The sequence below is a fragment of the Macaca thibetana genome, chromosome 15, assembly GCF_024542745.1.
Source record: "Macaca thibetana thibetana isolate TM-01 chromosome 15, ASM2454274v1, whole genome shotgun sequence".
NCBI classification, from domain to species: domain Eukaryota; kingdom Metazoa; phylum Chordata; class Mammalia; order Primates; family Cercopithecidae; genus Macaca; species Macaca thibetana.
In genome coordinates, this window is record NC_065592.1 from 33,147,175 (window position 1) to 33,219,263 (window position 72,089).

The following is a 72,089-nucleotide window of genomic DNA, read 5'->3' on the forward strand; positions in this document are numbered from 1 at the left end:
ACTGGTAGGAATTCCTGCCCAGGTTGGAAATCAGCCCTGTTGTTGGTTTTAGAGATTACATTTTTCCCCCCTGGTATTTGTACCTTGAGGATGACCTACATGTAAAGGAATGGAAGGAGAATGACTTCTCAACAAACATACCTACCTTGGCTTCAAGGACTCAGGTCTTTCCCTGCTTTCAAAATATTCTTTTTAGTTAACTTTGTTGGATTTTCTTACTCCCCATCTTGTTCCTTATCTTCTAATATATGAGCCCCCATTCTCTACTATTCCTACTGTGTACTCTCCCATTTGTTGAATTCATTTGCATCCATAACTTTAAACCATACTCCTCTGTAGATGACCCCCAAATCTTCATCTTTTGTTCTCATTTTTCTTCCAACCTTCCAACTCCATGATGAAATTGGTCAATTATACATTGCTTTCTGGATGTTTTATAGCCATATCCAGTGGAACTTGTTCCAAACTGAATGAATCATATTTCTCCTCAAATAAAAACTACTCCTCTATCTAGTTGCCCTAGGGAGCAATTCAACATGTTTTTGAATATAGATTTAGGTCTATGTTCACCTTTACTGGAAAGTCACTACCTTTCTTTTCTATTCTTACGAATATCAGTTTGATTTGTTATTTTCATGCTTGATTACTGTCCTGAGCTCCTTACTAGGTTTTCCATCTCTTCCTTTGTGCTCCCACACACATTGAGTGTATATTTTTACATTGATTACACACTAGTCTTTCTTTCTTTGTTTTGCCATGAAATAGCCTCATTTATTGTTGAAGACAACACTGAATGCTAAATGTACTTTATAATGGAATTAGGTGTTCAAATGCCTGTCTCCCCATAAGAGTGTAGGGTTTCTCAAGGTCAGGTTTATCTTTCTTACCCCAAGCATCTTGTATACTATTTAGTGTCAAGGCTCAAGATGGTGCCTGAGGGTTGACTCTAAACCTTGGATGCATTTACTTGGGCCTGCATGTTTTGTTTTGTTTAATTTGTTTTCTATTTTTGTAAACATAATTATTTTTTCAACTTAAAAATTCAAGATATTTTATACAAAATTTGTTTTTCTTTTTCTTTTTTTTTTTTTTTTTTTTTGAGATGGAGTCTCGCTCTGTCGCCCAGGCTGGAGTGCAGTGGCCGCATCTCAGCTCACTGCAAGCTCCGCCTCCCGGGTTCACGCCATTCTCCTGCCTCAGCCTCCCGAGTAGCTGGGACTACAGGCGCCCGCCATCTCACCCGGCTAGTTTTTTGTATTTTTTAGTAGAGACGGGGTTTCACCGTATTAGCCAGGCTGGTCTCGATCTCCTGACCTTGTGATCCGCCCGTCTCGGCCTCCCAAAGTGCTGCGATTACAGGCTTGAGCCACCGCGCCCGGCCCAAAATTTGTTTTTCAAATTTACCTTGTGTAATCAGAATGGTTGATAATGCTGGACTCCATTCTTACTCAGCAACAATGGATGGGGCAGATAAATGGGTATTTGCTTTAGACAGAGCATGTCTGCTCCAGCGTGTCCCTCTCTCCACCACTTCCCAGTGATACCCAATATGCATCCCCCTTCCTGATGAAAGTCACCTTCCTCACATGTCACCTGTAAGCAATTGAGTTTGTGTTTCTTTTCTTTCTTTCTTTTTTTTTTTTTTGAGACAGAGTCTCACTCTGCCACCCAAGCTGGACTGCAATGACATGATCTCAGCTCACTGCAACCTCCCCTTTCCAAGTTCAAACAATTCTCCTGCCTCAGCCTCCCAGGTAGCTAATATTACATGCACTTGCCACCACACTTGGGCTAATTTTTGTATTTTTGGTAGAGACGGGGTTTCACCATGTTGGTCAGGTTGATCTCGAACTCCTGACCTCAAGTGATCAGCCCACCTGGGCCACCCAAAGTGCTGGGATTACAGGTGTGAGCCGCCACGCCTGGTCGAGTTTGTTTTTCTGATTGGAGCCCAAAGTAGGTGCTCAGAAGATGTTTATAGAATAAATGCTACCTTGCTATATATAATCCAGAATTTCTGAGTAATGTAGTACTTCAGAGATTTTTCCAGACCCACATTCCTATTAGATGTTAAAGTCTTTACAGCAGGTTTGGGGATTCATTTCAATTTCCTGACAATTACTGAAACTGCATGCAAACTTAGTGAGGATCAGTTCCCTGCCTTCACAGGCAGCTCCTCCCTCATAGGCAGTCAGAAAGCTCTAATTTTTGGAAAGGCCTTCCTTGTACTGAGTTAAAATCAATTAGAGAACTCCGTAAAAGCATGTATCAAAGTGCTAAGTGGTATGGTGTGAATTTTCAGGTACAGTCTGAGTGTTTGGAGAAGCTAGAGATCACACCAATTTGGGAAGCCAGGAAAGATTATAGATTGTTCTTTGAAATAGGTGGTATTTAATATGAGCATTGATGGAAGATTAGGATTTTGTCAGAGGAGAATAAGAGGAAGGCTATTCCCAGGGATGAAAACACCAAGCAAACAGGCATTGAAAAGCTTAGCCTGGAATGCGTTGCCAACACTTGGGTGGTGCAGGTTGACTGAGGCATGGCACACGAGTTTAAGGGAGGGAAGATAGAAGAGAGTTTTCGGGGAAAGGGTCAGGAAGTTCTGAGGAGGGGTTCAACACCACCAGGCCTTTTATCCAACTCGTACTTACTTGTTCATTCCCATTTCCATCACTTCTGCCAGTGTTCTTCTCCACTGATCCAGCTGCACATCTGAAGTACAAATGCAGCTTCCTTGGATCAACTCTCCACCCAGGTACTTCCTTGCTGCCTTGTAATGCATCTTGCCCACCAAGGCCAGGACAATTTTCCTAATAATAGTCCTATTAGGTATTAGGTAATTCTCCTACAAAATGTATCTACTTTTTTGTTTTGTTTTATCTAACTTTAAATCCCCTTCCCTGATTTTTAGTGACATAAACCCATGCTATCTATACAAGCATTTTATACAAAATTTGTTTCTCAAGTTTCCTTTGAATAATCAGAATGGTTGACAATGCTGGACTCCATTCTTACTCAGCAACAATGGATAGGGCAGATAAGTGGGTATTTACCTCCCCCCTCCCACATGACTCCCTGTGGCTAACATGGACTCCTTGTTGCTGTAAACACACACACATACCATGAGGGAAAAGCGTTCCCACACCAAAAGATGCCGGTGTGAAACATGCCTTCATCTTTTACTAGTTGAGTGTCCTTGAGTAAGTTCCTTAACTGAGTCTTGGTTTCCAAACATTTTAAAATATGGTCTAATAGGGACTATTTGGTAAAATTTTTGAGAAGATTGAGATCCAGTGGCTTCTATTTTTTAAGCCTTTTCTAATCTCCCAAACAACTGAGCATTTCCCCCATTCAATATATGCCTTGTCCAAAACTTTAATATACGTCTTAGTAGACTGTACTTTAATTATTTAATAATAAGAAGAACTAACTTTTTGGAACACTAATTTTCATTTTTCAAGCACTGAGATAAACACTTTATATGTATTTTTCCCCCATTTAATCCTATCCATCTACCTGTATAATCTTGGTGTGCTTATCATCCAATTTATAACTTTCTGAAGACAACACATCAGATTATTGTTCATATTATTTATGTCAATTATTTGCTTGGCAGATAATAGATGCTTGTGATAGGCAGAATTATAAGAAGACCCCCAAGAATCCCAACCCGCAGTGTACATACTCTATATAATCTCCTGCCTTTGCGTATGGGAAGGATCTGTTAATATGATGGATGCCAGTCTTGGGAGTAGGTTACATTATTTGGTAAAGGTGAAGGGATTTTTGCAGATGTAGTTAAATTCCCTAATTAGTTGGCTTTGTGAAACTTATCCAGGGTGGGTCTAACCCGATCAGATTAAAACCCTTAAAAGAGGGACTGAGTCCTCCTGAAGGGAGAGAGATTTTCCTGGTGGCCTTGAAAAAGGAAGCCTTCATGTTCTGAGAGGGCCTGTTGAAGGCAGCCATGTGGCGAGAATATGAGAGTGGCCTCTAGGACCTGATAGGAGTCCCCAGCTGGCAGCCAGCAAGAAAATGAGACTTCAGTCACAGAGCTGCAAGTAATGAATTCTTCCAATAATCTGAATGAGCTTGGAAGTGGATTCTCCTCCAGTTGAGACTCCAAATAGGAATGTAGCCCAGCAACATCCTCATGAACCTCCAAACAGAGAAGCAAGCTAAGCCATGACTGGACTCCTAACTCATGGAAAGTATGTGATTTTTCAAGCTGCTACCTTTCTGGTAAATTAGTATGCAACCACAGAAGAGTAATACAGCACTTGATAAATGGTTGAATGAATAAATGAACCAAACTCTTCATGCATATGCTCCAGATGCTCTTGTTATACATTCCTACATGGCTGGATCACACCTTTCCACATTCTGGATAGCCTTCTCTTTTTAATATTTACCCATTTAAATTCTACCCATTCTTAATGGTCTAGACCTCACCATGAGTCCTCCATGGCACTGACCTCCAGGGTGCTCACCATCTAGGTGAAGTGGTACCACCTGGGGCTTCTCCATGATGTGATGATGTTCTGCTTGGTGCTGCTCCTTGGTGGTCTCCTGACTCCCTAGCCTTCAGGGTAAATTTGTGAGATATTTGTCTGAAGCTGACAGTAGTAATAATGGAAAGAGCTGAGCTTGACAGGAGAAAGGATGTAAGGAGAGAAAGGGAACATAGACAGAGCATTGGCCATCATCTTCTACACCAGGGGAAGACGAAATAATTCTTGAACAAAAATAAATGTAGATACAACATAATTTCTTGATACATATATCAAGAAAGTAACATTTTAGCAGTTAGAGTACCCATCACTCAATGGGTCCTAAATTCATATTAATTTTGCATTACCTTTCTTTCTCTATACTATCATGTCTAACAATCAAAATATTTTTGAGGAATGTCTTATATTTTACAAAGTATTTTTATTTATGTGATCTTATCACAGGTCAATGAACTAGGTGTTATTATATTTTCATTTAACAAATGTGTAAATCAAGTTATGGGGACATGGAATAACTTGCTGACAACTCAGTCACCTAAACTGTTTTGAAATCAAGATTATACCTAAGTTCCTTACTCTTGATGCCCTCTTTTACTAATATCCACAAAGACAAAAATGAAGTGTCAATGTCTGTATAAATTTAATTCAACCATATTCTGAGCTGCTGGCTGGCTCAGGCTGAGAGGAGGGCAGGGAGGCTCTGACAAAGGGATTCAGATCATATGCCCTCTGACTCTGAACCATTAAGCTGTGTAACCATTGAGGTCACTGAGATATATGACTGCTCAGTGATATGACCAAGGAGCTATGTGACCACTGGCCTATACATATAACAACTGAGCTATCTGTTCATAGACCTCTATAGCTACAGAGCTGTATGATCACTGAACTCACTACTGAGTTACATGACCATGGAGACGTATGACCTCTGAGGCTTATGACCACGGGACTATGCAACCACTGAGCTATCTGACCATAAAGCCATATGATCACTAAGCCATATGCCAAAGCACTGTTTCACACAGGTGGTTTTAGGTATAAAAGTAAATATTTTATGGCATAGAAATAAACATTCCCAGTCTAGCTGTCTCACTTGGCATCTTCTTCTTCTAATTTTTATGAGTCAACCATAACAATAGGTAAATAAAACACAGCTAAGGCTTTAAAAGAACAGGTGACGTGGACATCTGACATCATGTCTCCATGCCTCACTAGTTGTGGGAACTTGATCAACTCAATTCAACAAATGGTTATGGAGCACATACTGCACATCAGATGCTGTGCTAGGACCTTGTTTCCATGAAACTTAGAGAGGAAGGCACGGGTCAAGTAATCAGACACAAGTGAGTGTAACAGACAGGGGGCTCTGGAAACAGTGAGCAAGGGTACCTACCCAAGTCATGTAATGGTTTTGACCAACCTTAGTTTATCCAGCTAAAAATGGAGATTACAATAGTAATACCCGCTCTACCTATTTCATGACCATCAAAGTATTATATTGACTGTGTTGTATAAACTGTAAAATATGTTAATTATCCTATTATTTGTGTTTGTTATTGGTAGAGGGATAAGATTTCTTATAAGTTATTAAACTCTCCATTACATTTTGCTTGTTTGTGGATATTATATCCCCAACTTGTAGTCTAAAAAAATTCTTAGAAGGTACAAATTCGACACGACACGTTAGCCAGAATGTGGATATTAACCAGCTTATGGACTTCAGAACTAATGCGTACATTAAAAATTTGAGTAGCAGAAATATATTAGCATTTAATACCCTGAATCACATAAATCTTGAATAGTGAGTTGGGTGAGAAAGATGTGGATTCATAGTCTAGATGTATAGTCGCCTAGAGATTACAAAAGAGTAGCTGTGACTTTGTGTTGATAAACTTGGTGGGAAGTTTTACTTCTTTCTTTCCCTCTTCTGTTTTTTTCCAGTTGTTGCAAGTGTTTGCCTCAAGAAAAGGAAATAGTTCTATTTACTCAAACACATATGCATTTCCCATAAACTCTACAGTCATGATCTTGAAGTGAGATCTCAAAAGTAAATTTCTAAGAGAATCAGTTGGAAACTGATGCTTTATGTAGAGAAGGAAAAGCTTTTACTCAATTATCTACAATAACAGCAGGGGAAATGCTGAACATTACTGACATAGTAAATGGATTTTTTTTTTTTTTTTGCATAAATGTTCTCTGTTTTCAAGTTTACTTTAGTGTGAAAGACCTTTATTATGAAATGGTCCCTTTATCTCATTCCCTTTTTTCTCAAAAAACAGACTTTTTTTTTTTTTTTTTTTTTTTTTTTTTTTGGTCAGCGGCAATGGGCCAGTCATCGTGGAAGATTATTTAGTCTTAAATATCTGATGGCTCCCAAGACTTGATTTTTCACAGTTAGATGGACAGTGTTTGGTGTGATTGTATAGAGTGGTTTGATCTTAGAAGTAGCATATATATCTTCCTATTTTTTTCTTTTATTATTATTTTTTAAAAAACAACTCTATTAAGATGTAATTTACATACCATAAAGTTAGTCATAGAAAGTGTCCAGTTCAATGGCACAGAGTTGTGCAACCATCAACATAATCTAAATTTAGGACATTTTCATCACCCCAAGAAGAAACCCCATATTCATTAGCAGTCACTGCCGTTTCCCTTCACTCTGCCAGCCCCCAGCAACTGCCAAAACACTTTTTGTCTCTATGGAATTGCCTATATTGGACATCACATATAAGTTGTATTATACAATACGTGGTCTTTTGTGACTGATTTCTTTTATTTAGCAGAGTGTTTTTGAGATTCAGCCACACTGTAGCATATTTCAGGACTTATCCCTTCCCGTTGCTGAATAACATTCCATTGTATGAATATGCCACATTTTGTTTATTCAATGTCCTGCTTTTTTTACCTCTCTCAATGTTTGCCTTTGTTGATAACTACTTAGAAATTCTTCTCCCTTGACTTTTATAATACCACTTTTGGTTTTGCTGTAATTTCTCTGACTATGATACTTCAAACTCTGTCATGGGATTCTCTTCTTCCACTCACTGTTTAACTCTTGATGCTCTTCAGATGCGTCTTTAGACTCAGCAATAGGAAGCCCTGCCTGGAGCATCTTCTTGAAGGCCCCATATGTCACAATGTCCCAGTACATTTATTAAAGGACACAAGGGCACCACTGCAATTGGGCTCCAGTACTCAGTACTGGGACAGTGTGTCTCCTAACCTTAAACAACTGCTCTCGTGACTAATGCTGTTCAGCCAAGGGGAAATCCTTGTCTACATCTGTTGACCCATGTCTTCTAAACACAAGATGTCTAAGACCAAATTCCATAAATGAGTGTGGGCTATGCTGCTGCAGAAGTCAAAGATTGGGCACCACTTTGGAGTGCAGGGAAGATTGGAGAGACAGAAGTGCTTAGGTAAGAGAAAACACAAATTAATGTGTCGAGTCTTTCTTCTCAGATATCATGAATGCACTCTACATTCTTGCATAATAAAATATCATATCCAAGTGCCCATTTTCTTGTTTCTCTTTACTTTTTGATTCATAGTATTTGAAATACTCATGATTAATGTGGGATTTGCAGTATTGGCACACAGATGCAGGAAAACCTTTGCAATATAAAACAACTCATATTGCTCTTAAATTTGTATATATACAGGTTTAGATGTAATGAATGTGAGGTACGACACTGAATCTCTATTACTCTATAGATTTAGATACTACTCTAAGAGATACTGAAGGTTAAATATTTTGCAATATTTTCCTTATATTCTGTATATTACAAAGGTTGGACACAATTGTAAAATTAATGGTTTGTTTCTGAATTGAAATGTTGCTTTTAACAATTTTGTTGACATCTCCAGTTGGTACTGCCTCAGTTTTCTATTTTGTCACTACCATGAAAAGAACATGACTATATAAGAATCTTGATTACAACAACATAATTAGTGATTTTGTTGAAAAGAAGACAAGAAAATAATTTTCATGGAATAAATTTATAATAACTCATGAACTGTGCACATCTTTTTTCATCCCTCATTTGCACATTGCTGGGCAATCAACAGAGCACACAGACATTCAAAGTAATAATTGAACTCAGTCATCCTATTAATTTTTGCCAAATTTTAGACATATAAAAACCATCATTTTATACACTTAAAGTTGTGTTATTATAAAGACATATGTATATTTTTTATATATTTTTTTGGGACGGGGTCTCGCTCTGTCACCCAGGCTGGCATGCAACGGCACGATCTTGGCTCACTGCAACCTCCATCTCCTGGGTTCAAGTCTCAGCCTCCCAAGTAGCTGGGATTACAGGCACCCCCCATCATGCCCAGCTAATTTTTCTATTTTTAGTAGAGGTAGTGTTTCACCATGTTGGCCAGACTGGTCTTGAACTCCTGACCTCAGGTGATCCACCCACCTCAGCCTCCCAAGGTGCTGGGATTACAGGCATGAGCCACCACGCCCGGCCATAAAGGTATCTTTTTAAAAGCAGGAGATTAAACATTTTATTTAACAGCCTTTTGGTTTGATGTATTGCTTTCCATTGGTACTCTAGCCCAAAATCCTGCAAACAGACTGTCTTCAGGGATCTCCAGTAGGACTCCTCTCTTTTCACTACATATCGCTTCTCAGGGTGAGTTCATTCATTCTCACGTTTTTAAATACCCACAATTTGCTGTGGAACCCAAATTTATTTTTTTTTTCCAGCCCAGATTTTTCTCTTGTATGTCTTTAATGCTTAACTTGGATGTCCCACATCGGACACAACAGGTTGTTAACTAAATGCAGTCTAATTCCATTCCTTCTCGAACTGCCTTCTCCTGAAACCTGGGAATCATCTCCTCCTTGTCCTTCTTTCTCCCCTGCTTTTAAAATAGGCTGTTGGCAGTTATCTTCTACTGATTCCACTGACTTGATGTCTCTTTCGTCTTCTCTTCTCTATTCCCAATTGCCACCGTCTTTGTTAAGATGTTCCTTATTTCATGTTTATTTTTCTACTAGTCGTTCTGACTCCGAGCTTGGCCCTTCCACCAAAAGTCTGGTCAGTTTATAACCCTGCTTAAAATTTTCCAGTGGAGCTTTAGGAAAAGGTCCAAATTCCTTGACATGGTATAAAGGATGTCTTGTGATCGAGTCATTGCCTCCTATTTCTCCCAGCCACCTCTTGAAATAGCTTCCCACTTGCTCTTGTGCTCCAGTAACACTAGCTTTTGGTTTTCTGTATTGTGCCATTCCTCTTCCTGCCTCTGTGCCTTTGTACTTGCAGTTTCCTCAGTCTAGAATGTTCTCTCTTGCCCTACTCTTGCCCTTTACTTAGTGTTTGGATGAGTATGTGATAAAGATCTGTCTCTACTATACAACGTCTGTCTCCACTGTGCCCTCCTTCTGGGCAATCTCTGCATGTTTTTTCCTTTATAGGTTAGGCCCTAGTGGTTCTCTGTCATATAGTAAAAACTCATTATATGTTTGTTGAATGAATAAAAGGTTCATTCACTGTTGTATCCCCAGTCTTTAGCAGAATGCATGGGGCCTAGATTAACTGCTCACTAAATCCTTAATAAATTAAATAAATAAACTCATGCATTCAAAAACAGGAATATCCAGGTAGTTGCTTGAGAAATGGCTTTTTAGAGCTTTGAGGTTCCCTCAGAGGTTAGGTAATGTGTCCTTTTAATTCACTGAGAGCTTAACCAAGTGCTGGCTATGGACAGAAACATAATAAATGCAGTGCAAGAACATGGAGTAGATCATATAGTTTGCCTCTGCCTGCATGTGCTCTAAATTCCCTTTCCTGTCAGGAGGCTGGCTTATCAAGTGAGTATTCTATAAGTCTAAGGGAGGAGGGAAGGGGTGGTATGTGATTTGGGCATGTAATTAAGGGACTATATATTAATAGAATCAACAGTTGAGTCTAGACATAGTCTAGCAAATCAATGGGTCACTCAGCTGAGGATGAAGACCAGTAACATGGTCCACAGCAGAGTGTGGGGTCTGGGATGTGAAGAGGAGGTGGATGAGACAGGTACTGGTTCTCACCTGTTTGTTGTGATGGAGTAGGTACAAGAGCTATGCTTAAAAAAAAATCCTCAAAAGTTTTAACTCATTCAGTAATCCAAATATATTAAGATTATTTTGGCCTTAAGTAATGAAGGCATGGTGGCACGTGCCTGTAGTCCTAGCTACTCAGGAGGCTGAGGCAGAAGAATCACTTGAACCTAGGAGGTCGAGGTTACAGTGAGCCGAGATTGCACCACTGGGCTACAGGAGCAAGACTCCATCTCAAAAACAAAAACCAAAAACCAAAACAAAACAAACCTAATTCTAAGTGGCTAATACAATAAGCAAATGTATTATTTCATAATACAAGAAATTCAGAAGTAAGGGGTCTCTGGTGTTGGTTATTCAGTAGCAAGATGTTAGTATCAAGAATTCAGGGTCTTTTTGTCTTTCACATCTGCCACTGTTGTCTTCGTTCTCAGCCTAGGATTCTCTCTTGGTTGCAAAATGGCTGCTGCAGTTACAGATAACACAGCCAGACAAGACAATGTCCAGAGAAAAAGAAGAGACCAGCTTTTCTTATGCGTCTTTTTTTTTTGAAAAGAAATGCTTTCCCACAGTTCTCCAGTTCACACCTCATTGGCTGGAATTACAACCATACCACCATCCAAACCAATGTCTGTCAAGGGGAATGGGTTCATAACCCACTCCTGGGGCTGGAGTTAGCAGGGAGCATAGGCACCAACAGTATTTTTCTTCCCCAGGCTGCCTCTACCTTGAACTTCTGACTCAAAAGCTTTGCCAAAAAAAATATCCTTTTTCCTCCAAGCTCCTGCTCCACAGGAGAAGGACTGAATTTTAAAAGAATTAATGACTTTTTGTGTATAGACTCCTTTAAGTACTGGAAGCATAGTCAATGGGCCCACCTTCATGGATTGGGTGTAAGTTATGGAGCCCGGAGAGCAGTCCAGGGATGTTGGAGATTAATTGTACAATGCACAAGAGTGATTATGTTTAATCACTCTATTTTCTCCCCCCTCTTATAAAAAGCTGCCTAGGTGTGGTTTGCCAATAGTATCAATCTGTTTCAGCTTCTAGGCCAGTAGTATTTGCAGTTATGTGGCCCTGGAGTGACATTTTCTGTCACCATTAACCAAAGGAGCCACATGAGCCTAGTATAACGGGATATTCTAATACCGAAATAAAAGGTCTTGCAGCCTTGCAGGTTGCAAAAGAAGGACCCACTCTCAGCCTATTATCTTTTGCCTGGCAGTGTGATTTCCTTAGACAAAGCTTCAAGCTTGGCTTTATATCCACAGGGAAAGCAACTGGTCAAACTAGTTTATTTTTAATCCTTTGTTTTCTCTCCACCAGTTTTCCACTGTGAAAACCTTTTTTTGACCACCAAACAGATAAAGTTATGTCAGAGAAAAAAATCAATCAAGCTGAATATTTCATATATGTTCAATTCAATTCCAAATACACTTTTTGAGAATCTACAATGAGTAAGGTATAGAAACAGATATTCTGGAGAATACATTACTTCATAAACATGACATTGGACACACACATTTTCTGAGAACATGTTTTGGCTGAGTGCTTGGATAAGTGTGGGGATGAATAAGAGATTTCCCTGTTTTCAAAGTATACGTGTTTGGAGGGAGAGAAGGCAATATAGACATGTAAATAATCCTCTGAATTTCATGATGATATATCAGGTTAGTGCCAGTTGCTGTGGCAGCAAAGAGATAACCAAGTCAAGGCCAGAAAGAAAGTCAGGGAAGACATTGCCCTGGAAAAAATTTTTGGGTGAGTATTGAGGAAACCCTTTGCCCTAGAAGTGATATTTAGGGGAGTATTGAAGGGCAAATAAGAGCTTTACAGATGACTTTGAGTCTCAGTTTTCAAAAGCAGAAATAAGACATTTACACCAAAAGCTATAAGACAAGATAAAATGTGCAAAGAGGGCATCGTGGAATGTTTCAAGGAGGATCTTTTGTTCTGGGCTTTAGCTGTTGAGTGGTGTATTGATGTTAGAAATGGGCCAAGAGCATTCCATGCAGAGTGTACACTGTAAATGTGACAGGAATAAGACAAACTAATTTAGTTTTTCAATTTTTTTCCCTTACCCTATGTCCTAGCCAGAAAGAATTTTGTTTGTTTGTTTGTTTGTTTGTTGAGTTAGCTCCAGGGCTCTTACAGGAAAGTTCTAAGAAGCCAGGAGGCTGAAATAATGTAGCTACGAAGAACTTAGGAAGGGAGACAAAAGAACCTAAATGTGGACTTGAAGAATATCTTGGAGTGGGAGCTTAGAGTTGGGGAGGAGAGAGACTTTAAGTGAGCCTAGACATATCGGAGGAAAGGAAGGAAAGAAATGGGAGAAGAGAGGTTTTAGAAAGTTTTTCTATGTTCTGTCTTTGGGTATATTTATGAAAGACTGCAGTAAAGATTAAATTAATTGTATGTCTATTTGAGTCAGGGTTGATATACCTTTGACACACACTGAATCAAGACGGTGCCATATGGCACGTGGGCTTTGTGTGAGTTACATTTGCTAAGGCATGAAAGTGGTAGAGCACTAACAGTATTGGGAAGCAAGAAATCACACCATATAACTAAAAACAAGGCTGTCTGAAGGGAAGCACTGGGACAGAGGTTAGGTTTATTCAAATAAGTGGAAGGCTTAGCAGTCAAGGTTAGGAAGGTGGTACATGTTCATGGGCAGAGCAGAGCCTCTGAAGTTTCTGAATAGGGTGGCTCAGTATCAGTGTGTTTTAAGACAATTACGTTGATAGTAGCATCGGTGGGAAAGGCGATAACAGGGTAAGAGATAACAATTAAAGAGTTATTGCAAAACCTGATGCCAAATAACAGATTTGGTAGATTTTTCACGGATTTAATTTGTTTGTTTATGTGACTCAATCAAGGGTTTGATTCTATCTGGATTCAGCCTTAGCCAGAGCTTCAGGATGACAATGTGTCCACCAACCTCATTACTGTTTTTTATTTCTATTATTTAGGAGTGATGGAGGACTTACAAAGTGCTCAGGGTGGATCTGGAGTACAATGCAATAGAGCAAGTTTTTACTGAGCCCCCACCAGGTGGCTGGCACAAGGGCCTTGAGCACTGGGCTTACCATATAATTAGAGTTACCAGATCAACACACAAGCCAGCCCCCAGTGCAGAGGGAGACAGAGGGCTGTAACTTAATGAGAGGCAGATGTCAACGGGGAGCAGATGTTTGCAGCTCTTCAGTTATATCAAATTAATCATCTCCTGACTTCAAGGTGCTTCTTGGAGTCCAGGAAATTTCCCTGTAATAAATTGCTCCTGGGATTGATTTTTAAAGTGAGAATGTATCTGCCACTGTCTTGAATGCCTTAGAACAATTCTTTCTAGAAGCAGAAGAGGTTTTTTAATATGGAAAAATTTAGGTGAAGGTTAAACAAGACCATATCTAAGTCCCCAGACTGGTTTATGAAAAACAAAGGGGCTGACTTTTTACTAATAAAATTAGCTACTGGTTCTGCTCCAGCAGTCTGCCCACTTTTTCATTTATTTAGCAAAGAATTTTTGCAGGCACAATATGTACTGAAGCTATAACAGTGAAGGAAAATGTAGACGCCGACCTCATGGAGGCTGCAACATTGCAGTAAATAATCATACAGATATATCTATAATTACAAATGGGGAAAGTGCTATGACAGAGAGTTATGTGGTTCTTGAAGATAGTTAATGCAGGGATTTGACTCAAGTCAGAGAGAGCAGAGAAATCTTTCTAAGCAAGAGATATTAACAGAGTTCTTCCTTCTCTCTTTTTGGTCTCTCCTTCTCCCTTCCTTCTTCCTTCTTTCTCTTTCCTTCCCTTCCCATCTCCCTTTTCCTCCTTCTTTCTCTTTCCTCCTTCCCAGTCTACTTGCTTCCCTCCTGCTTTTTCTTTCCTTTTCTTGCTTCCCGCTTTCTTCCTTCCATCATCATTCCTTTCTTGTCTTCTGTTTCCCTCCTCCCCCTGCCCTCCTCCACCCTGTACTTTTCTTCTATTCTTTCCCAAATAGTAGTTGAAATCTTGTTAGGGACTCAAGCCCTGCATCATACCTGGAAGGGCCTGGAAGGGTTGAGGTACATACAGAGATTAACAGGAAACCATTTCTCTTCAAAGTGCCTAGAGATGATGCACAATTCGTTGAAATTCAGGATAGTAGGTATTATATTGGAGGCAGATATAGGTTTTTCTGGGAAGGGCACCAGACTTAGGCCAGGGTACTAGGAAGGAGCAGGGACCAGGTAAGAAAATGGTTTTAGAACCATTTTCTTGGTTCTAAACCAAGGTGGACATTTGAGATCATTCTTAGCAGATAGCTAGGAGTTAGTTGGAAAATAGGGTGGAGGACCTTGTGGGCAGGGGAACACTCCCATGTTTAAAACCAAGAAAAGAGTGTGATGGGACAATTGCATCCTAGGGAAGATAAGACATCCAGTATAACTGGGGTAAATGATGTGAGTTGAGAAGATCCAGAAGATGGGATGGTTGGAGAGATGGTAGTCAGATGGGGAAGAACAGTGCAATATATTGTCCTGTGGGCAGTCATTGAAAGCTTCAAGAAGAGAGTAACATAATCCAATCTACTATTTAGAAAGATCTTTCTCAACAGTAGAGTGATCCCACCCACTCTCAGCAGATAAAAAAATCACATATCTTTGTGTTTGGCTTTTCCAAAACATTATTTCAGGCTGTGAGGTCTGGAGAGGGCTTTGATGGCCTCAGATGCAGGAACAAAAGGAAATCTCAAGGTATTTGACTCTGACAGTATTGCAGAAGCCCCTTCACCTCTTGTCCAAGGTCTCTGTTTATAAGACTCCCCACGCTGGCCGGCCAAAAAAAAAAAAGAGTAAACACTATTGGAGCATCTTCTTAATTGTTGGCACTTTTCTATTACTGTAGTGATGATAAGTAAACCAATTCCCTTGTTTTCAAGGTATAAAAGTAAAAGAATTCCAAAAATGATGACAGTTCAGAAAATATTCATTATTCTGCACTATGGCTTCTCAACCTCGGCATTGTTGGCATTTTGGCTGAATAATTCTTTTTTTGTGAGGGGCTGTCTTACAATAGTTTAATAGCTTCCCCGGCCTCTACTCACTGGATGCCGGTAGAAAATATCTTCCAAGTGGGGACAATCAAAAATGTCCCCAGACATTGTCAAATGTCCCCTGGGGGACAAAACTTCCCCCTGTGGAGAACCACTGTTTTAAACTGTATAGTTGGAAGTATTGTTGACATGAAGAAACTCAGATAGAATTTAGCCAAGATGTACTCAGCAAATTCTTCTTGTATTTAGAGTCACATAGGGAGGGACTGATGGCATCTGATGCCAAGTGAATTCCAGTGTTGACTCCAGAAGCATCCCCTCTCTGTACTCTCAGGCCCCTGCTAATTATGAGACCACCCTTTCCTTTCTTTCATCTCCAAATGACTCTAATGTGTTATCATGGCACAGATCCTACTTTCTCTCCAATTACAAGATCAGATGGACATTTTTCAATTTGGCTTTCAAAGCTGGTTGCTCCTCAGAGACAGTTTTGCTAAAAGCATTTAATGATCCTTGAGGTAGCCAAGCCTTAGAGGTGTCTATCTACAGCACTGGGCAGGATAGGGAAACTATCCGGGGTTCTGTTCATCTTCCAGGGTTGCTGCATCTTCCATTTGTCTGTCCTCCCAGAGTGAAGCCTGCTGGTTTTATTTAGGTTTTGCATTTCAGATTCCTGCTTCATAGGATGCCAGCAGCAATGTTTCAGACGTTTCTAGGCATTGCATGAGGCTGCTTTTCCCCAGTCAGGTCTTGAGCACTGTGTCACAGCTTCATATATTAAAATTAGGATATCTTGGAGTCACCATTAGGCTGGTGACTAGACTTCACACCCCTTGAGAACAAGGACTCAGTCCTATTTCTTTGATTTTCCGGTGCTTATACTTCTCTCACATGGTAAGGATGTAAGAGTCACCCCACTGGTTGCTGAAAATGCGTATCTTCCAGGACACACAGGAGTCTTGGCCTTGCCACATTTGTCTGCAATGTGGGGTGTCTCATCATGTGGAACCTACATTATGGTGGTGAACCCACGTTTTACCTGGAATGTTCAGCTGGGAAAGTGTATGCTATTTTGAACAGTGTCCCCTTTTTTCCTAACATGGTTCTTTAACAAGGTCATATCATTATCAGTTATTTAATATTTCTAAAATTAGAAATCATCTCACTGCTGTGGTAGCTCAAGCTTCAGGCCAGACTCTTTGAGCCTTCTCACACTGGGGCTATTGATACAGCCTCATGGTGAGCCTTCCCGCTCCTTCTTTTTCTAGTTTACGGTTGGATTCAGAATTCAGCCAGGCTAAACTTTTTGCTCTCTTTTGGTCAGGATTTATACTTATTTAAGGCACCGCAATAGCCACTTTTAAGCTAAAGAACTGGGATGCAGCTGCCTCGTTTGGAGTCAACATTCTTATTCAGTGGTCTTATACCTAACTAGCTCAAATAGCTCTCTGACTAGCCTAGGGAAAAGGCCCTGCAGTGAAAGGCAGCGGAGTAATGATCCTGTCCAAAGTGGCCCTCCCTGCTGCTCCCTCATAAATTCAACATGTATTTGGGGATAATTAAGAGGGGGCAAAGTCGAAAGCAAGTAGAAGGAAGACAAGGGAAGGGAAGATGCATGCAATCTTTCACAAAGACGTTTCATCGCCTGCAGTGTGCCAGTCCCTGTGCCAAGGCCTAAAGACAGCATTATATATGGCATGGTCCTGCCATCACCAAAGTCATAGTTCACATGAAAAGGAGAGAATGGGAGAAAAAGCATCATTAAGACTATATGAAACCACTTCCTGGAACAGAAAGAACTTTGACTATCTCACCTAATCTCTACATTGTGTAGGTACTATCAGTATACTCATTTCACAGAGGTGAAAACTAATGCGTGGACAGATTAAGTAACATGTCCAAGGTTACTTTTCTGATAAAGGATAGAGCCAGCTCTGGAACCCAGATTTCTGACTGCAAGTCCAGTGATCTCAGCAGTCAAAAGAAGAAATCTCACCTTCCCACCTGTGTCCAGCCTCCCTCCTTCACCAACAAGTCCTCTGTGATCTCTCAGTATTGATGTCTTGGCAGTGTCTTTTGGTCCTTGTGCCATGTCTAAAGACAATATTTACTCCTCCTCCCACAGGGCTCCTTGCCGGCAAAAGGATTGCTCATCAGACATACTGGAAAAAGATCCACAGCACATCTTCAAGGACAGCCTTAAAGCAGGAGTCTCAGGGTGGTTATTGATTACCCTGTTTCCATTTCCCATTGTGGAGCACCATTCTCAAACACCTGCAAGGGCTCTGTGGCCATAAATCAGCTCCTTACAATAGTAATTAATAGGGTGACCCACAGAGGGTGAATTCTCCTTTTCCAAAGAACCTAAATAAGTGGGTCATAGCAATGAACATAACTGAAAAATGAGGGGGAACCTCCTTAAATGCAAATACATTGTGTTTTTTTTTTTTTTTCTCCTGAGGAGAAATAAGGAAGGTTGACCAGCCTAAACTGACTTTATCACACTAGAAAATAAATGCAAAAAGAAGTGTATAACATTTTCAACTTGGATGAATTTTTTAACCTAAGTCACAGGGAGAAAATTGTGTGAAAATTTTAGCATTATGTGTAAAACATAGTAGGCATTCAGTAAATATTTGTTTTATACTGAATGAATACATGGCCAACTAATCCACTCAAGGTGAAAAAACCTTACTGGCTCAACTGGGCATTTTGACTGCTATGAAAAAAAAACAACTGTGATGGTTAATACTGAGTGTCAGCTTGACTGGATTGAAGGATACAAAGTACTGACACCAGGTATGTCTGTGAGGGTTTTACCAACGGAGGTTAACATTTGAGTCAGTGCGCTGGGAAAGGCAGACCCATTCTTAATCTGGGTGGGCACCATCTAATCAGCTGCCGGCACAGCTAGAATATAAGCAGGCAGAAAAATGTGAAATGAAAGACTAGCCTAGCCTCCCAGCCTACATCTTTCTCCCATGCTGGATGCTTCCTGCCCTCGAACATCGGACTCCAGGTTCTTCAGTTTTGGAATTTGGGCTGGCTCTCCTTGCTCCTCAGCCTGCAGATGGCCTATTGTGGGACCTTGTGATCGTGTGAGTTAATACTTAAACTCCTCTCTCTACATATAGATAGATAGATAGATAGATAGATAGATAGATAGATAGATAGATAGATAGAGATAGATAGATAGATAGATAGATAGATAGATAGATAGATAGATATAGATAGATAGATGTAGAGAGAGATATCTGTCTCTAGAGGGACAGAACTAATGGAATATACACATATGTGTGTGTATATATATTACATATATATATATATAATACATCAACCCAAACAATCCACCAGACTCACTGATTTCCCCCCCAACAGAACTAGCCCAGTGGTGAGTGTGTGTTTGGAACAATTAGAAGTTAAATGGGATTTTCGACTTGGTGCACACACCACTTGATAAACATGCCCTATACTTACTCTGTGGTGCAGTGAGAAAAATGCAAGGGATTCAGAGTTAGAAGAGTTGGGTTAAAGCCCCAGTTCTGCCTCTTGGCAACCGTGAAACTTTGGGACAATCATTTAACCTCTCTGAGACTGGGTCTTCTCCTCTGAAGATGGAGATAACATAAACAGAGAATTGAGTTGGCAAATGGGGTTGACAACGTCTGTGGAAGTGAGCTGTCCACCATAAACTGGGATGCAAAGGTAAGTTGGGATTCATGTTATGAATCACCAGTGTCATTAATATCATATTAATGGAACAAATGCCCAACTTTTTAATTATGGTGTTAATAACTATGAACATTAATTAATTTGAAATCGCTCCAGTCATTGCTTAGATAAGTCACCTATTGAAGCTGGAGGAAAACTTTTCTAAATGTCACTGGAAAACCAAGGGAAGTGTGGGTTCCATTCACCCTCTGGGACCATCATGGTTATTTTGGGATCAGTCTTGGCTGACAACATCTGAGTGAAGAGCACTGATGGTTTCCCTACAATGTGTTGCAATCAGAGGATATGGGACAACTGACTTCAGTTGGAACCAAACCAGAGCTGTGTGCTGGAGTTGCAGTTTGCCTATGTGTGCAGATTCTTTCCTACAACCAACTCCAAATAGGAGACAGAGTGCATGCTTCTGTCCCTATCAGAACCCTATTTGCTGAAGGGCAGCCAGAAAGTGAGGAGAAGCTCTCAGGCTTCCTCACTTTGTTCTAACACGCTTTTCTCCCAGTGGCTGTAGGGGTTAAGAAGTCTGGGTGAAAGACTAACACAGGGCCAGGCTAGATAGAAATTGGAGACTGAGAGTTTTACCAAATCCTCCCTATTTCTGATCTTCAGGAACTGGACACTGGAATGGAGTAAGAACATAAACAGATATATTTCAAGCTGTAACGCCCCTCCTTCTTTCTCTCAAAAAAGCCAGTTGTTAATCTCTTTTGCATCTTAAATTTTATTTTACATAGAAGCTTTATCTTTGCCACCATTTCAATAAATTTGTATCCCTGCTAGCTCTGCTCCACTTGATCAAACTAACCTGGAAAATTTGTGAGCTATTAAGAGAACATACCATTTCCTTAGGGAGCCGTTTATTCTCATCTTCACTGATAATAGAAAGTCATTTTCTGGGTTTGATACTAGCCTTCTCAATCCATACTGGGTGTGTTCTCTTCCATTGCTGGTTGTTCTCAAGCTATCACTTTTGCAGTCTTGTACAAGCGGAGGTGGGATATGCTTCTTGGACTCATTTTGGGCTCTGTTTTTACTATTGTCAGCAAGGTGGATAAGGCAATGGAAGTAAACGGTGTTGGATCATCAGTTTAATTGGTGACTAGACAAAAAAAACACGAAGTGCATCTATTTTCCTTCTTGTTTCGAATTCAGAATGGGTTTATAAACAAACAATAGATGGTATCCCCAGACTTTCTTATTTCCCAATTCAAGTCTAGGTTTGAAAAGGGAGATTTCTCATAAGCACGTAGAGAAATATTGTCTAATTCCCTATGTGTTTAAAATTAAGTCTATTAACATCCCTCACTTACTAATTGTCCCTCAATAGATCTACATTGTTTCTGCCATCCCATTTAAAATTCCAGAACCTTCTGTAACTCCTCTCTCGTTCTACATATATGGTGTTTGATTGGTCCACATCTGTTCTTGTACTTCTTAATTTTTTTGCCTTCCAATCTTTATCCACCTAGATGATGCCATTATTACCTGCACTGAGCCAACTGAAAGTGCCTCTTCACTGGTCACTATGGTGCTAAACTTTCTTACTCCATTCAGTTCCTCACCTTGCCTCAAGATGAGTCTTCCTTCTGAAAGCAGCACTCTGCTCATGCTCTTCCCTGCTCTAAATATCACTAACTTCTCATTTCTAGTAAAAAGGCCAGACTCGTCAGTGTGAGATTTAAAGTCATTCATATCTTGTTCCAGCCTGCTTATACTTTTTCAAGACTTTCCCCCTCCCTTCCTCTAACACCCAAACACAGTGATTCAGTCATTCCTTAAAATAGCCTGGTACTTTTTGCCTCCACATTTTTGCTCATGTTTTTCTCTCTTCCTGGGATTCCATTCTCTTACATCCTAATGTGTATTTTAAAATGTCTCTTAATTAATTGCCAATGCAGAGTGATGTATTATAGTCTTATGCATATCTATTATATCTCCTCATTAGACAGTTAGATGTCAAAAGATAGAGCTATGTCCTATATACCTTTACACTATCGACAATGCTTAATATAATGCCCTGCATAAAATATACTTTCAACAAGTAGGTTTACTGATTGAATGAGTGTGTAAATAGAGATATAATGAACATATTGTTTAAACTTTGGATTACATCATACTCTGAAGTATAATGAATGGAAACTTTTGGAAAACTAACTGGTGCTTTCAGAGTAGAATGAAATTGAGAGTTCTAAAATATTTTCAGTCCCATCAAGGCCAGAGTTCCCTACTGTTCTCTTCCTTTATTCTGTCTTCATTTTTATTTCCTCAGACCCCTACCCCTTCATTGTCTCATAAATATAGCTTGTTATATAGAAAAAATGTTAAAAGCTGTTAGCATTTAAAGATATGCGGCAGTTAAATCTCTTATCCATAACTCTGCCAAACTGTCTCCACTATTCAAACACAGCACATAAATAAATACAACTCACTGTGATCAGATCATGGGCAAAACTATGCAGTGGGTCACTCTAGCCAAAGCCATCACTGGAACAGCTTAAAAGCCTCCTGGAAACCTCATTAATGTGGCTCATTTTAAATTGTCATCCTCACATTCTAGAAAATTGGCCTTCTATTGATGTTTTGGAAGCGTAGATGACCCTATGATGAAGTTTCTAGTTACTGGCACATGTATAAACCTAGGTACAGGTATATATTGTGTGTGAAAGGATGTCTATTTGCATTTATGGGTTGGTTTTACCCAAAAATTTGAAGGTCTTTGAAGACAGGAAGAAAGTGCAAGTCTTTATTTCAGCCTAAAAGAAGGGCCCAAGTCCAAGAACTTAGAGGTTTGGCTTGGACAGGCATCCAGAAGTTAGGCTGACTATCTCAAGCTCCTGCATCTGCAAATGTGGACTGGATCAGTTGAGGACAGGCATTGTTATGACATTTTGCAATAGTCTTTACTGTCATTAACACTAGGAAAGAGTGCTTCCTTCACCATAATATGTTAAGATTTGGGGAACTGGAAAAACAAACAGGAAAAACAGAGAGAAAAAAATTGGTTTGGTTACTTTAAGAACTGCTATTCTTTCATTGCCTCCAAAGTTGTGATTACATCTCTATACTGCTAATAGTTGGATCAGGCTATCACATGAATGTTATTAATCAATAATGAACAACTTTAAAATAGATCCATAGATCCAAAGAACTTGAAAGTTAATGGGGACCTTGAGAACCTTCTGGTCAAACCATATTTTTATACAGATTAAAAAACTGAGGCTTGAAGAGAAGACATGATGTGTCATGGACTCACAGAGTAGAACTAGGATTCCAGAGATCTGACCTTTAGTTAACATGGTTCTTCTTTTTTTTTCTCAATAAACTTTTATTTATTTTTTTTGTTGTTATTTATTTTTATTCAAAAGAATTTGTTTCTCTACCACAAAAATTAGATAACCACATCACTAAGAGCATTAATGTCCATGGAGTTACATTGATGATGGAGAGTTGGCTGGGTATTCCCAAGGTCTCAAAGGTCATAAAGGAGGGAAAAGAGAAAAAGAAAAAATATTCAAAACAAATCCAAAACCCACGATGACTTTGGAGAGAGACATCACATGACATTTTCTTTTTCTTCTCTCATTGTCAGCTGCAGATGTATTTCAGCACGATCAAGTACAATTTGACTTGAGTTAACCTTTCATACCAATTCTAGCACCTTAATTGTACCCTGACTGTTAGCAGCAATCAGCACATTGGAATCTCCATCTGGTAGTGCCCTCCAGCACACGGTACTAACAAATTCTTTTGTATCATCTCCTTTTCGGTCTTTGTCCAGAACACTTTTGACTGCATCAAACTTAAAAGTTAGCAAGGTCTTAGACAGTCCTTTATAGTACAGATAGAGAGAGCTATTTTCACTTCCACAAGCTTTATAATCTCCATTGGAAGCCAGGTCTACAAAGTTTTTTTCATTGATATGACCCTTAAAGGAACACGGAGAGTATGATTTCCCTACATTCCACAGTTTTAGCTGACTATCTGTTGAGGCAAAGACCATCTCTTCACCACTCACAAATTTTGTATAAGAGACTGCTTTTTGGTGTCCTTTGAATACCATGATTGGCTGTTCAGTGTTATGAAGATCATAGTAGTGGACACAGTGATCTGCACAGCCAAAAGCCAAATGGTATCTGAAAGAGGGGCTGAATTTAACACAGCACACATTAGCCTTCGCCTCAGTGCTTGCCACTGAGCTGTCTAGATTGGTATACCACAGCTTCACTAAGGGCAAAGGACAATAAAAACAAAAAGAGAAACAAAACATGGCTCTTCTAAATCATCACACAGTTAGTCCTATTGTAGTGCATCTGGATGAATTGAATGGGCTGAGATTAGACAAGCTGAATTTTACTGTAATTCTTATTTTTATGTAAAGCGACTTGGTTTTTGGCAATTCATTTGTAGAATAAAGGCTTAAAATGTAGGATGGATTAATAAGTATGAGAGCCATCAGCAAGGAGAATAGGACAGCCATTGACATTCATTTTCTGGGAGGGAGCATTATTGATTGTTCTGAGCCAGGAGAGGAAATGTTTTTCTTCCTGGTGGAAGATCACTACCAAAGTTTCGAGGAGAAAAGTTAATTTGACCAGAATCCAATTTAGAGAACTGGATCACGAGCCAGAAAATAATCAACTAGGAAATCAAGGAAATAGGCCAGGGTGACGAGAACGTTTAACCAAGCAAGGACAGGAAGAATAGGGAGTCTTGAAATCAATCCCAAAACAGGAAGAGAATTGTAGTCAAGAGACATGGCCAAAGGGTCCCAAAGGGCAAGTTGTTTCTGCACATAAACTTGTGGTTACAGTCATATTTTGAAGCTCCTTCTTGTTCTGCATTTTTGGCTTCTAACAGTTTTAGAAACCTCCTGATGAAAGCAATTTTATGTGTTTGTGAAATCTAGTTTTCTAATTCGTTGATGCAGCATATCTTTCAAATCTTACTATCCTGAAAAATCAGATTTACACATATGAATATTGGTGAGGTTTAAGTCTATCACGGTGGGATTACAGAGTAGGGAAGAGCAAACTTAAAATGGTCCCAGACAAGTGTTTTAATGAAGCCTCCTGAGCTATACAGACTTCGTACAAAAAGAAAATGAAGATTATTTACTTCAGTCCTTTGCCTTTAGGTAAAAGAGGCATTTTTATTTTCCCTCCCCATTTTCTTTTCTGATCTGGTAGTGATAACAAATATATTAGATGATTGAGTCAATATCCAAGAAATCTCAAATCTAAAATCATGGGCAGATAAATTAATTCACCCTAAGACATGAAGAAGTAATATTCTTTGATCAATAATGAAGCTTTAATAAACTGTATGATTTAACTTTTGGAAGACAAATGATGAATTAGTCTACTTATGACTTAATTAGGCGTTACACAGATATTTGCAGAAAAGAGGGCAAATTCTACTAATTATAGGCTTAAAAGTTTGTTCCTAGGTAAAAATCTCAAAAATATTAAAGAAATAGATTATGAACCTTAGAGGCTAGACTGGGTCCACTGAGACCTGGTCACACCAGACTAACTTCTTTTTCAGTAAGGTTGCAAAACTAGTCAACAAGGGAAATGCTAAAGACATAGTACATCGACATTTCAATGTTTCTAATGTGTCTGTACTTGACTAAAGATTATGCAATCCTACAAATAGAAGAACGTATGACACAATTTTATTCCAGATCTTTAAGACCTTATGAATATGAGGGCAACTGATGCTATAATTAGATAGATAATAACTAATGAATGGCCACCTCAGAAACAACTGATTAATGGATGGATGGAAACCAAGCATTTTTTCTATATGAAAGTCTTCTTGGTAGTTTCCAGTTTAATATTTTGTATTAGAAGAAGACTCATTGAGCCATATTATACATGGAAATTCCACAGTGTTACCCAATATGATGATAAGGGAGCTAGTATCTGAGATCCCCAAAACATGAATCTCTGGGGAAAATATTTTTAAAAATCGAATAGGAGTAGATGTAAAATGCATATGCATGTAACAGTACATTAATATACTTATAACAGTAATAGATGGGTAAAAATACTTGAGGTAGAAGGTAGGAAAGATATGGCTGACACAGCACACAGCACCCTGTGATGGTTAATTTTGTGTCAACTTGAGTGGGCCATGGAGTGACCACATATTTGGTTAAACATTTCTGGGTTTTTCTAGATGAGATTAACATTTGAACTGGTCAACTATGTAAAGTGGATTTTTGCTCTTCTCAATGTGAAAGGACCTTATCTGGTTTATTGGAAGCCTGAATAAAATAAAAGGCTGAGAAAAAAAAAATCTCTGCCTGACTATTTTTAAGCTGGGGCATCATTCTTCTCCTGCCTTCAGACTCAGACTTATACTGGGACTTACACCAATGGCTCTCCTAGTTTTCTGACTGAGACTCGGATGGGACTTTCACCCAGTTTTCTTGCTTTCAAGCCTTCAGACTCAGATGGAACTGTACACTCAGCAATTCCTGGTCCAGACTTCTCAACCTCCATAATTGTGTGAGCCAATTCCTGTAAATTACTATGTCTCTCAATCTTTCTTTCTGTACACACATGCACACACACACACCGTATTGATTTGGTTTCTCTGGAGAACCCTGAGTAATACATACCCCTTACCCCTACAAAAAAGAGGGGGTGGTACTGCTGACCTTGGTATAAGTCAAGAGAGTCATATGACTACCAAAATTTCAAGATTAATCTTGGGTCCAGAACAAGCAAGGCTTTAATCAGAATATACCCAGAGTTTCATGTTCAGTTCTGGTAACCCCAGTATAGGAGGAAAAATGTCAAACAGGAGAAAGTCCAGAAGGAAAGGACCAAGGTAGATGATGCATCTAAAGTCATGCCATTGAAAAACAGTCAAAACAAAAATGAGGCTGTTACACTTGGAGAAGATTTCAGGGAAACATACAACAGCTGTCTTCAAATTCTTGAACTGTTATCAAAACGAAGAGGAATGATTCATTCAGTGGAACTCCACAAAACAGTGACAGAGAGTGGACATTTTAAGAAGACTTCAGCCTAATCTAAGGCAGCACTTTCTAAAGATGGACTGGACTGAGATGGAAGTATAAGTTTTCTTCACTGAATCCATGTGACACCAAGTCCCATGTGGTGTGAGGGTTTCCTGAGTAAGAGGGAGATTAGCATCAATTATCCTAAAGATGCTTTTTTACTTTATGAAATTGCTTTCTGTAGGGGAAATGATTGTTCTGTAGCCAAGCAAATAGTGTGATGAGATGGAATACTTACCCTACTTAATAGAAGACACTTTTCAAAGGATGTGTTCCTTTATAAGCAAACTGTTAACTTACTCATTTTTTGAAGTATGCCCCTTATGAAACTTTTAGCATTAATACTTTTTAGTTACTTTAGTTTAAATACCTTTATCTTTTTGAAAGTAACATAATGGATTTAAAAAAAAGATTTTATAATCTACATTTTTCATTAATTCAAGCAGATTTTTTCTTAATCATTCTGAATGAATCACACTTCTCTGAACATCTGAATGACATGTACTAAAGAAATATAATAATAATAATAACTTACTTTGGTTAAAAGTACTATGTGCTGGGCATGGTTTTAAGCATGAATTCACTCATTTACAAAGTTTTACTCCATCAGTCTTCACAGCAACTATATGAAGTAATTACAATTTTGATAAAATATTACTGATGAAAAAGCTGAACCACAGAGATGCTAAGTAATTTGTACTAGGACATATTGTCAGTAAGAAGCAAAGCAGGATTCTGGCTCCAGAATCTGCATTCTTTTTACCATATTATTTCTGTTTAACAACTTTCTGATTTTACAGCATTCCAGTTAGAAGAAGTAAACTTTGAAATCCCTGCACATGGTTCTCAACATCCTGCTTTAGGGTAGCTTCATAAAAAGTATCTAACTATGCTATGCTATGCTGTAAGAGAAAAGCAATTTTATTGCCTAGGTTCACACTTCCACAGAGACAGGTAGGCAGATTGAACACCTTTTTGTGTGTGAAGATTAAAAGAGATATCATATATAATCTCTCCTTTAAAGACCTGACAGGTAAAATAAATATCCCTGAGAAGTGGGAGATTTTTCCCCCCTCTCATTTGACAAATGCCATATGGTCTACTTAAAACTTTTTGATACTGTTCCTTGAGGGAAAAGTTACTCCTTGTAATCTGAGTTTCTGTTTGAAGATAAAGAATAATCACATTGAGAATGGCTTCCAAGTAGTTTCTCAAGTTTAAGTAGCCTTCTTGTGCCTGCAGTGGGGAGTTGCATTCCAATGCAATGTGTAACTGGGTATTTTTCATGTTGTGTAAAAGCATTCCATTGTATCTTTAATTTCTACATTATTGATATTAATGGTATGACTATGTTTTAGACACGGCCACCATGTCAAATGCACTTTCCACGAAGTGTCCGGTATTTTCACAAGCACAGTGAGCATCTATTATGCTCTTGCCTCGGAATAACAAGACACAGGACTTATTGTCTAGGCAGAAAGTTCTGGAACACAACATAAACACAGAGAATACATAAAGGCAGGGGAAGAGAAGTCCTTCTACCTAACCACAAATTCAAGCATTCAAGAAAAGACCTGCACAATGAACAGTTCTGTGAATTATGAATGAAGCTTACCATATAACTTCTTGCTTCTCCCGTCTACAACAGATTTTTTTTTTTTCCTCCTCTGGGCAACTGGGTTCATGATTAATCTTTTGCATCTCTTGGCCTTTTTGGATAGAAGAGAGTATTTTGAACCAGTAGTCTACTGTCATTTCTTTTTCCTGTAGTTAGAAAAATAAATTTACAATGTCTTAAAGTAATACATGATGCTTCGAGTTAGAAAAATTCAAGAAAAAAAGTGAAAATTATTTGTAACCTAGTATGCAGAGATTATTTCTATTAACACTTGAAAAGATTTGTCTAGCCTTTTTCATATATATGTATATATATACATAATACATAGTACATACATAGTACATACTATAGTATGTATGTACTATGTATATAACTATGTATGTACTATGTATGTATTATTTTACTTATTATGTACTATGTAATACATAGTACACAATAAGGTTAATAGGGTTATCCTATACTTGTGTTTTTTATACTGCTTTTAAAAATAATTTAATAATATTTGCACATTTTCCTGTGCTGTTGAAAAAGGGAAAATGAGTACAACAACTTTGGAAAAAGATCTGGCAGTTATTTATTAAACTACACGTGCACATACCCTATGACTCAACAATCCCATCCTATGTATAAAGTCCAAGAGGAAATAAAACATTTATTCACAAAATACTTGTACAAGAATGTTATGTCAGCTTTATTTGTTATAGTAAAAAATTGGAAGTAGCTCAAATGTCCATCAACAGGTGAATGGATGAACAAATTGGTATATTCATACAATGGAATACTACTCAGCCACAACAACTCATGTCATTGCATAGGTTTGGTGCAAAAGTAGTTTTTGCCATTACTTTTAATATCCCAAACCATTGACAGATACAAAAGCATGACTAAATCTCCAAGGCATGGTGCTGGGTGAAAGAAACCAGAATTAAAAACAGTACATGTTGTATCATTCCATTTATATGAAGTTCTAAACCAGAAAAATGGTTTCCTCTCAAGGTTGGGATAGGGTAAAGGCAATATTGACTAGAAAACATGCAAAAGAATTTTTCAGTGTTACAATATTCTATATTTTAATAAAAACTTGTGTGACACAGGTGTGTACATACGTCAGAATTCATGAAATGGTACATGTAAGACTTATGCATTTGACTGTATAAAAAGTTTTACCTAAAAAAGAGGAAACAGATAACACATTTTAAGCCTCGGTTTCCTTATCAGTGAGACAAATAAAAAGTGTCATATTTGTAAAGCATAATGTCTTTATATACCATTGTTCCATAAGTGACAATAATCTTTCAAAGCCTGGACATTTCTTCAAAACAAAGGTTCAGTATATCTAATATGTAAAAAGCTCACTAAGAGAAACCACTGAACTTCAATAGGGAAATGAGAAAAATAAATAAATTTAAAATTCTAAGAAGAAATGTACACAGCCAGAAACCATGAAATCATGTTCAAACTCATTATTAAAAAATTAAGCATCTACTAGGCTTTATTGAGCATCCACTAGGTTTATATGCATCATTTTAATTAATACATTTGATTAATAAACTTATAAACTATATTTAACCTCACTGGTAATCCAAAAATGAAAGTTAAATGAAAAAACTTACATTTTTGCCTAATAAAATAAAGGTTTTAAAAGTATAGTAATGCTGGAGAAAGTGTGATCGGATAAGCATTCCCAAATATACTCCGTGGGATATAATTTGTCACTACTTTTTGGGAAGTGTTTTTGCCATATGGATTAAGAGTTTAAAAAAAGGATATACCCTTTGAATTTGTAATTCCATTCTGGGATCTTTTCTAGGAAACGGTCAAAAGGTGTACAAAAATGCAAGTATAAAAATATCCAATCTAGCATCATTTATAATTGCAGAAAACTAAAAACAACCTGAAAATTCAATGTAAAAGGCTGACAAAATAATTTACATGATTTATCGGGAGTGCATCCACATATTGGAGTAGCAGGGACTTGTCCATTTTCTTTCCTAGGATCCCTGATTTTCATCATGTTACCTCTCAGGATAAGTGAGGGGTGCGAAGAGGCGAGAACGTTTCTGTTTCTTGTGCTACCATGGAGAAGAGTAGGGAAACAATTAGGACCAGAGTTACTCATTTTCTTCTAAGCAAATGTATGCATTTCTGAGGGATAGGAATTCCTCACAAAGACAAAAGACTACAGTTGGGCAAGCATGTTTTTATGTGCCTCCTTTCTCAAGATTTTTCTCCCTCTTTTCCTTGATCGTTCCTCTTGTCTCTCCCTCTCCCATCTTTCTCCTTTACCAAGATCTCTGGGCACTGAATGAATCCTGGACATAGGAGAAGAGTCTGGGCTGTGTCCACATGAGGATAGTAGAAGGGTTATTGCAAACGCTGTCAGGACGTCTTCTCTGTGTGCCTGCACCTCCCTGCACACCCGTCCTATCATCCCACTTACCACTCTATATTGCTCTACCTGTTTATTTGCCTGCTTTTTTCATTAACTCCTGGAGGATAAGAATGATGCCTTATTCATCCTGGTGATCCCAGAGTCAGCGTCCAATATATTAAATGGAGAGAGTGTATAAAGTAATTGGTCAAGCATTCTGTGTTCAGATAGCCCGGGCTTTAATCCTAGCTTTGCCATTTCTTAGCTGTCTGACCTTGGGTATCACATTTCTCTGTACTTCACTTTCCTTATCTTTAAAGTGGGATTAATAAAAGCCACCAAATATATGGAGTTACAGTGACTATTACATGAGTTACAGTAAAACTCTTAGAACAATGCCTAGAAGATAAGTAAGTCCTCAATAAATGTTGGCTATTAATATTCACATATTCATAGCAATTTTAATAGAAAATTACTCTGAGATCAAATTAACTATACCTGATAATGAGTTCTAATCATTGGATATCAATAAGCTTGCCTTGGGTACACAGGAACCCATATTTATCTTTTTGGGTTCATGGTTCACTCCAGTTGCTTGCTACAATGTCTGGTCAATAGTAGGTGCTCATTGAATGTTGAATGAATAGATACATGTATGTCTAGATAGCCATACATAGATAAGAAACATAATAAGGAAGATAGAAAAGGAAGAAAATCTGTGACTGCCACAGCAAAACAAATCCTCCATTTTTGGTGTTTTAATGACTATGAAAGATCTCTCATTTGAAATTGGATGGGTACACATCTTTTAGATGGAGGTCATGCGGCTTAATATTATGACATATGCACATATCTTAATGAGAAGAGCTGAGGGAATGGAGTCTAATCTGGACCTTACCATTTAGTAGCTCTGTGACCTGATATAAATTACCTAACTTCCCTCGTCCTCAGTTTTCTTCTTCATAGGTAGGGTTAAAAATTCCTACCTCTTGAAACATTTATGAGAGTTAAATATAATAAGGTATGTAGAGCCATTTCTACAACGTTGCAGTTATTGGTTTTATTTCAGTTTATGTTGGTGGTGAGACTCCTGGAATTCATTTTTCTGTCCAGTAAACAGTAATGGAAGCTAGTGGACATGAAGTTCTCACACAGAAGCAATGTGTAACTGACAACAGGGAGGTCATTCAAATCAGGTCACTTATTGCATATCAACATGGAAAGAAAATTTGTTACATATGGACTTAATGGAAACGACACCCTAATTTTATGTCACGTTGATCCAAGAAGCCTGCCTGAGATTCTCTGCATGATGTCTTCTATAGGAACATGTATTTTTATTGTATTTCATTAATACAATCAAAAGGGTTCCCTTGAGTTGACTTATAGTAGGCTATGATATCAAATTATCTGAAGTTAATACACAGGATACAAGTGGATGTTTTATCTTTTGGCTAGGAGTCCAAGGCTACATTTTATTGAGAATACCAACAACTGGGTTGTTGCCTAGAATTGACTGGGTATTCGGAATGTCCAAGGTTGCAGAGAAGGGATCTCAGGATCAGACACGCAGTTTTTGCATTCATCAAATATTTCTATAAGTACAGTGTCCCAAGCTCCACGTGAGTTGCAAAAGATAGTGCCAAAAATGAACAAAATACAGACAGATCTGGCCTGAAGGAATTCACGGTAGTGAGGAAGACGGATACAATTTTTTTATGTAGTTTTACACATATATACATACATCTCTGTTCTAGCAGAGATATGTGGAAAGTTCTGTGAGGACACGGAAATGCAAACAATTAATTCATCCTGGGAGCATCACAGAGGAGGTGAGATTTTTAGTGGCTTTGAAGGACAAGTAGGGGTTCACCACAGAAACCAGAGAGGGACGGTCATTCCTTGATGAGAAAAGAGGACTGGTCAAAGTAGCATGGAGGAAACATCTGTCACATGGGTGGTCTGAGGTCCCAAGTGTGTGGAGGAGCAGCGAGAGGTAGATGAGGTTACATTGTTAAAAGACTTGGACTGGTAATTTTTTTGAAAATTAAAAAAATCGACTCTAACCTGACATAAGTAATAAAGGTAATGCTTACTGCAAAATATGAATTGCCTAAAGTGAAAGTTCGAGGCCTAGTTCTCCTCCTTTTTCCGGGCTCCAAATTCCACTGCCAGATAGAACAATGACTAATGATTTTTTTTTCAGGGATGCTTCTGCATATATAATACATATGAATGCATATATATGTGCATTCATACACACATTTTAAAAATAAAAATGCAATTATAGTATCAGTATTGTTTAATTACAACTTGCTTTTTTTTTTACCATGTATAATTATATTTTAGACATCATTTCATATATTTCTATCTTATTTTGAATGGCTGTATGGTATTCTATTATATTGCTAGACCATAATTTAGCTAAAATGATGTTTAAAGTTCTTCTCAACTTATTACTCTGAAAATTTTCACTGGCTCTCTTAGCTCTCAGGTAAAGATGATAGTACGATAATGTTGATTACCATTTAAAATGCACTTTTGGATTAAAACAATCATTTTAGGAGTGGGGGGAACCTGTTCTTCCAGGCATCATCTCCTTAGAAATATCGTGATATTTGGTATGCCAAGGAATTATTAGGACTTTTCTGTTAGTGGGGCTGTTGCAGAGGATGTAGCATTTTCAGCCAGATCTTGAAGCATCAGCAGAGGTTCATCAGGCAGGAAAGCTTAACTCTGTTCTGAAGAGAATGCTGCTGAACCAGATTCAGGCAGGACAGTGGCCATATTCTCATTTTAATCGGTCAATCAACAAACAAGTTTTGAATACCATCAGAGTGCACAGTAGGAAGCAGCACTGGCAACATGATTCTGGCCTTTGAATACCTTATAATCTGGTGGAGAAACAAGATTCACGAAGCAGTTAGTGAGATCTATTAAGCAGTAGGTAAATATTGTTGAATTATGTCCTACATAAACGTACCATAGGGACTGCTCAGAAGAATGATATGAGCCTGGGCTGGGATATTTGGGGCAGTGTCTCTGGGTAGCATGAGATGTGAGATGGACCTAGGAGGATGATAGGACTCCCATAAACAGGGTAGTCATGGGGGACTTTCCAGCCAAAACCAGTGTACAAAAAACCACGTGGTCCACTGATAGGACTATTCAACCTAGTTGTTTTGTTAAATAACCGGAAAGATCTAAATTTTCTGTCTGTGTTTTCAGACACAAAAGCATCCTATAGTTCTCTTTTGCTCATGAGTCACAGATTCCTCCTGGCAAGTAAAGAAAATAATGATTACTTACTATTAATATCATGAAAATAAGTTGCAGGGCTCTGATATGGTTGATCTTTATGCCTCACCCTTCTTATTTTCAGACATATCATCACCCTTATTTCTGGGGTTGCTGGAGGGCTTTGATTCACAACTGCTTCCCAAACCAGAGTAAGACATTATGCTTGACTTTCAGATGCTTTGACCATAATCAGAAACCAGCCCAAGATTAATTCAAGAAGAACTGCCTAAACTGGATATGATGCTAACATAAATTCTTGTCCATTGGAAAACTGGTTCATATATCACTTAGCATATCCCTTTTCACCTAACTTTACTCCAAGTTTTTTCAGTGTTGCTTTCCCAGGAGATACCGCAGTCCTCCATGGGATTTGCCTAAGTGTGTTATAGAGATCCTCCTTCCTACCAGGATTGTGGGAAACTGAGCAGGTTTTAAAATCTAAGTGAACAAAAGATGTGGGAGAAGGAAGATTGTCCTGGGAATTAGAAGACCTGATTTTTATCCTGGATCTGCCATTTAATTTGCTTTATAATCTTGGATGAGTTACTTCACTCATGTGAAGGGACTAATTTTGCAAAAGTAAGAAATATTGTTAATTTAGGTAGAATAATGTATCTCGCTCTAAGGTTTTCTCAGGAAAACAAGGTTAAACTAATTCAGGTGTTCTTATCCTAGGGAATTATGGATGAACGTGAGGGAATTCTTAACCTTCTTCAATTTTGGCACATGTATGTATATTTCTGGGGCAAGACTCCACAGGTTTTGCGAGTTCAATCCACGAAGTGTTCATGGCTTACTAAAAGTTAATTGCCTCTGGATGACAGAAACTCTAAAACTTCTCAAGTCTGAAAATGTTATCATTCATTGATTTTCTATCTTTGTAGTAAGTCTTATAGAGGAAATATTACAGAAAGAAGAATTGGCACAAATCCCTTTAAATTATACTTTCTTCACTTTAATCTGAGGCTAACTGTGTATTATGGAGAAACACTTTTTATTACAGTAGAGAATTCTTAGAGGCCCAAAGTCCTGTAACTTTTATTGTATTTAACTTGGAGTTGTTTGTGTGCCTACAGTATTGTTCCCTGAATTAACACAGTTCACTCTAAATGACTTTGAAGATAAAACATAGGGCATTTGACCCAAAAGTGTTCCTCAGGGTCCTCTAAGCTCTAACCCTGGATTAAGAGGTTAGGTACTCCAAGGGAAAACATTTGCTTACTACTTTACCTTACTTCCCTGTAAAAATGTCTTTTCTAAGTTGTTATTTACTCTTACTTGCTTAGTGTTTACCCTTTTTAGTGGGCCACTATGAAGCCTGTACATTTAAACAAAGTTTCTGTGTCTTCCATAGGGGCAAAGTGAAGACATTGTCCAATATGTTACCTAAGGTCCCTTACAGTCAATAAGATTCACTTTTAATTTAATATCAGGCAAAAAGTGTTTTTGAAAGAGAAATTTTTATTCTTTCTATTGAAAATGACAATATGTACTTCATTTCCCCTTTGCTTCCTCTGCCAGGACTTTCAGAGCTAAAGTCCATGCTCAAATGTAATTTGCAAGAGCTTATTCATTATAAAAGTCTGGGCACATCTATGTTTTCCTATATTTACTCCAATATTACTTAATTTTTTTGATTATAAGAGAATACATTTTCACTGAAGAGGAAGTTTCAGAAAAAGTGAGAATCATGAGTTGTCTGATCATCAGGAATAATACTTAGTTACACTCCAGTCTTCCAGTGTTTCTTTTATGCATAGATATACTTTTCATAATGTTGGAATCGAGTTGTCCATACCTTTATACAAACCCCTGTTTCATTTAATAACATCACAGAAATCTTATATTTATATTAATTTTTTAAGGGCATGAATTTTGATGATGGTTTGGTATTCTACCATAAAGATGTACCATTATTTTAAATAATGCTGAGGTTGATAGCTTTATACCTGAATGTTTGTTTTCACTCTTGACTATTTACTTAGTATAAATATCTAGAAGAGAAATTACTAAACTTATTTTAAAGACTTTATATACTGAGGATTTTCTTTCTATAAATGTTGCAACAATCTATACTCCACACCAACAGTGTTTAACAGGGGCTGTTCCTCATACCATTGTCAAACCTGAGCAGCATTTTTTTTCTTCTAATCTAATTTACCTAGCAGAAAACAAGTACATATCATTGTTTGCATTTATGTTTCTTTAGTTTTAATGTGGTTTAATAATGTAAAAGTTTATTAACCATTTTGGCAGTTTCTATGTATGAATTGCCTATTCTTATCTTTTGCCCTTTTTCCTACTAAGGCATCTGACTTTTTTCATATTGTTTTGCAAAAGTTCTTTATATATAAAGAATATAACGTATTTGCCTTCTAGCTTGCATATATTTCTCCCATTTTTGGTTGCCTTTCCATTGCTATAAGCAGCATAGAGTACAGTGATCATAAATAAAGACACTAGAGACTCTCTGGGATCATAGAACAATAGCTGTGTATCCTTAGGTAGATTACTTAATATCTTTGTTCATGTCTTTCCTTATCTATAGTTCTATCTTCCCAATAAGTACTATACTTGGAATAATGCCTGGCGTATCATGTGCACTCAATTAATATTAACCAGTTTTATTAATCAGAATTTTATTTTCAAATATCTGGTGTTATATTGTGCTAAAATTTTAATAGTTGTTATATTTTTAGGGAATGTTAGGGGTGGAAGAATTGAAAGAACCTAAAGAATACCTGTGTCAATGTCATTAGCACTTCATGACAGCTTTGTAAAGAACAAAGAATACTTCTATTGCAGGTTTGATTTGCATCCAAAATAAATGTGGGTGCATAGAAAGTGAGGTAACAATATACTTGGAATGTGCTGGTCATCAAACACATAGGTTGTTGCACTTATTTAATTGTTCCATTTTAAATGACAGATCATGTTCCAATGACCTTTTTCTATGAGGATCTTAGGATATCCCACAGGTCTTTAATTTAAGCCTCATCTTTTCCATCCAGGAACTAATCCAAGTGGGTCTCTCACTTAAAGGGGAAGAAAATGAGGAGCTGCCAGTCAGCCATCAACTGTGAAAAAGCTCGGGATAATTTCACTTGAGATCGGAGACCCCACCAGCTGAAAATAAAACAAATTATTTCCAAATCTGGTTTTGAAATGAAGAGTGAAGAGCCTACAATTTGAAAATAATCACATCCACTGTATCTTCATCCTCCAGATGAGGACTCTCTTACATTTTAGTTAGTCAGTGTGTAATGTTTCTTTTATTTCTGTTCTCAAAGTCTTGACATCACTAAAAATAAATGACTCAATTACACTTGTGCATAAGCAGCTGGAAAACTACCGACATGTTCCCAATGTCTAAACTGTGTAAACAGAGACACCAGAGGCAGAGTGGGGGGGTGGGGAGGAAAGAAAAAAAGGAAAAGAAAGTAAAGAAAGCAAAATAATTTTGAAAATAAAATTATGCAAAAGCAGCTTCCAGGGAAGAGAGTATGATGTTTATCCCGTTTCTTTGTTCCCGGTGGCACACTGCAGTCCATACACCCCTGGGTCCCGGAAGCAAACCAGGTGGAAAAAAGGATCAAGAAACTTTATAAACACCTTTCAAATCAACGAGCTCGGCCAATACACATTCCATTGCTCATCATGGGAAAATGTTGGCAGCTGTCTCTAGTCAGATGCCCCAGGGTTTTGGGGGCCTCAATCTAGAACTTGAGGACTAATAGGGAAAATGGAAACAGAATCCTGGCTGGTCTGCAACCCCAAAATACAACCACAAACCCCCTCAATTTCCAAAGACCCATCTTTTGTGGTGGCTCTTAGCTCAGAATGCACAATTACAAAAATGAAATGTTCCAAATGTCCTATACACCCACAACATTCTTTCTTTTATTTACTGTCTCGGGTAGAAGAATATACTTTATCTCCTCGTGTCCTTATGCCAGGAAAGCAAAGCAGGTTTGGCCAGCAGAAAACTTGATCATCTTTATTCCTTCCTTCATGTTACCAGGAGATGAAGGAAAAGGTCACAGCAGCTGTGCAGCTCAGCTGATTCACCCTGGGTCGGGCTACATATTATCTACACTTTTCAAGGGGAGAACCTTGCTCGCAATAAAAGTAGGTCATCAGGCAGTGAAAAGAGAATGTGACTTAGTCAAAGAAATGAGAAGGAAGGGGTGGGTCAAACCCAGGGCCTTGGTGCTTCTGAAACATTGACCAGAGAGGGCGAGATGAGCATTGCTGTGTGACCTCTCTCTCCATCTCTTGCTCTCCCAGTCTCCTTTTTGCTCTCATTTTAACTAATACATGAAGTGCCTGGAGAAGCCAAGGAATCTATGGAGGGACCCTGCAAGGACAGCGACAAAGAGCTTTCTTTTTTTTCCCCCTTTCAGGCCAAAGGGGGGCGTTTAAATTGCTTCCAGCAGGACTTAGGTTCAGCATGAAGAAAATGTCTCTGAGCGAGATAAGCCTCTGGAATGCATTACTAAGGGAGATGATGGAATCCACCTCAGAGATCTCTGAGGACCCGGTGGAATGCTAATCTTTCCTTAATGGCTAATATTTTGGTGTACAGGAGGAGACATGGATGAACTTTCAAGTTCCTTTCACTCCTGAGATTTGAATGTACACTGGCAGAAGAATGAAATATCAGTTGTCCTGTGACATCTGCAACATCCAAACCCTGCTTCTTCTGGGACACCTGAGGCCCTTTGGGTACCTTCCCCCCACCCCCCTCCATTGCCCTCACATCCACCTCTGACACTGGTGATTAGGTTTAGTGATCTTGTGGGGTGAGTGGGTGGGCAGATGGAGGTTACGGGATGGAGAAGAATCATATATATATATATATAAAACACAAGAATAACAAGTACCAGATAGTGAGTTCAGGCCAAGATTTTTAGGAAGTGCTGAAATTTAAGTGGGGGAAATGACAATAATCTATGAAATATTCGAAGAGCTAGGAACTATGCCAGAAGTGGAAAACAGAGCCAAGGCCCCCAAGCTGGGTAGGAGGAAGATAAAAGCAGAGTATATGAGAGAACCGGATTTTTTACTTATGGGACCCTCGAGACTCACAGTGTCAAGACAGGTAAGTCAAAAGAGTTGTGAAGGGAGGCCAGGCACAGTGGCTCACACTTGTAATCCTAGTACTTTGGGAGGCTAAGGCGGGAGGATCACCTGAGGTCAGGAGTTTGAGACCAGCCTGGCTAACAAGGTGAAACTCTATTTCTACTAAAAATACAAAAAAATAGCTGGGTGTGGTGGCGTGCCTATAATCCCAGCTACTTGGGAGGCCGAGGCAGGAGAATTGCTTGAACCCAGGAGGTGGAGTTTGCAGTGAACCGAGATTGCGCCACTGCACTCCAGCTTGGACAACAAGAACAAAATTCCATCTCAAAAATAAAAAATAAAAAATAAAAGAGTTGCAAAGGGAGTAAATGAATGAATAAAAAAAATTCATAAGATTTGTTATTAATATAATTTAACATTCTAGAATTTATAAATGAATATAAGATTGACTTCAAGGGTGTCTTTTTGTGAATTATATCACTCTTAGACCCATGTGCTTTCTCTAGTGAAAGCTAGTGGGTGGAGAATTGGGATAAACTTACATTTGCTCTTGAAGGTGTTTCATACAGGTGAATGGGGTCACATGTTTGAGAGTCATAGGGTGGTACTCATCTGCAGGTGAATATGACTCTGAAGATCATCTTCTGGAGAGTAGACGATTGAATGAGTTGGTCAGGCCACTTGAAGGTCCATACCTTAGTGTTAAGACATCCTCATTGGTGCATCTTCATTGTGACAATATTTTCCTATGCAGAGGGTCAACACTTGCTTCCTTTACTTTTTTTCTCCAGAGCAACTTTATTACATAAGCATGCTCCTTTCTATTGACTCATTTGGTAGGAACAACCAATGTATTTATATGCCAGGACATGGGCTACAGATTTTACTTCCGTAGAGAGTCATCAACACATTTCTTTCAGTTTGTGAGTTTTGAGCTAACAAGCAAAGGTAACCCTTTTTTTCATGCTTCACAGTGACATTCATTCCACGCTGTCTTTTATACCATGAACTAGGCTGTGGAATATAGAGTCAAAGATGCCTAAGACAAGGTTCTTGCCCTCAAAGCAATCCATTCAGGGATATCCATTAGTTTGCATCAAGCTTCTGTGTCATGGAACCCACACAGAGAGGAGGAAAGGGATGAAGCCACCAATGATGAGCGCTGTGACTCCTGGCATCACATTTTGTTTGACTAAGAACGCTGATTAATGAGAGAATGTAATCAAGGAAGGTTAGCAGAAGTCATAGTCTTTGGAGAAGATTGCTTAACATACAATCCATTTGTTCTTCCCACAGGATAGAATGGTAAAGACAGCTGAGTTACAAAATTTTAATAGGAATACCTGAAACTCCTTTATTCTCTAAGATGAAGAACAAGGAGAATTAAACTAGTTAGAAACCACAGCAATCAAGGTGCTCCAATCCTCTAGACAAATATTTAACACTTCGGTTCTCCTCCTTGATGCCTCTCATCAGAATATTTTTAAAGCAAGAGGTCCTGAGATTTCTCTGCTCCCTGGGGGTGAGTGGGGTGATTTTTATTGTTGAATGTCAGGGATGATGCTAATCACCCAGATCTGGGAGTTGTTGGACTGGTGGGAATCGTCTGAATCTTGCCACTGACTTTTCTAGGAAGGAATTTTGGCCTTGATGATTTTGGCTGTAAAAAGTTGGTAAGATAACCTTCCCCTCCCTCCTCCCATTTTCATCTCCTCTGGGGCAGAGGAAAACCCCAGACACCAGCCTTCTGGTAACATAAGAAGGTTCCCATAAGAATGGACTATAAATTATAATAAGCACAGCTCTTCTCTTTCTCTTCCCCTTTGTTTCACTCCCCGAGCAATATTGTAAGAGTCTACACAATCTCATAAGGGACTTGGCTGGCAATCAGTTGAAGATACTATTCCTTTGGCAGCATTTCCAAGTAACTAGACTAATGTATTCCTTTTTGCTTAGTTTCTGCAAAATTGCATTATGGTTCTTTGCAACTAGGGACTGGAAGAAGAAACCAAAGCATAGAGAAAGCTGGGGCACAAACTGACAAAGCCACTCAACCAAGCAGTGTGATTTCACCAGCTTTAAGTCACAGGGCTGTACACGTGCAGTAGAATTGCTCTTTTTGGGGGGGTGTGGCTTCCTGAGATCCAGAGTCTCTGGTTGACCAAGAAGCAGCTGGGGCTGTGATGAGTCTCTACGGAGGTAAAATCTCTGGGCCGAGTTCGTTTTCTTTGTGTGGCACGTCCTCCTTTAACTTTGTCTTTGATCTTGCTGAATCTGGCTGCATTTGAGACTGGATGATATGCTTTGCACAAATGTTTCTGGAAACAAAGACCACTGACTAGCTTGCCCAAGTAAACCAGAGAAACAATACTAATTGGGAAAGCCTTTTCCTGCTTATCTTGGAGCCATATGAAATGAACTTTCTTAACTCCAACACTAGCTACCTGTGTGACCTAGGGCAAATTGTTAGCTTCTCTGCCTTATTCTCCCTATTCCTCATTTTTAAGGGGATTGGGGAGGCAAATACTCTCTCTACTATTTTGTTTCTCACTTAGAATGAGCCTATGAAACAAAGCTTTAGTTTCTCTAGATTACATTATTGGTAGATGAAAACATTTTTTAACCCCATCTCCTGAAAAACAAAAAAGTACGTACAGTATTATCAAACCCTAATTGGGGTTTCTAATAATTATCTTAAATTTGTTTTATATAAAGTGAAACAAATTCAAACCAAATACATTATCAGCATGAAATAAGTAAAATTTTAGCCTGGCCTAGCATAATAATTGCAATGAAATAGAACAGCCTGGATGAAATGGAGGCCATATCTACAGATGCTCTAAGAAAGTTCAGTCTCACACAAAGAAAGCAAGGTCCAAAGAATATGCATGTCCAATTCTCATTTTAAAATTTTTTTTTAATTTTTAATTTTTGTGGGTACATAGTAAGTATATATATATTTTTGGGGTACATGAGATGTTCTGATTCAAGCATGCAATGTGTAATAATCACATCATGGAAGATGGGGTATCTATTTCAGCAAGCATTTATCCTTTGTGTTACAAACGTCATGGTCTTTTTTAAACCTTCCCTGCCTGTCCCATGTACTAGATGGCTCACAAGGGGACATGCTTCACTTAGGTCTACAGTTTTAGTTCTCACCACTTACTTTCAATTATTCATTGATTTGTGCTCTGTTTTGCTGTGGATCCATCCTGTTACTAACCTCAGTGATTATTCACTTGTTCCTGTATTTACTCTGCCCTTTGGATTTGATGGTGGGTACCGTGGTCCCAGCAGGACTTCCATAAGATTTCATTTCATGCAGATACACTACTTTAGGTGTTCCTGCTTGAAACTGGCCTTGGACTCTATTCATGTGAGCTCTGCTACTCTGGGCATGATGCTTAACAAGTTTTAGCTGGCTTCCTTGAGTAGCTCTTGAACATGATAATCAGTATTAGGTAAAATAGGAGCAGTTAGAATCAGAGGTCTAAGAAGATTTTAATGGAGTTTCTAATGGATGAGCAGGGAACACAGGCATAGGTGATATTCCAAAATCTAGGTGTGCAGTAGGAATCAATGATGGATGTCAAGTATCTACTGGAAAGAGTTCAAGGTTTGACTCTCATTCCTGATGGGGATGAGGGTTCTGTATTAGTCTGTTCTCACACTGCAGATAAAGACATACTAGAGACTGGGTAATTTATAAAGGAAAGAGGTTTAATTAACTCACAGTTCAGCATGGCTGGGGAAGCCTCAGGAAACTTACAATCATGGTGGAAGGGGAATCAAATACCTCCTTTTTCATATGGCAGCAATAAGGAGAAGTGCCGAGCAAAGAGGGAAATGCCACTTATAAAACCATCAGATCTTGTGAGAACTCACTCACTATCACAAGAACAGCATGAAAGTAACCATCCCCATGATTCAGTTACCTCTCACCACGTCCCTCCTACAACACATGGGGATTATGGGAACTACAATTCAAGATGAGACTTGGGTGGGGACACATCCAAACTATATCAGGTCTAACAAGGCTAAGGTTCTAATGGCTCCAGGGATCCTGTTAGCCCATAATAGTAACACCTATTAGAAAACATTAACATGTCAGCATCTGTACTTACAGAACCATAATAGTTGCATTTCAGATAATGAATCCTTGCCACTGTGAGACATTCTTTGGGCAGTTTGTAATCTGTGAAGGAATGCAATCATGATCCTTAGTCTGTGGCTTGGTGCCTACTGGGGCTGGATCTTTCTACCTGGCCTTTCCCTGCAAGTGGCAAACCCAACTCACTTGGCCCAAAGAAATCATATTAACAAGGTCTTGGACATTTCAATGTTTTCAAACTTGGTGGGCCAGGTCATCTACATGCAGTCAAGGTTTCTGTGTGAAGCAGCCAACAGAAGGTTTGTTGTTGAGAAGAGAGGAGTTGAGTAATAGGTGAGTATGTGAGGACAGCATGGGGGCATGGGAAAGTAAGTGGGAAGGAGTCCAGTGCAAGTCAGGAATGAGTGAGGGGAGATGGCACTTCTTGGAAACTCAGTAAGTATGTGGGGATGCATGCATGAATAAACCACTCTTTCCAATTTTCCCCAGACTCAGGATGAAGGATTAAGGCTGAAGATTATTCACACTGAATTCCAGGTTATGGTTGAACTATCAATGGAGATGACTCAATGTTTAGTCCTGACGTGAGAGGCTACTGCTGCATTTTACCTCTGACCTCAGTTCAAGTTGGTCTTTGGGTGTTGAGTTGTGGGAAGAAAAAGATGTGAGTGGCGGGCTGGAGAGGGCTTTTCAGGGCAATGTTTTTCAGTGCCAGCCCATTTCTGGCAAAAGTATTACTCTCTAGGCAAGTGTCTATTTGCTGTGTTGATCCAACACAACATTAACTTCTGAAACAGTTGCATTCATTTTGCCAATTTTCCAAGTTTAAAACAGGAATGGAGTTAATAAAGTAACAGAGGCATTTTGGATGGTGAAACTCTAATTTTAAAATGCCCACATGTGTATAATTTTCCACTTTCTTTCTAAATTCCTAATGCTGGAAGGAGTCTTAGAAACCCAAACCTCTTGTTTATAGATGAGAAAACTTAGGTCATGAGAAGTAGACGATTTGCTCAAGGCCACACAGCTAGCTAGGGAAAAGCCAGGGTCAGAATCCAAGATCTGAGGCTTCTGGAAAGTGCCTTTTCTATCCCAATCTTCTAATTTATGAATGGAGACCATTGAGGGTATTTGAGATGCTGCTACAGTATCAAAGGCAACTGGATCCATGTAAAATCATGGTCATCTTTTCAGGGAAGTTTCCAAAAGATTTGATAAAGCAGTTGGGAGGATCTATCATCATCTGATATTTTACTTTATATTAGCTGTTTTATGCTATGATATTATTTGTCATCATAAGCTGATTCATTCATGTGTTTGTTTTACAAATACTTATGAGAGTTGGCCATGGACCAGCACCATTGTAGAGATGAGGTACTAGTGAGAGAAGATAATAGTGGTGAATGAGGCATCCTAAAACCTTGCCCTCGTGGACCCTTCGGCTTAGTAAAGGGTTTGGCTGACTGTTTTATAAGTCCTGCTTCATTTTACCTATCCAAAGTCCTCTGTTGAACTGTATCTTTACCCAGCCTCCTGTTATGACACTGTATTTGATAAAGACAAACTTTAAGAGGCTGAAACACAACTGGTTCCAAATTTAACCCTTAGTCAAATATTTCATGGTGAAGCTGCTGTACTATCTCTGAAAACAAAGCAAGAGGAGGTTGAAAAGCCTTAAATGTCAGGAAAGTACAGGAGCTACCTAAAGCAGGAGAGTGATTTATTCAAGGCTTCATATGTAGGTAAAGTCAGGAAGAGAAGTGGGTTCCTCAACTTATTTTTTTGTTTGTTTTTGCTCTGTTACAAAAATGTATTCCTCTAACATTTAAACAATATTCTCAAAATTCAATAACACTTCTAAAAACTTAGAGTATTCCTAACACAGTAGGAAAGCCTACTGAAAGGACCACCATGTCCCTTGCTCACATGGAGTGCATTCATTCCCTGTTATCACCCAAGTCCCTGACAAATTGTCCTGTACAAATAGACACTCAATATACAAGTTTAGTGAACCAATGGATGAATGTTATGAGCATTGATATAAGATATTAATTTACAGTATTCACTCATAGACATCTACGGAGCACAGTGTGGAAATTCCCTGCAGACTCATTATGCTCCTAGCAGAACTTTGTGTAGGGTTTTTGAAAATTCTGTTCAATTCCATAGGAAAGGGAATTAAAAGCTATTTCTATGTACTCCTCTCCTCTCAGGTGAAACTCAAAATGGGTTTTTGATATAAAGTGCTAGGCTGGTCTCCAGAATATTATGAGTCCCTTTAAATGGACTTTTACCTTCTGAAGGGAGCATGGGAAGAGGGAGATAAAATATCTCCTCTTAAACTCTCATCATTCTGGGAGAAACAGAAGGTTATTTGAAGGAAATGGAGAAATAGTAAAAATGAACTACATTAGTATATTACTATATACAAAACACCTTCCTATCTGCTATCTCATTTAATACTTAAAACAATTGTGTAGGTGCCATTATTATTCCCATATTACAGATGAAGACACTGAGGCATAACAGTATAAGCCTGGAAATGGTAGCACCTGCACTCAAAGAGCATTCTTCTGACTTTAGAACTGGTGCTTTTCAAGTACCTCACCCTTTCTTTGTAAACCTGGTAATATCACAACCACCTGCATGCATACAGGCTTTCATCTGTGAATCACGAAGCAGGAGGGTTTGTGGCAAACCTGTCTTGAAGATGATGGATGCTGTACATTGGTGCACACTCCCTATTTTAGTTGACAGCATCACCTTGCGGATGAAAATACATCTGGTGTATGTTTTTATTTGTAAATACATGTTTACTCTGTTGATTAGGGATAATGAGCCAAGCTCTCATGCTGTCAGTCAGAATCGTTTGGAGATCGAAACTTCTTTTCCAGAGTTTACTTTTTTTTAGTAATCAACTATTAAAATGATCAAATAGTAACATTTAACTGACAAACAAACAGAATGAGAGCTGGTTTGTTGCTGGTCATACTGGTTAAAACTTACAGCAATTTTAGTTTCTTAATTAATATTTTTTGAATAGTGGGAATTAGAATTTATAGCATTTGTGGCTTTGTGGCGAGAAATCAAAGGGCAAAGTGAAATAGTAGCAGCTTAGCAGAATCTCACTGTCTAAAACAAAAGAAGGGTAGGGCCTCAAGTCCGAAGAGCCTGAGGTTCTGCCATTCTAACTTTGAGTAATTTTAAACTCTCTTAGCCTTAGTTTCTCCATCTCTAACATAGAGCAATGCCAAGCTTGTGAGAGGATCATCAAATGCCTGGCAATCTGGGTCCTTATATTTAAGATTTTAAGGGAAAGAGTCTCTGCAGTTAATGACAAGGAATGAAAACCACAAGACAATCATCCATCCAAGTGCACGCAGACAGTCTGTGCCACTCACTCAAAAGATCTAGACACATTTTAGCAGGAATCTCAGCCGATTTAGGTTCTTTTGCTGCTATAGATTTTTGGTAGACAATTAGGTTTTAAAAAATATTTTTTGTTATAGTGGAAAAAACATTGAAAAATAAAAAACACCCTGAATTTTCCTCAACGATTTCTTAAATGACAACATAGAGTTGACAACGGATTTAACAATAAGGGCAATTTATCCTAATTGCTCTGGAGGTGATTATTTAATAGGAAATTTAGCAACCTGTATTATATTACATGCAATATCCTGATTAAATGTTTCCTTCAGAAGTTCTATTGGGAAAAGTTTTGTGTTATTTTTTTCAGTTCCTTTTTTTTTTTCTTGTAAGGGAAAGCCTTCTTGGGCAATCTATGAACAGTCAGAATGGATTTTAAGTAATGTCTCATATTATTCATAGAGTCTGGAAAAAGCCGGCCTACTTCACTCTATCTCACCAGCTTTTTTTGCAGACTGCTCCCTGCCAACCTCCCTCACCGTACACCCTTCCCTCCTCCCCAGCCCAACCCTCACAGCTGAAAGTCTTGAGGGCAAACTTTCAGTTTAAATTTCCCAGCTTTTTGTCAGTTTATGTCAAAGCCCTAGCCACCTCTCCCACTGACTGCAGTGGCTTTGTTTTTTCTTCCCCTCCATTTGCTACTTGTTAGCCTCCGTGTACTGTGTCGGCACACTTACAGTAGGCAGAGCGCTGATGACAGATGGTGGGGGGGGGGGGGGGGGCTGGGAGCTGGACTGCAATGGCACGATGCCAAGGGATATGCCTCACCACGGGAATGAGCCGCCCAGAAGCTCTCCTTGAAGCCTTGTCCGCTTGGTTTGGTTCTGTGGGCGTGTTTGTATATGCCAGTGCACACGTGGCATGTTTTGTTGTTGTTGTTGTTGCGGTTGTTTTTGTTGTTGTTTGGGCCAGTGACAACAGAGCCCTCGCTGGCTGGCTGCAGCTTTCCACTCTTGGCAGTTTCCAGACTCCCAGACAGGAAATTCTCCCAACGATTGCAGCTGTGAATTGGCCCATTTTTCTGGAAAGAGGATAAAGAAAAGAGTTTTGTGGGATTCTTTGCTTTTCTCGCACAAGCAGGGACGCGTTGAATACAAACAGGAAAATGCGAAGGAGATCAAGGGGTGGGAGGGAAGAAGGAGGAATGGGAGTCATCAGAAATCAGATGAAATTCTGTACTAGTTTCAGGCAAGTGTTTGAGACACGCAAATGCAATCGCCTGGGAGCATATGCAGTGCTGTTCTCTCGAACCAGGTGCCAGGCTGCCCTAATGGTGAAACTGCCCTGGGCCCTTATGGGGTTTTAGCAATTCGAACCCCTTTGACAGCCAAGAGGCACTCACTTTCATTCATTCCTTCAATAAATGTTTGAGAGCCGGCTCTGTGACTGGCAGTTTGCTGTGAGGCGAGGGTACACGGGCAGGGCGGGGGAATGAGAAACAAGATCTATCCCTTAGGGAACTAATAATCAGATAGACAAAAAGAAAGGAAGTAAACACACATCACAGTCACACACTCTTGTTAGTGTTCTCCATGCAATTTAATAGGCTACTGTGGCAGAGAAGGAGGAGGATGATATGATGATGAGATGATGATAATTATCACAACTTTTAATGGGCAGTTCTTATGTGCCAAGCACTGTTCTAAAGGCATTTCTCACTTAAACCTCATAAGAACTATGCAGTAAATACTATGAAAACAAGCATTTGGGGGGCAGTCAGGAAGGACCTCACTAAGGAAGTGAAATCTGAGCTGAGGTATGAGAGATGCAAAGGAGTCAGCAGCCATTTGAAGAGCCAGGGGAAAGGAACAGCAAGTACAAAGGTCCTGAGGTAGGGAAGAGCTTAAGGGTATTCACATCACTGAGAAAAGAGCTATAGGACAGGGGTGTAGAAAGTAATATAGTAGGGAGAGGAAGTTGGGGAGATTGGAATGGTGTGAGATAAATTTGAAGAAATAGGCAGGGTTCCAGTCATACAAAGCCTTGTAAGGAATGTGTTCAGGTCAGGGATGTGGGAATAGGAAGCCATTGGAGGACTTTGACCTGGAAGGGGACATGAGTAAAATTACATTTTAAAAAAATTCTCCCTTTCCATTGGGGAGAATGGAATGGATTTGACTGGACAAGTATGGAAGTTGGAGTATAGGAGGCTATTACTGATAAGAATTGATGATGATATGAATTACAATAATGGCTGAGGACACGGAGAAGTAGAGGGATTAGGTCTCTATGTTGGGGGTGGACCCAAAAGGAAGTGCCCATCAACTGGATGCAGGCACTCTGGCTCCTGCCCCTGGATGGCAAATGGTGCCATTCTCTGAGAAGCAAAGTGCTGATGATGGACCAGGGGCTCCTTCCTTAGCACACACAGCAAGTGCATATCGCGTTGTACACTAGAAAGAGTAATGTCCAGAGAGGAAAACTAAGGCCTGCAGATGAGGAGGAAATACCATCCACTGAGATGAATAAAGATCATATCATATCAGGAAAGAAAATAATTTCCCAAGGTTTGTGAAGTGAGGTTTACACTTTAGCTTTTCTCCTTTGTCTTACTTGATCTTTCCTATAGTACTGCGATGTAATTATGAGGATCTCAATTTTATAGATGGAGGAAATAAGACCTATAGGAATGAACTGACTTCTTGTGGACACACAGCTAGTAATCCTAGTTATTGCCTTTTTTTTTTTTTTTTTTTTTTTTTTTTGGAGATGGAGTCTTGTCAGCTCACTGCAACCTCCACCTCCTGAGTTCAAGCAATTCTCCTGCCTCAGCCTCCCCAGTAGCTGGAATTACAGGCACACACCACCACGCCCAGCTAATTTTTGTATTTTTAGTAGAGACGGGACTTCACCGTGTTGGCCAGGCTGTTCTTGAACTCCTGACCTCGTGATCCACCCACCTCAGCCTCTCAAAGTGCTAGGATTCCAGACATGAGCCACCAAGCCTGGCGTTATTGCTAATACTAATTGAAAGCTTGTGTTGCACCAAACGCCGTTCTATGTACTTAACACATACTGAATCTTCATAATAATGTAAGGTAGGTTCTACTCTTATTCCATTTTGCAGAGGGAAAATTGAGATATATAAAGTTTAAACAACTTGTTCAAGGTTATAAAAACAGAACTGTGTTTAAAACCTGGGAGTTCAGCTCCCTGATCTGAGCTCTTAACCACCATACTCTCCTAAGCATACTTAAATGAGCACTCTGAATTTAAAACCTCTTTAGACTCTAAAATATCTCCTTAATGCTACTTTTGATTATTACTCTTCCCCTGCAGTGGATTTGTGTATTTGGGGCATTTTCAGCATTGTCTTAGGCAGCTGGATACTCACTTCTCAAATACTTGCCTGCAAAGGCTATACAGCGCTGTGACACGACAACTGAAGAAAGACTATACTCCGAAGTGATGTAACTTGTAGGCAGCTCTGTGGAGCAATGGATGGTGCATTGGAGTTCTAGTGGGGAAGTGATGTAGCTTTCAATCCCGTTTTATAATAAGAAAAGAAAAAAAAATAGAACCTATATAATAGTTTGGTCTACATATAACTTATTTATTGGATTTTTTTTTTCTTTTCTGAGTTGATACATATGTCATGGAATGCCCCTTTTATTTTCTTGAAAGTCCTAGAGCCAAGTAGGTAGGCAGAAAGGCACCCTATCTGTTATCAATTAACTGATATCATTATTTCAGTTTCATTTTCATGTCTCTTAAAAGATGACCTATATATACAACAAAGACAAAATAATTCGACCAAAAACTACCCGCATGTGTACCCCAACAAGGTCCTATAGATCATCTGGGCAACATCTTGAATGTACTTCATGTCGCATTTATTCATTGAGGGCATGATAGGAGAGAGATTATTTTAACTTTAATTTGTTCATATGTATCTCATCAAGGGTTTTTTTGGCTCAAGTTACACCAGCAGTCAGAAAGCAAAGATGAACACGCATTCTGGCATTGCACAAACTTTCAGTGAGCTGCTCCGTTCCTGAGTAGGTTTGAAACAAGCACAGGCTTTTGTTTGCTGTTTTGTTTCGTTTAAGGTAATGGTTAGATAAATAACCATAGGGCCGGGTCTTCATTCTGAAATGCTCTAAATTGATATCTCATACTCAGATGGTGGCGAACAGCTGCCTCGCCAGGTTAGTTGTTCCGAAGATGAAGTGAGACAATTTCTCAATTTTGGCCACCATCCAATCAGGTAGCAAAGATAAGACAGGCAAAATGGTTACTCCATATTTCTCAAAAGTACTGTGCAACATTGGTGTTATGCTATGTCTAAAATGCACTGCTTGGTGAGGTTTAGGGAATGTTGCAGTCTATTTCTGCCATGTATTGGCATATTAGAAGCTCTAATAAGCACCATAATAAAGAAGTCTTTTAATATTGCCAATGTTGTATTTTCCAAACTGTCTATTGTCATCAATGCTAATGGTCAGCGGTGAGACTGATATTCCAGCCAGATTATTCTTTAGCCCATATAAGGTATACTGAGACTAAATCCCTCGTAGGTAAAGCTCTAAGAGAAAAAAAAAGTAGTGTCTAGAATAAGGTGTTTCCAGTCAAATGACTAGGAGCCCATGTCCTGGCTTAGTCTATTGGCAATTCTATAATTTGAGGCAACCATTGTTAAATTCTTTGAGTTTTTTTTTATCTGCAAATGAGAAATACATCTTTCCTCAAAGGGTAGTTGTGTTTTTTTAATCCATTAGTGAATTCATACATTTAACAATATTTATTAAATATCCTCCCAGTGTTAAATATTGTACTGTTGACTGGGAATTCACGATTTAACCAGCTCAGCTGGAATTGAATTCTTTACTCATTGGAAATCCCTGATCCACTCTTGCACCTATATCATCCTGGAACATCAGTTACTTATCCTATTTTTGCTATTACATAGGAAGAAGGATTCACCAGCAAGCCGGGTCTGTGCCAGACCAGGCCAGATGTTTTTCAGAACCTCCAAGCAGAAAGGAATGTCACTCACAGCCTGGATGGGAAACATAAAATGTGCTAAGACAAGACAAGCTATTTGTCAAGGCTTCTCCTACAAGAATTTAAAAAATGCTATTTTGACTTCTACCCTTTGTTCTGCTTTAGAAAAAATTCCTGGCGCTTTCAACCTTTGTTCTTTCTATTTGAGTAATTCATTTTTAAGAGTCAACACCTGGCCGGGCGTAGTGGTTCATGCCTGTAATCCCAGAATTTTGGGAGGCCGAGGCGGGTGGATTACCTGAGGTCAGGAGTTCGAGACCAGCCTGGCCAACATGGTGAAACTCTGTCTCTACTACAAATACAAAAATTAGCTGGGTGTGGTGGTGGCGGGCACCTGTAATCCAAGCTACTTGGGAGGTTGAGGCAGGAGAATTGCTTAAACCCGGGAGGCAGAGGTTGCAGTGAGCCAAGATCATGCCATTGCACTTCAGCCTGGATGACAAGAGCGAAGAAAGAAGGAAGAAGAAGATGGTCCAATTGTACCTTGTGTTGCTATTACTGGTCCCCAGGTGGAGAAAATGGTTTTATCCCCTTACCTCCTCCTTCTTTCCTACTGCTCTTTTAGCCTTGAAAAGGAGTTCTACATTTTAAGTGAGGCCACCCTAAGGGAAACCACTGAATTAGCTGTGCAGTCCATGCAAGGCCTGGCTAGCTACACAAAGGGGGCTCATGGACCATCTTGCTTTTGCCTATGGGACAGATTTCTCATTTACATTTCCAAGAAGTTAGTGCAATAAATTCAGAAGCACTCATAACTCTGCCTTGCACAGAGCTTCTGGCTCACAGATCCAGGGGAACTTGTAATACTTGCTGGAATTGGGGTGGGTGCAAGAATTATAAACAAAAACATATCAAACCACTTCACTTGTGTGAATATTCATAGGGAGATCAAGCAGATCAAAAAAGATGAATGTACTTGGAAATTAGGTGAGAATACAAAGTCTAGCAACTTTTTGGCCTTTTGTTGTACACTGCTCCAAAACAGGGTTTCTGAAGCTCAACATGATTGGCATTTGGGGTACGATAATTCTTTGTTATGAAGGAGCTGTCCTGTGCGTGGTCAAATGTTCAGCAGTATCCCTGATTGCTACATGCCAGGAGCAACTCTTCCTAGACACTGTCAAATATCCCCAGGGGCCAGAAGCAAAACTGTTTCCAGTTCAAAACCACTGTTCAAAAGTAATAATTTCTTACAAATTTTGGTGCAATGGACTCCTTTGGCAATCTGGAGAAGATGGTTAATTCTTTCTCAAATTAATGTTTTTAAATGGATAAAAATAAAATACATAGGATAAAAAGGAAAAGTATTAATCTTAAAGTTATCAAAATTATGTTTAAAAAACACAAAATTGTGCTATAATCATTTATAGAGTGATTGGACTGAAATCAAAGTAGGCATCCTAGTGTAGCTTAGGTTATCAACAGACCTGCTGGGCTCTGGTGATGGTAGTGACTGTGGCAGTGCTGGGAACTGGCTCAGTCAACAACTTGCTGCCCACCTGAGCAAGTAATCTGATTCCTCTGCACCTCATAGGCTTATCTATAAAGTGATAGGCTCCACTTGGATCAGAGTTTATTAAATCTCTGCAGCTAGTTGATATATTTTAAGCCACTGTAACATATACGAACCTCATTTAGGCTAACAGAATCTCTCGAAGTGAGTATTATTATGCCCATTATAAAAGTAAAGAAATTGAGACAGAAAGAGAGGTTAGGTTGTTTAACTGGACAGGTGGTTAATGGTACAGTCAAGTAAGATTGTTGGAACCAAGAACTGGGCTTTTTTGGTTTGTTTATTTGTTTTTTTATCCAGGAATCTTAGCAAATGCCAGGAATGTAACAGGCACCCAGTTAATGTTGAATGCATGAAGAAGAAAATGAATGCATTCATAAATCACCAACTTTCATTTTCAGTGTTGAGTCAACCCATTTATCTCTTAACATCATACTTCTAAGGCAAAGAGTTGTCCAGATATGGTTTAATTTGCTTACTTATTGTGTAATGCCAATGTACTCGTTCATAAATGACACAAATACACACACACACACACATGCACGCACACACGAGTTACTTTTCTTGTGGGTCTTTTGGATCCCATGGGATAGAGAAGAATTTCATCTAGGAGTATCTTGAAGCTCACTCAGAGCCTGAACCAGTTTTTTGTTGTTCATTTAAAAAATTTTAAGTTCTGGGGTACATGTGCAGGATGTACAGGTTTGTTACATAAATAAATGTGTGCTATGGTGGTTTGCTGTACCTATCAACCCATCGCCTAGGTATTAAGCCCAGCATGCATTAGCTAATTTTCCTGATGTGCTCCCTCCCTCCCACACTCCCCTGCCCTGACAGGTCCCAATGTATGTTGTTCCTCTCCCTGTGTCCATGTGTTCTCATTGTCCAGCTCCCACTTATAAGTGAGAACATGCAGTGTTTGGTTTTCGGTTCCTGTGTCAGTTGCTGAGGAAGATGGCTTCTGGCTCTATCCATGTCCCTGCAAAGGATATGATATATTCATTTTTATGACTGCATGGTATTTCATGGTGTATTTGTACCACATATTCTTTATCTTGTCTATCATTGATGGGCATTTGGGTTGATTCCATGTTTCTGCTACTGTGAATAGTGCTGCAATGAACATACGCATGCATGTATCTTTGTAACAAAATGATTTATATTCCTTTGGGTATATACCCAGTAATCCTATTGGCCAATGGTCAAATGGTATTTCTGCTGAGCCAGTTGTAATACTGTTAGCAGGATAAATTCTGCCAGACCGTTTCCCCTGTGGTGTTCCTATCCTGCTGAAGTGAAGTTTCTGATAAAGTGACTACGCCTGTGAGCACATAGTCATGGAAACTGTAGCAAAGAAACTGCCTAACAGACACTGGGGAGGGCAAGAGTGGCCAAGCTAAAAAGGGAAATCAAGACAGGGTTTTATTTGAGGATTATTCTCACTTGAAATCTAGCTTTTCAAGAGGGAGCTAGTAAGAGGGAGCCCAAATCAGCTACAGGACAAACAGAGGATCTTCTCTCTTGTTTTGTAGAAAATAAATGAGCTTGATTATGGGCTTAGAGCTTCAGAGTTGTGGTGTGTGAGGCACACATGAATTAAAGAGTAAGTGGCCATAAAGATTCTTCTGGTGGGTTTCAGTTCTTGCTCGGTGATGGTGACCAAGACCCCACTTTCCTGGGCTGCAGTGATTTCTTTTGCACACTATGGTGACTAACTGCAGGTTGCAATTCAAAGGCTTACAGATAGGAATTGTAAATGAGTGAAGCTTAAGACAAAAGGGAGTACCGATGACTTGCAGCCAATCAAGTCATCTCTTCTAAAAGAAGCTCCACCGCTCAATTCTAGTCTATTATTGCCACGCTAGAATGTGGGCAGTATATTGCCAGATCTTCCAGACTTTTTAAAACCCTGAAATTTGAGTGTGAAATGTTGATGATTCAAAGCTTTAATGACATGGTGCAGGCCAGATTTGATCCCAGGATGGCCATGGATGATCTATAAAGTCTGGCAGAATTAACAATCCCATTAGTACAAGGAGATATGCTAATTGTGAAATTTTAAAAATTTACATGTTATAGTGCTTTACAGTTTGCAAGTCACTTTCATGATTTTATCAGAGTCTCATGAAAACCCTGTGAAGTGCTGTTATCCCTATTTTGCAAAGGAGAAACCTTAAGTTCAGAAATGTTAAGTGACTTATTCACAAGTTACAGAGCAAGAAAATGCAGAACCTAGATTCATCCTCTAGTCTTGGACACCCCAGCATTCCTGCCAACAATATTGTCCTGTCCCCAAACACAGATCTTTGTCATCCCATTTAGCAGCTCTGGAGGTCAAATAAAGGAAACATCACCACTCCAACCAATGGTCTGAGAAAGTCTGTTCTTACAACAGGAAAGGGTTTTGAGAGGATCCTCATAAGGAAGGAATACTGAATCTCCATTTTTGTACCAGTTCAATTTCAAACTGATGAACACTTAAAAATATGTGGGTTTTTTTTTTGCTATTTCAAAATGTTTCAATGTAATTTATCATAATAAAATAAATTTATATTATTGCTTTATTATAGGTTTTGAACATTTGCTTTTAATGAAGTTGAACATCTTTTCAAAATCTTATAAGCCATTTGTATATTCTAAGAAGAAGCCTGCTTGTGATCTTTATCCATTTTTCTATTGGATTGTTAATCTGCTTTTTCTTGTTGAATTATAAGAGCTTTTTATATATTAAGGAAACCAGATCACTTGTAGGTCATATGTGTTACAATTTATTTTTCCAGCTTGTCATTTGTTAAATCTTTCATGTTTTTTAAAGACCTATTTTTCAATGTTTTAAAAATCAAGATGGCTCTTCAAGATTACCCTATGTGGCTGCTGCTGTTGAAAGTTGAGTTTGTGCAACTTCACTAAAGAGCTTCTGCTTATCATCACAAGGGGAATAGTGTAATGCTTCTCAACAGGACCTGGTTTATACCACTGTGAGTCATTCAAATTACTGGAAAAACTGACTGACCACTGGAAATTATTGTCTTATTTCCTATAACCCTCAAAGGAATTGGGGGCATTGTAGAGGGAATGTTTCTCATTCTCTCTGTATTCAGACATTGTCCTGACTGACTTCAAGGCTTTGACTCTGAGAGAAAAACTAAAGACAATTCCAAAGCAAAAAAGTTTCCTAAGTTATTTTAAGTTCATGAAAAATGAAGTTAAACAGCTGCAAGTTGTGATCCTACTTATTCATTACAAGAATTCCTCTTCCTAAATGTAAGCCCACTTTTTCTGATATATGTGATGTAAGCACATTTTGTCTGATATGTGCAAATTTATCAGAGAGCTCATACCTTCAGCCATCATTATTTGGTTCACAAGCCACTCAGTAACGTCCTTTTGGCACCCTGAGCCAAAGAAGAGAGGACTGCCATTAATCAGACAGACAAATACGTTGACAAGAGAACTCAACTTTGGCCTAAATCAGTGGAAACAAAGCTCACATACAGTCACTGAAGTAAAAAAGGTGCCATGTTTTTGTTCTGATCCAGGTTGCATAAGACAAGACACAAAAACAAGCCTTTCAATATAGACACTGTTCATTTAAAAATCACTTTGTATCAAGTTGTCAGATTCACCATCTGAAATAGCATCAGATGTATAGCTACAAAGGGAAGGCCACATTTCTTTCAGGGTGACTATAGCTACCAAACCAGAGAGTCCTGGCAATGTAAAGACCAGGTTTAACTAAAGGAGAAAGGTGGCAGGGCATACACTGGTCCACCTGGGGCATTTGCCTCTAGTTTTCTTCCCACTTCTGGTTGTCAGTATTTGTATACAGTAAGAAATAGAATGTACTGAGTTGTACAGTTTTTGGCTTTTCTAGCTTAACCAGAGATCAAAACAGGGCACCACTAACTGAGGTAGAGTGACCAACTCTCTGTTTCCCCAGGACTGTCCTCATTTTAGCATGGAAAGTGCAGTGTCCTGGGAAACTCCTTGGTTCCAGGCAAATCAGAACATTTGGTCATTTTAGATCTTGGTCTTTACCTGCTGATTTTTTCTCTAGTCTTGTTATTCCACAGAGGAATAAAATAAGAGAAAATGGCCTTACATTTAGGAGGAGGAATTCTTGTAATGAATAAGTCGGATCACAACTTCTGGAGTGAGAAATGCTAGAACAAGATGTGAAAGACCATAGTCTCAGAAAGAGAAAATAACATTTTCGAGGTCATTCTAGTTCTATGATTCCTGGATTCTGCAACGCTACCTCTATCATCTTGAGATAGTTGAGCTGTAAGTAAAACAATCTTTATTGCCATTTATCAAATAATTACTATGAACCAGGCACTGCGTTAACTCTAATTTTATTCTCATGACAACCTTAGGAAAGAGATATTATTAGATATAATTTATAAGTGAGGAAACAGGCCCAGTTGTTCAGGTAACAAATGGTGAAGACGGGATTTGAATTTAGGTCTGTGTAGTTAAAAGGCTTGTGCTCACATTCATTGTGCCCTTGTCTTCCATTACCCACAAATAGTTATGAAGCATTACTCTTGCCGTTTCCCTGATAGGAGATTGTCCCTACTGCCTATGCTGCAAGTGATCCCTGGAGACCAGAGAAATTGTAATGCTAACAACATGCACTTACATAATATATTTTACATTCCAAATACTTTTACAAGTGGTCCTTGACTTATGATAGTTCAACTTATGATTTTTTGACTTTTCAATGAGTTTATTGGGGTATTGAAGACATTTTCAACAGGATATTTTTGATTTATGATGATGGGTTTATTGGGACATAATCCCATCACATGTCAAGAAGCATCTGCACTTCTATTTTCTACTATTATCATCCAAAAGGAACTGGGAAGTGGCTGATATTGGTTTTATCTCTGTTTGTAAGAGTTAGGAAAGAGTGGTGTGTATGAGCATGACCAGTTGTTGATGGGTACACGGGGATTAATGGTAAAATTGGACTCTTGGCTATGGTTCATGATCCTAACTCCTGAATAGCATGTCTAGTTGGTAAAGATCGAGGAATATTGTGATTTTCCTAGTTGTCATCAAAGACCCCCAAAGGGAATTTGTTCAACTTTGTTACCTCCACTTTTCTGTCTTCTTCACTAGGCTGTGAGCTCCGGAGAAGGCAGGTATCCGTCTATTGTTTCTTGATGTCCAGAGTCTGGCTCATAGAGTCTCAATACACATTGGATAAATAAATGAGTACCCTCCATATACCCTTCTCTTAATTTGATAGTGGTTATCGTTACCAATTCCCATGCCACCGTACCTTCTTTCAAACTGTTCTTCTTTTAAACTCCCCTCATTCTCAAATCCTCAAATATCACCTTTACCAGGCAGCTCTCCCAGCCCTTCCAGTTGCTAGTGTCCTCTTGAATATGCAGAAGCCCCATCTCCCTGACAGTTCCCCTTCTTTTGTTGCACTTACCCCTGTCTCTCTTTTGTTATAGTGATTTTTAACTTACATAAGCCAAAAGGGAATAGTGGGGACTGTGGCTAACTAAAGGATAACTCTTCCATCTAAAAGTAGCATTGCTACTAAATTTTAGCCCATTATTGTTATTAATAACGTGGGTCCAATGCTGTAAGATTTTTCAGATTTTTATTTAATGGAATCTGAATTTGAGTTTTAAGTGTTGAGACTCTTTCAGAGTTTTAAAAGCACACAATGCAGGGCAGGTTTAACTCCAGGATGGCCAGAATTCCAGTTTCAACCATTCAGTGAATATAGTAGCTATGTTTATTGTCTGTGAAATTATATTTTAGTTAACATTTAAGAGTACGTTATAGATTGCAAATCTCTTTCATGATTTTATATGAGTTTTGTGAAAATCTTGAGGTACTGTTATCCCTGTTTTACAGAAGAGAAAATTAAAGCTCAGGAATGTTAAGCTACTTATATGAGGTCATGCAGCAAGAAAGTGGCAAAATATGGACACATTCTCCAGTCTTGACACTTCCACCTCTTCTGCCAACCATATTGTCTTATTCTTCTCTTCCTGAACATGTTAAGGGCAGACACCTATCTGACCCTTTACTGTCTTTCTTACAGTAGTGTTTTATACAGGTGCTCAATGTGTGTTTGTTTGCATGAAATAAAGAAAATACATAGACACACTTAGAAGTAGGAAAACAGCCAGTACAGATGATGTTTCTCTTTTTATCCCAATGAACCAGTTGTGCTATAATTTTTTACGAGTATTTTCTATGGTGTAGGAATTCACAATCAGAATTCAACCATTTCATTTCTTGGTGCAGTTCTTACAAATTCTCATAACTTCCATGCACATTGTACATACTCAAAAGTGTTTCAGTAAATATGTATTGATTAGCTCTTTCTAGCCTTCCTTATGAAGTATTCGAGAGTGTGTGTGTGTGTCTGTGTGTATGTCTGAGAGAGAGAGAGAGAGAACTAGGTGAGTGTTATGGAATTAGGTAACCAAAAAAGATAAGTAAGTAGTCTCTATTTTCCAGAAGTTTATATTTAATGGGAGTTTCTCATATGTAGACAAGGGGAAAATAGTGCCATTTTAAAGAAAAGGAAGACTGGGAGCAGAGTAGATCTTAATTTATCATTAGACATTTATTTGATTTCAATTCAGCCCAAATATCATAGTCTCTGTCTTCAAATGAATTTCAATCTAGGCAGAAGACAGATTTCTACATGTTCTCTCTCTCTCTCTCTCTCTCACACACACACACACACACTCACACACACACACACTCTTACTCACAGTCACTGTTACACTCAGCTGTAACTATTTTTACTTATTTTTAACCCTAAGGTGATTTAGGGCCATTTCATTACCTTTTCTTTTCTATCACTTTTTAGACACAATTAAATATTTCTCACAAATAAAGGTCATTTTTAAAGCCCAAATAGTTTCTCTTCTTTCTAGGCAACCATTCTCTGATGTAATTTATGTTTTTTGTTGCTTAGCTACTTGAAAAAAAAAAAAGGGCAACTTGCCCCATTTTCATGGAAGAAAGGCTCCTTGGTGCTTTCATTTGCATGATACCAGGAGCTGTTACAGTCTGAATCTGAATCAAAATCACTCTGCCCCTAGGAGATGCTCCGTATTCTAATGAGTGCCTTCCTGTTCCCCAGACACAAGTTCTTACCTTTTCCCTGTGGGCCAGGAGAGCTTCACTTTTTATATTTTCTAGACCCTCCAAACCAGCCCCAGGTGAACTGGGCCTCTCTTCCTGTTGCCTGAACCAGTGAGTAAACCCTTGGATCATGAGTTCACTGTGGCTTGGATTCCAGGACCTCCACCAAGCCCAGGGACTCTGGGAAGAAACCAGAGACTCTGGGTCTTAGGACTTCAGTCAACACCTCAAAGACAAAAGAGTCCAACAACAGCCTCTGCAGGCACTGTTAGATATAAGGAGTGAGATGTCGATTTGTTGGTTCACATGTAACTCCTACATTTGGGCTAAGATGAAGACAGTTTGCGATTCATCAGAAGGGCTTGTTCTTTCTTTATGAGATAGGATGGCTGTACCCTGCCTATGTCTCCCTGTGGGCTCAGCTTCATGGGGTCTCCTCTTAATGAGATCTTAAAGGGACTTTTGTAATGATTTTATCCTACTGAGGAATTGAAGGAAAAATACTAAAAACTGTGGATCTAAGACAACATCAGACCTTGGAAATTTGCCTCTACCACTGTTATTTTGAAATTTAAATACAAATCTGAAAAACCATTTTCTTCTACTCAAAAATACGGATAATCAGGAAAAATCACTGAATGACCTGAGCTTGTGTCATTCAGGCCAGGTGTCTGCTTTCAATACATATTGTTTGACCTCAGATTTTTGTTTTAAAATTTCCATTATAAACACTAGGTGATATTCAAGATAAGGCTCATTGAACCAGGACAAGATAATAGCATTGGCATGACACTTACTAGAAAAACCTGAAAAATTTAGTAATTTATATACTTAGGCAGAATAAAAATAATTTGCTACTTTAATGCACATTATAATGGTAATGGTTTGGTGTGGTGGGTTTTCTTATAACAGGGAATAGCTATGTCATTTTGATAAAATATGTGGTAGATTTAGTTTTCGTGCCAAAAACAAAAACACAGAACAACCCCACTTCCCCACAAAACCCTAATGATGATGCCCATAGAATATAAATGATTCTTCTCCAAATGTCTACTTTTTCGTTTGTTGGTGAGGTGTACAAATGCCCCCTCACTTTCCTCCTCATTGTCCCCACCCCAATTTCACCATTATTGTAGAGGCAGAGACAGGGAGGTGAGATGGAAAGGGTTCAGACACACTTGCCCTGCCCCTTGTTAGTGGTGCGACATTAGGCAATTTCTTTGAGAACAATAATACTTCCAGCACAAGTTGTGAGAATTGTAAGAAGATAAAATTCCTTACCTCATGCCCAGTGTAGGATGGACCCCATTACCCAGTTTCAGGTTCCCTTCACTTTCCCAGGAGGCCACCTGCGTCATCTCTTCTGCTTTTTTCCCACAAAGATCCTGCATGTTGTCTCAGGATGTACCTCTGAATGGCCTCTCTTGCCTGACAGTGACCATAATGACCATAGAGATGGGAGGGAGGGAAATCTTCCCTTCCAGAAATTCTTTTTTTTCTTTTTTTTTTTTGAGACAGAGTCTCGCTTAGTCGCCCAGGCTGGAGTGCAGTGGCGCGATCTCGGCTCACTGCAAGCTCCGCCTCCCGGGTTCACGCCATTCTCCTGCCTCAGCCTCCCGAGTAGCTGGGACTACAGGCGCCCGCCGCCTCGCCCGGCTAATTTTTTTGCATTTTTAGTAGAGACGGGGTTTCACAGTGTTAGCCAGGATGGTCTCGATCTCCTGACCTTGTGATCCGCCCGCCTCGGCCTCCCAAAGTGCTGGGATTACGGGCGTGAGCCACCGCGCCCGGCCCAGAAATTCTTAAGTGGGCTGTCTGGATGAACTTTTACTTATAGAGCGTCTCTGCTTCTTGCTATTCTAGACATAAAGCCAAATGCGGAAGGTGAAGAGTCCAGAAATCAGTAGACAGCCCCATGAAAGGAGGTGTGAGATACTGAGTCAGAACATAGGCTGATATATTACTATGGTTTGCCTTCCAGCTCTGTTACTTAATATCTGTGATGTCTTGAGCAAGACCTTTCTCTTAGGGGTCTTAGTTTGCCATCTGTAAAGTGGGAACAGTAATAGGCTTTTCTCATAAGGTAATTGTGAGGATTAAATTAACTGATTTGTGTGAAGCACTTATACCATTGCCTGGGACAGAGTGACTCCCTGATATCACTCTTACTACTATTACCGGAAAGGGGTCCCCATCCAGACCCCAAGAGAAGGTTCTTGCATCTTGCACAAGAAAGAATTCAGGGCGAGTTCACAGTGCAAAGGGAAAGCAAGTTTATCAACAAGGTAAAGGAATAGAGAATAGCTACTCCATAGGCAGAGCAGCAGCCTGGGCTGCTGGTTGCCCATTTTTATGGTTATTTCTTGATTATATGCTAAACAAGAAGTGGATTATTTATAAGTTTCCCAGGAAGGTCATGGGCAGTTCCCAGAGCTGAGAGTTCCTCCCCTTTTTAGACCATATAGGGTAACTTCCAGACATTGCCATGGCATTTGTAAACTGTCATGGTGCTGGTGGAAGTGTAGCAGTGGGGATGAACATAGGTTACTCTCATCACCATCTTTGTTTTACTGGATTTTAGCTAGCTTCTTTATTGCAACCTGTTTTATCAGCAAGGTCTTTATGACCTGTGTCTTGTGCCGACCTCCTATCTCATCCTGTGATTTAGAATGCCTAATTGTCTCGGAATGCAGCCTAGTAGGTCTCAGCCTTATTATACCCAGCCCCTATTCAAGATGGAGGCACTCTGGTTCAAACACCTCTGACATCACTCATGCTGTTGTTATTGTTGTTATCTTTGTTGCTACAATGGTTTAGCAACCAAAGTTGACCAGTCCTTCAACAAATATCTGTTAAGTGCCTACTACTTGACTTGAGTTCTGCTAGAGTCTATGGATGCAGGATGAATAAAACATAGTGATAGGATGGAGGTCAACTTTGTAGTATGGCATTGGACATGCATGGTGAATGTCTAGCAAGTGTTTAATAAATACATTAAAACAAAAGCAGGTGTACAATAATGAGTCAGGCACTTAGAAAGAGTCAGCACACTTAGAAAGTATGAAGCCTTAGAAAGCCCAGGCCAGGCCATTCAAAAGCTTTTGTTCTGGTTTCCTTGACTTTGGTCCCTTATCCAATGAAATTCTTCCATACATGACTCTAAGATTCATCTTTGTGAGATGTTGCTCAGATTAGTTTAGGCCTCCCCATATTTCCAATGGCTGTTACCTAATGAAAACAGCTCAAATAGCTTTATGTGACGCTCAAGGCCCCTTGCCATCTGGCTTCAATTTGTCTGGCCTGCCTTGCTTCCCTCAGGGCTCTAACCAAACAATTCTAGTTGCAGTTCTTGCCTTTCCCTGCCCTTGACCTTTGCTTGTACATTTTTATCTCTTAGAAAGGCTTCCTGCTCCTGCGTGCAGACATTGTTAAAGGCATAGCCCATATCATCCCTTTATGAAGTCTCTCTTGATTTATTATTGTCTAAGTGCTTATTGTTACTTGTTCCATGAAGATGGTACTCAACACCTGCCATCTTGTATTATGTTATGTATGTGAACCTTCATCCCTCCCTTGAGATTGTGAGATGCCTTTGGCAAGAGGCGTCAGAAAGGTAGATTGTCAGAGGTTGGCTGGAAAGAGTAACCACAAGAGTAAAAGAATAAATGACTGTCCCACGCGAAGGGAAAAGTGAGACAGCAATATTATTTGGGAGGAAAGAAGAGAACAAAGAGAAGAGGCTCACTAAGCTTATTAAATGTTCTTCTCGTAACCTTCACAGTTCATTCTAAGGAGCCATGAGCCTGAAACAGACAAGTAACACTCGTTGTATGGTGGGTAGATTTGTAGTAGATGGTAGAAGAGGAGATTTCAGCACGAGAATCTGTGAGATGGCAGAGAGTAGAAGTGGGAGGGGCTTCCTACCCAGCCCTGCAATTAGGCATGCATGTAACTGTAGGAAGGCTGGCTCTAGAGAAGGATGAGATAGAAGTTGTATTGCACCTGGGAGATTCTAGTGTATGTCTGTTGTTGAGCTCCCATGTTCACTGATTCTATCACTACCGGGCAGTTTCCTCACTGGTTTCCCTGCATCCCCTTATCCAACCAAAACCAGTTCAATAGATTCACTTTATGCTTGGTACAGAGATAGAGGCCTTAACATGGCTTTATAAGACCTGATATGGTGTGACCCAGGCCATCCCTACACTGCTCCCATGATCTTAGCATTCTAGCCTCTCTGCCCTCTTTTAGTTCCCATTCTGCCAATGATCTCAGGACTTCTCCTACAATTCCTCTCCAGGGAAGGTTCTCACCTGGTTAACATCCATCAGATCAGACCCAAATATTCCTTCTTCAGGAAACTTCCATGAGACACTCAGATTAGTCCAGATCTCAATAGACTCTATAACCTTCATTCATAACAATCATTGTTGCTGCAATTTTATTTTTATTGGTATAATTATTTGATTAATATCTAGCTTCATGAGACTATAGCTCCACGAGGACAAGGAATTGTTTTAGTTTTCACCTCACTTATCAGCTAGTTCAGTATTTGACATCCTCTAGCTCGGTGCTCAATAAATAACTTGAATGAAATGTCTTTGCCATCTAATGGCAACATATGACTATTTCAATTAATATTAATTAAAATTAAATTAAAATTTGGTTTCTCAGTCACACGAGCCACATGTCATGTACTGGACAGCCATAGGTGGCTACCTCTAGATAGTACAATGCAGTTCTAGAACATTTCCTTAGTCACAGAAAGCTCTGTTGGACAATGCTACTCAAGATGTTTGCATCTTGTTCATGTCTAATATGGTCAATGGTTAGATTTTTCTCTTTAAAAAAATTTCAGCCAGGCACAATGGCTCATGCCTATAATCCCAGCACTTTGGTAGGCCAAGGCACATGGATCAACTGAGGTCAGAAGTTCGAGACAAGCCTGGCCAACATAGCAAAACCCTGTGTCTACTAAAAATTCCAAAAATATTAGCTGGGCATGGTGGCGGGTGCCTGTAATTCCAGCTACTTGGGAGGCTGAGGCAGTAGAATCGCTTGAACCCAGGAGGTGGAGTTTGCAGTGAGCCCAGATTGTGCCATTGCACTCCAGCCTGGGTGACAAGAGTGAAACTCCATGGGAAAAAAAAAAAAAAAAAAAATCTCAAGAGATACTGTCTGAATTGGCCTGAGGACCCCTGGGGAGTCTGTTCTGTAAACAGAAGAAATCTGAAAATAAACCAGCAGAAGATTCTAGACAAATTTTTCACTCACTCATTTTCATTCAAGAGATAGTTAAGGAATGTCTGCTATATATAGCCCTGGTCACACATAAGGAGCAGTCTTCCTGAATTTTTCAATTTTCTCTTTAGAGAGGCAATATCACTTGATGATGAAGAATGTAGACTTTGAAAGCTCATTTGGAGGTTCTAGCAGGGGAGCACAGCTACTCATATACCCTTTACTGGAAGACTGGCCCTTCTCTATTGGGGATGGTCGTCCTCTTCAACTGAGCATGCAGCTTTGGGAGGGATACACATGGAGTGTTGAGGGAGGAAGGGGACACCTGCCTAGCCAGTCAGATCAGCTGGATCAAACCTGGTGATCAATGGGTGGCAGATGTCACATCCAGATCTCCCTCACATCCAAGGACGTAGACTTTGAAATTAGGCACACTGGTTGGTTCAAATGTTGACTATGCTGTTCACTAGTGTGTGTGTGATTTTGGGCAAGGTATTGAACTTCTCGAGCTTTAATTTCTTCCTATAAAAAAACACGAATAAAAAGATTATTGTGAGAAATAAATGAGATAAATATGAGATATTTTGATTCGTGGTAACTTTAGTATGATTCTTGATAATTGTTTGGAATTGGTGTTAGCGTTCTACTTTGCTGCATCTTTTCTCTTCAAACTCTCATCAACTATACTATACTGACATTTTCATTTCCAAAATAAAGCAGGCTGCCTGGCTCCTGGTTTGCCATTAAGTTTCACTGGATAGCATCAAGATGGACTTTCTCAAGGCTATGAGGGTATTTTCGGCCACCTGTTCCCTTGCCTCAATTTTCTCATCTGCAAAATGATAACAGTGCTACTGTGAATTTCCAGAAAGGTGTGGAAGGTTTGCTTGGCTTTTAACTGTAAGTGATGGCCATTTAATTGTGTGCTCACTTCAGGATGCAGGGAAAACCCAAGAGGTCACAGGGAGTCACTCTTCATGAGAGGTCACTGAGGCCTTCTGGGTAACATGTTGGGCTGAGAACTGCATTTAGACTCTCAGTCATACATTGAGATGGAAATTCTCATTCAACCTTTGAGTTTTTATGAAGCACCATGTGGGAGGCTCTCTGCTAGAAACTGACTTTCAGAAGTGAAGAAGACATGGGCCCTATCTTTAAGGAGGTCACAGTTTAATGAGGGAGGAGGGTGATGAGAGAATTCTTCCTGGAGGATGTTCCACTAGCTAACTTAGGGGTAAAAGGAAAAAAAAAAAACAGGCAGAGAAGAGAAGGAGTGCTGTTTAAGAAGCAAGGGCTCCATACATTTATGCAGGGAGGTGAGAGAGAGAAAGGAGGCTGGGGGAGAATTGGAGGGTAGGAGAAGGCAGATGGCAGTAGAAAACAGGGCTATATAGGTAGGAAAGGGTTAAGGTATAGAAAACTTTTAAGCCAAACAAAGGAGGTTGGACTGAGGGCCATGGAGAGCCACTGAAAGATTTTAGTAGTGAGTGACATAGTCAAATAAGCATTTCAGAAAGATGACTCTTACTTGCATAGAGTCTATTGAAATTGGACAAGAATAGAGGTGGGGAGAAATGAAGGGAGGCTGATGCATTGATCCCATTAAGAAATGATATTGGCTTAAGCTACAGTGACAACAGGAAAAGGCACAGAATTCAGGGATATTAACAGGCAGCATGGGCAAGTTTTATTAATCAATTGTATAAGATCGGTGAGGGAGCTGGATCAATAGTTATACCTAGGTTTCTGGCTTGGGCAAAATGTGCTGATAGCTTTCCATCAATTAGAAATTCGGAAGAAGGAGGAGGAAAGAGAATGAGTTAAGCTTTGCATTTAAGTGTGAGGAACGCAGAGTTTGGGACTGGGGAGAATGACCAGAAGTGTTCATGAGGCAGCCAGGTGGAAATGTGTGTGCAGCAGACAGCAGTACTCACTTGTGGATAAGAAGAGGGAGCAGGCTGCCATCAGCATCAGGTGGTGGCTGCAACCACATGCATATTGCAATGAATTCATTTGTTAAAATGAAGTTTAGACCAAATGAATGACTAATTAAAGGAAAGAAGGAAGTCACCCAGGGAGCAAGCAGAGGGAAGAGGGAACAGGGCTTAGGGTGGGAACTGTCTTCTGTCTTAGCAACCATAAACATCACCTTGTGAAGACTATTCAGTTTGGTTGTATCAGACTGAAGATGGAAAAACACTTGGTAAGCTACAGACATTATGCAATTCAACTCTCTAAAGACTGGCAGATTTTTAAAAATGCTATGTTTTGCTATCTTTGCAGCCAAGTTGAGTTGTAGCATGTTGAGTCTCAGCGATTGTATAATCTGATGGTCAAACAACCAAAACTGGTAAAACAAAACAAAACAGAACAGGCGGGTTTCCTGACTCAGTCATGACATGGATACAAACATGGCCACAAAAAGTGAAAGCAACTGCCTCAGAAGTGCTGACCTACTCCACGGCTGGGCCTGTTCTGCTCAGATTTGGAGACCCTTAATCCTAAAATATTTGCTGTCTTCCGAATAGCTCTTGGCAAGATGCTCAGAAGCAGTGCAAAATTTCAGTGTAAAATGTGATCTATTTCTCAGTTTTGTATTTGAGAAGCGACACTTGCATATAGGCTGCTACATGTCTCTGCTCACCCTGCGTAGTCCTAATCTTTATCTCCCTTCCACTTCCCAAATGCCAGGCTGGTGTCAGAATGGATAGAGGATTAGCAGGAAAATTCTCTCTTGTCAGCCCTGTTCCAGCAACACCACAGAACTATTGCATATTCTACCTTTACTGCAGGCTGAGTGAGCTACTCTTCCTGTGAATAGGACTTAAGTGCATGGCGGGAGTCTAAATGATGAAATGGTAACCATCACTGTGTCTCAGAGAGAAGAATTCAGTCTTAAATGACAGGGCCGGAAGTCACACTTGGAGTTTCCAATTGTTCTGTTTTTCAGCCCCCCAAAGCCTGCAGCTTTTATAAGGAGCTCTCTCCAAAAGCAAACTATACTAGTATTTTTTTTTTTTTTTTTTTTTTACTTTAAACAAGAATGTTCTTTAGTTACTCAAAAGCACATGAAAAGCAAGAGGGGAAAAAATGGATTGGTGCTTCAGTGGGTTTTCCATGCTTGTTTTCTGACACCGTGAATTTAATGCATGTCCAGGTGTCTGCATAAATCAGAGTAGCTAGTATAGTCTGAGCTCTGAGTTTTGCTTTGTTTTTTGCAGTTTTAAGGAACTCCAAAAAAGGAACTCAGCTGTGTTATCGCCTATAAATCCAGGCACTGCTGAGAAGAGTTTTACTTATATGAGGGTCTGGGGATCCTCTTTGGAGGGATCAGTTACTCAGTAATTAAGAAATCAGTAACTCAACAAACCAGTTGATGGGTGTGTCTCATTTTGTCCAAACCATGGAGAATAAAAATCACATCTTAGTGTCACAGGAAGTGGGAAGGAACTCTTCTTAAAAGAATCAAGTCAGGGCCGGGTGCGGTGGCTCACACCTGTAATCCCAGCATTTTGGGAGGCTGAGGCGGGTGGATCATCTGAGGTTAGCAGTTTGAGACCAGCCTGGCCAACATGGTGAAACCCCGTCTCTACTAAAAATACAAAAATTAGCCAGGTGTGGGGGTGGGTGCCTGTAATTTCAGCTACTTGAGAGGCTGAGGCAGGAGAATCACTTGAACCCTGGAGGCGGACGTTGCAGTGAGCCGAGATTGCGCCACTGCACTCCACCTCAAAAAAAAAAAACAAAAAAAGAAGAAGAAGAAGAACAAGAAGAAGGTCAACGTGCACATCTTGGTCCAAAAGTAACAACACTGAAGAACAACTATTGTGTCTTTTTATATGATAGGTCCTGTACTGGTGTTTTATAAACTATGATGCAGTTATGATTACTCTGCCTGTTTTACAGAAGAGGAAGATGAGGCACAGGGAGATTATTTCCCTCGCTCAGGTTCACTCAATCAGTGGAAAAGGGGCTTGAACCCAGGTCCATCTGACTCCACGCCTGGGCTCCTATCCACTAAGTATACTAGAAAAGAGAAGAGTTATGTGGAATAGAGCATGATTCCATACTTTTTAAATGTGTTGAACTCCCACATTAGTGAAAGGGTTCTAGGATGCACTTCTAGGGTAGTCTGAATGACCTGAAGACAAGATCGTATAAATAGATTCTACTTCATTAAGGTTGGCAAGGAAACTAATCACAAGTCTGCTCTGTGGTCTAAGTCTTGAGTACAATACACACAAGGAGAAATATTCTGTTCCCGAAACACGCATTTCTATCCTTGCTCTAGTGTGGTGATTATGAAGGAGAACAGGGCAGCCGCTAGACCTCTGTCAACACTGACAATATCAAATAGCATAACAGGAACTGCAGGAATAAAAAGCCCAGGCCCCACATTCAATGTGACTCTGGAGAGTCACCACGAGGGAGCCAGGAGTTCAGTCATGATTGGTCCTGAGTCCGTGCAGGAATCCTGAAATAAGTAGGAACTAATGACTTCAGTGGGGCGGGAGCACCTGCGTTTTTGCTTGCTGTGGACTGTCCAGATTGCCTTTGATATTCCTTGAACATACTACTCTGTTTCCGCCTCATGACCTTGTTGCAACTCTTCCCAGAACTTCACCTGAAAGGATCTTTTGTGGCCTCCAGGTCATAGTTTTGATGTCATCCCTTTAGAGAGGCACTGTCTAATCAAATCCACAGCCTTTTCCCAATGCTCATGTCCCAGTCACTCTTGGTCACATAACCCTGATTTATATTTCCACAGCACTTAAATTATCATGTTCCATTTGTTTGTTTCCATACGTTTACTATCTTTCCCCTTTCACTGGCATGTAGGCGCCATTGTTTCAGACACCTCGTTTGTTTTGCTCAGCGCCATATACCCCAGTGTTCATAACAGTCCCTCCTTTAATAAATGCTCAATAAACACTTCTTGAATGAATGGATGGATAAATGAATCAATGAATGGAATAAGACTGTGTCGTTGTTATTATTATGATCATATTGTGCTACCAAGCCCTCAGTGACTGGAGGAAACGTGTGGTCCTAGATGTCTAAGATCCAGACAATCCACTCAGTAACTGATTGAGAGGAGAAAAATAATAATCAGGGAGAGAGCGCACCTTCTGTAGGCTGAGGCCATTGCACATGCTAAATCATGTAACTACTGCAGATGAGGAAGTGTAGGTATAGCTACATAGCTGAGAAGTATAGAGAGCAGAGACGTGCACTGGAATCTCTGACTCCAATTTTTTTTCATTGCAAATGGAAGGCTGGGGATGAGGGCCAAGTATAGTTTTAAGTATTTCAACATTGTCCGTATTGTACAAATTGTTCATAGAAAAGTTTGGTAACTTGTGTAAAGTTACTTAGCTAAGAAGTAACAGGGGAACTTCAAAACTTATGTTCCTAATTGCTAGGATATAGAATCATCTCCCAGAAGAGATGACAAGGAAAGTTTTCAGAGGAGGCAGCAGAGAATCTGGGACTATCAGGATGGGGATTCTGGGAAGGACACTCCAACATTCCAAGCTAAGGATACTGCCTGAGCTAAAGCCTGCTGTGTTCTCTCTTCCTGCTGCCTGACATTCTTACTGATCTGCCTGAAATCCATATATTTTTGGAAATGTTGCTGCCTCTGATTTCTGGATAAATGACAGCCAAGACTGGAGTAAACAGGATTCATGAAGTCCATTGCTTCTCCTTGAGCCATTTTATCTGCGCTGTCTGTGAACCAGACTCATGGAGTCCTAAGTGCATGGCCAGGTGGTCCAGCCTGGAGGTTCTGCCCTGTGAAAGGTGCAGGTATGTCTTCTGAGTGGGAAGTGGTTATAGCACCCATTTGTATTTCATCTGTAACAATTAAATAGCCTCACAGCAGCCCCTGAGTTGCTGATGGGCTCACACCCCATTGCCATGTAATCACATCTAATCCCATTGAGCTCTGCTCAAAATAGCCATAATTGGTGGTTTTATCCAAATCAATAAAGACAGCTTCTACATATTGATTATCATCCAGGGTATAAAATCATCATCAGTTACCTGGAAAAGAGAAGCAGCCTGCCAAGGGAAAAGGTCAGATATTCCATCTGAACAGAGGAGGGAAGGGGGAGGCGGAACCAGTGAGTTCTAAGGTAATAGTATCAAATTACCTGAAAATGCACACAGTATATTCTTGTAATTTGCAACAACAGAGAGCCCAGAAATAGGTCAATCATTTAAGTGAGTCTTCAAGTTTTCTCTCAGTGATGTGCTCAGCTAGCTTGCATGAGCAGTCTTAAAGGGGCTGGAGCCAAGCTAGAGACAGCGAGAGAGCCACAGGGCTCACAACAATGGTAAAATTTCAGTCAAAGAGATGGCTCAAGCCTATTTCTTTTATCCAATTAATGATCAACAGAGATTCTCAGCCACTGTCATGAGTGATTATGGGAAAAGACAAAGGAGGGGGGTGAAGAGACCTTTCCATTTGAGCACCCAGGACATGGAGAGTGGGAGGAACTCACTTCCAAAATGATTGCAAGGCATTTTCCACAATAGCAATGGAATACGGAGACTGCCCAGTTCTAAAGTTTATACTTCTAATTGCAGAATTAAAAATGAACATGCTGTTTACTTATTGCAAGATGGAACTCATTATCCCAGTCTTCTTTCTAGCAAATATTAAAACAAAAATTGCATAAAATCATCCAATATCATTAATGGAAGACACAATGAAAAAAAGACAATTCACTCACAATATTGCTACTTCAACATATTAAAACCGGTCTTGGGCAATTCCTGAGTCCAGTTTTCTCTTCTGTTAAATGGTAATAGCAGGGATGACCACAAGATTATTAGAATTTGACTTTTAAAAATTCATTTATGAATGTCCTCTTAAAGTCCTCGCCTAAATGACTATATCATTTCTAT

The 72,089-nt window shown here is 39.4% G+C and overlaps 1 protein-coding gene and 1 long non-coding RNA gene across 2 annotated transcripts; both read right to left on the reverse strand.

The window, feature by feature from the left end:
- Positions 1 to 22,924: 22,924 nt before the first annotated feature.
- LOC126937275 (E3 ubiquitin-protein ligase COP1-like) lies at positions 22,925 to 25,853 on the reverse strand. Its single transcript, XM_050760692.1, has 3 exons — positions 25,723 to 25,853; positions 24,156 to 24,217; positions 22,925 to 23,571 (listed from the first exon to the last, which is right to left on the reverse strand). Exons 1-3 carry the CDS (start codon positions 25,851 to 25,853, stop codon positions 22,988 to 22,990), a joined length of 777 nt encoding a protein of 258 aa, XP_050616649.1. The 3' UTR covers positions 22,925 to 22,987.
- Positions 25,854 to 28,033: 2,180 nt separating this feature from the next.
- On the reverse strand, positions 28,034 to 47,306 carry LOC126937954 (uncharacterized). Its single transcript, XR_007719912.1, has 3 exons — positions 47,060 to 47,306; positions 29,928 to 30,067; positions 28,034 to 28,141 (listed from the first exon to the last, which is right to left on the reverse strand). It is a non-coding gene; the product is annotated as an uncharacterized LOC126937954 (long non-coding RNA).
- Between the last annotated feature and the right edge of the window lie 24,783 nt (positions 47,307 to 72,089).

Coding starts and splice junctions, on each gene's coding strand:
- LOC126937275 (XM_050760692.1), bottom strand. CDS start 25,853: ATGGAGGTTGAGAAGTCTGGACCAGGAATTGCTGAGTGTACAGTTCCA. Junction 24,218..25,722: donor AAACTAGGAGAGCCATTGGT/GTAAGTCCCAGT, acceptor TGCTTTCATCAG/GAGGTTTCTAAAACTGTTAG. Junction 23,572..24,155: donor AGGAGCTTCAAAATATGACT/GTAACCACAAGT, acceptor CTTTGCCCTTAG/TGAAGCTGTGGTATACCAAT.